Source organism: Lithobates pipiens, unplaced genomic scaffold, assembly GCF_037356315.1.
Source record: "Lithobates pipiens isolate NorthernLeopardFrog02 unplaced genomic scaffold, aLitPip1_a1.2 Scaffold_23, whole genome shotgun sequence".
NCBI lineage: Eukaryota > Metazoa > Chordata > Amphibia > Anura > Ranidae > Lithobates > Lithobates pipiens.
Window position 1 is genome coordinate 198,575,449 of NW_027507785.1, and position 72,089 is coordinate 198,647,537.

Below are 72,089 nucleotides of genomic sequence, written 5' to 3' on the forward strand. Positions count from 1 at the left end.
TGCACGCTCCATAAAGAAGGCATAAGTACCATGTCACTGATGGCGCCATGGCTGCGACTGACCAGTTTGGTGATCTCCTCAAATGGGCGCAGAAGTCTGCATGCGTTGCGCATGAGCAGCCACTGGCGCGGTGAAAAAAAAACCAGCTCCCCAGAACCTGTTCTGCCGCAGAGTTCATACGGGTAGACGTTAACTGCACGTTTCTGCTGGAGCAGCCTATCAAGCATATAGAAGGTTGAGTTCCATCGCGTCGGGCAATCACAAATAAGACGTCTGACCGGCAGATTGTGTCACCGCTGAATGTCAGCAAGGTGAGCCATGGCCGTGTAAGATCTTCTGAAATGGGCCGAGATTTTCCTTGCCTGCCGCAAGATGTCCTGGACCCCAGGGTATTTGACAAGGAATCGCTGCACGACCAAGTTTAAGACGTGTGCCATGCATCGCACGTGCGTGATTTTGCCCTGTTTCAATGCGCTAAGCAGATTGGCACCGTTGTCACACACCACTTTACCAACTGTCAAATTGAGCGGTGTTAGCCACTGATCTGCCTGTGAACGCAAAGCTGAAAGGAGTGCCGGGCCAGTGTGGCTCTTGGCTTCCAGGCACAACAGACGCAGCACGGCATGGCAACGTCTCACCTGGCATGTTGAATAGGTTCTGGGGAGCTTGGGCGGTGCAGCGGAAGAGACGCTAGCAGCGGAAAAAGGAGGAGTCAGCCGAGGAGGAGAGGGAGGAGGATGGAGTAGGAGGAGGAGGAGAAGAAGAGTCAGGCCTGCATGCAATCCGTGGCGGTAAAACCAAATCTACACGGGTGCCACGGGTTACATGCTTGACGGCCGTCAGAAGGTTCACTCAGTGGGCAGTAAAAGTGATATACCTTCCCTGCCCGTGTTTGCTAGACCACGTGTCTGTGGTCAGATGTATCTTGGCACCGACACTGTGTGCCAGAGATACATTCACTTGCCGCTGAACATGGCCATATAGCTCTGGGATGCCCTTCTTTGAGAAATACTTCCTTCCTGGGACCTTCCATTGTGGTGTTCCAATGGCCACAAATTTGCAAAAGGCCACCAGTTTATATGGCAGTAGTTGGCGGGCTATGAGTTCTGACAAGCCAGCCATCAACCGTTGGGCAAGAGGGTTATCCGGCGTCATCATTTTTTACGCTCGAACATTAGGCCCACGGAAGCCTGCCTTTTTGCAGAAAAACGTGAGCTTGGCATGATGGAAGGTGGAGTGGAGGACAATTGTGAGGAGAGAGGAGAAGGAGAAGTAGAAGGCGAGGCTGGATGGTGAGAGCCTGGAGTGTGGCTTTGTGTGTTCCGTTGCTCCCACTGGGCTCGGTGATGGCTGCTCATGTGCCTTCTTAAGGCGGTCGTCCCTAGGTGAGTGTTGGGCTTACCGCGACTAATGCGTTGACTGCAAAGATTGCAGATGGCAATGCTATTGTCAGCAGCGGACACGTTAAAAAAAGCCCACACTGCGGAGCCATGTGCCGGTGTCCTGGGAGCGCCAGATGTGACCGTACATGGTCGATGACTCGCTCCTGATACATTTGCAGTCTCCTTTGTCCCTCCTGTGCAATGTTAGGCCGCGTACACACGGGCGGACTGTATGGCCTACTTAGTCCGTCGAAACACATTTCAGCGGACAATCCGCTCGTGTGTGGGCTTCAGCGGACTTTTTCAGCGTGTAGTCTGGCGTACTAAGTATTTCGGATTTTTCGAAATTCTGTCCGTCATACTTTGGTTTCAGCGGACAATCCGCTCGTGAGTAGGCTAGTTCGACGGACTAAGAATGGCGCATGCTCAGAAAGGATTTACACGGCGGAAGGTTGCATTGCTGTGTATTGGACGTCCTATTTCTAGTCCCGTCGTACGTGCTGTACACGTCATCGCGCAAGCTTTCGACGGACTGTTTGTGCATCCGTGTGTGGTCAAGTCCGTTCATTCGAAAGTATGACGGACTGTCCGTCGGATTGTATGACGGACTAAGTAGGCCATACAGTCCGCCCGTGTGTACGCGGCCTAAGTTATTCCTGCTTCTCCTCCCTATCTGCTGGTCCATATCTCCCTCTGAACTCCCCTCCTCTTCCTCTCTTGTGGGCACCCACGTGACATCACTAGACACGTCATCATCGACGTCACCTTCCCCACCGCTATAAGTAGAGATCTCGGAGTAGGCAGCAACACTGTGGACCAACCTCCTCCTTGGGCTGATCTGGGTACTGTCGTCAGACTGCTGAGTAGTGGTTGTTGCTACCTCCTCTTCCTGATACAATACCAAGAGTGGCTGCGCATCAGAAATGTCTTGATATGGATCGGAAAATAATTCCTGTGAAGCGGAAGGTATGTGGTGGTGGTGGTGTTGTTGGTGGTAGTGTCTTTGGAGGTGCACATAGCAGAGAGTGAAGAAGAGGGTGCAGATCGAGAGGATGAGGAGGGTGCAGAAGAGTAAGGCTGAGTGAGCCACTCAACCAAGTCTGGTGCGTCCTTTAAAGTACGCACCTTCTGCAACTTCCCACTTTGGCTCAAGCCTGTTGCTCCTGCCCTACCCCTACCACCCCTGCGGAAGGGCCTGCCTCTTCCTCTGCCTGTCATTTTTTAAATGACCCTGTGACAAAACTCTCAGTCCCTATACCGATGAAGGACTGCTGCAGTATAGGGCAGTGGTCAGCAGTAGTGCACCTCAACCCTATGTATTGTGGACCTATACCAGTCCTTATAGAATAGCAGACTGTACCTCACTCAGCCCTATGTACTGTAGTACCCTATACCTTACCAGTCCTTATAAGGACCTTTGTGGAACAAGTAGGTTGTGTGTGACTGATTAGCAGACTGTACGTCAGTCCCTATACCGATGAAGGACTGCTGCAGTATAGGGCAGCGGTCAGCAGTAGTGCACCTCAACCCTATGTATTGTGGACCTATACCAGTCCTTATAGAATAGCAGACTGTACCTCACTCAACCCTATGTACTATAGCACCCTACACCAGGTTATTACCAGTCCTTATAAGGACCTTTGTGGAACAAGTAGGTTGTGAATGATTAGCAGACTGCAGCAGAAGGGCAGCAGTCAAGTATAATATTCTTTCTATATTTGGAAGAAAGAATATTATACGTGTACAAGCCTATTACCATACCACTGATACCAGTCCTGAAAAGAACCTTTGTGGACCTAATATAGTAACAGCTACTGATTAAACTGACCCTCACTGCCTCACACACTGCTTCCTGCCTGTCCTTATATAAACTGACAAAACAGAGGCTACTGGAACAATAACTGGAATAGCACTTTTGTGGACCTGATAGTAACAGCTAATGACTAAACTGACTGTCCCTACAGCAGACACACCGTCCTGTCCCTTTCTCTAAACTGACAAAAGACACTCAGGCTGCTGCAACAATCAGTAGCACAGCAAACCTATATCCTGAACTGTGAACTACACCTAACACCTATACCAGTCCTGAAAATAACTTTTGTGTACCAAAGAGCTAGCGATTTGGGTCACTGCAATCTCTCCCTGCTCCACACAGCAACCTCTCCCTATAGTGACAGAAGAAAGAATGTAAAATGGCCACCGGATCGGGTGTATTTATAAGTTAGGGGGAATGTCCATGTGTCCATGTGCTGTAATGTCTCAATTGGCTGTCCTGTACCCCATGATGGATGTGTCATCATAGGTCAAAGTTCTTTTACACAGTAAACACGGAAGTCCGCCAGGCGAACGGCGCCAATAGTCCACCGAACGGGCGGACCGTGAACAGCCGAAATTCGCTGCGAAACGACCGCCGGGCGAACCGTTCGGCCATCACTATTGATCATTCTAACACATGGATATGCTTTGTATATCTGGCTGTATGTTTATGGTCATTGTCCTGCTGAAAGTTAAACCCCTGCCCCTGTTTCAAGTCTTTTTCATACTCAGGGTTTCTTCTAAGATTGCCCTGTATTTGGCTCCATCCATCTTCCCATCAACTCTGACCAGCTTTCCTGTCCCTGCTGAAAATAAAGCATCCCCACAACATGATGCTGCCACCACCATGTTTCACAGTGGGAATGGTGTGTTCAGGGTGATGTGCAGTGTTAGTTTTCCGCCACACATAGCATTTTTCTTTTAGACCAAAAGTTAAATTTTCATCTCATCTGACCAGAGCACCTACTTCCACGTTTGCTGTATCCCCCACATGGCTTCTCGCAAACTGCAAACTGAACTTCCTACAGTTTTCTTTCAAAAATGGCTTTCTTGTTGTCACTCTTTCATAAAGGCCAGATTTGTGGAGTGCACGACTAATAGTTGTGCTGTAGACAGATTCTCCCACCTGAGCTGTGGATCTCTGCAGCTCTTCCAGAATTACCATGGGTCTCTTGGCTGCTTCTCTGATTATTGCTCTCCTTGCCTGGCCTGTCAGTTTAGGTGACAAGCTATTGTCTTGGTAGGTTTGCAGTTGTGCCATGCTATCTGAATTTTCGGATGATGGATTGAACAGTGCTCCATGAGATGTTCAAAGCTTTCAATATTTTTTTATAACCTAAACCTGCCTTAAACGTCTCCACAAATTTATCCCTGACCTGTCTTGTGTGTTCCTTGGCCTTCATGTTGTTGTTTGTTCATTAAGACTCTCTAACAAACTTCACAGAGCAGCTTATTTATACTGAGATTAAATTACACACAGGTGGATTCTATTTACTAATTAGGTGACTTTTGATGGCAATTGGTCTTGCTAGATTTTAGTTAGGATTATCAGAGTACACATGCACACCACACTTTTCAGATATTTATTTGTAAAAAAAAATGAAAGCTATTTATCATTTTCCTTCCACTTCACAATTATGTGTCACTTTGTGTTGGTCTATCACATAAAATCCCAATAAAATACATTTGTTTTTGGTTGTAACATGACAAAATGTGGAAATTTAAAGAGGTATAAATACTTTTTAAAGGCACTGTATATGGAGAGAGGCTGTGTCCTTCAATGAATCTAAGAGAAAGAGCTTGCACCATTTTTAACTACATGGGAGGGAGATGTATCAGGAAAAAGCCTTTGCTGTCCAAAAAAAGCAAGGCAATTGCCAGTGTACTAACAAACTTACATCTACAATGTCTTGGAATTCCTCTCCTGGTCTACTCCCCCTCTCCAACGTACTTGTATTATACTGTACAGTGGAACAGTTAGCTAGTCGCCAGCTCCTTTCAGGGCCATCTTACTAATGGAGAAAGATTAAGGGAGTGTCATGGAATGTTTTAGTGATAGTACATGGCTCCACCCCTTCCTTTGGGAGGTGGGACTGTTTGTTTGTTGCATTGGTTGCACCACACACACACTATATATAGACTGTGGACAGGGGGTTCTGGTCAGCCCTAAAGAAGAGGGCTTAGCCCTTGAAATGCATCACCTGTGCCCCTGTTAATGGACACATTTCCTGTTATGGTGCTGGTTTCTGATACATGTGCCATGTAAAGTACCTTTGTATGTACATAGCCGGTGTGCCTTCTTCCTTTGCTTGGTTTCCCAGGGACCGCAATCTGCGCCCTTGCAGAACAGGGATACGTATGATAAGATCATGGGACAGTACAGAGTAGCTAATAATAAATAAAGGAAACTGACACACAGTATATTTGATTGGTCATAAATGGCCATGGTGTTTATTCAAGGGGTAACCCAAATTAGCTACATTCACATTAACAAAAAAATCAGCTTTCAGCATAGAATTAAATTTAAAATTAACAAAATGATCCAATACCAGATCTCAATCACCATGTCCTTCCAGACTTATACTGGAAGACGAACCCCATCGGCCGAAGCCAATTGTGAAACAAAACGCTGAGGCCCCCCAACACCGTGGCTTTCTCTATCATATTCTGCAAACCTACATTGAAAATGTCCAGACCTATGTCCGACAAATGTACCAAGTCTGATCTATAGAGACCTGAAATAAAACCTTCCAACTCAACGTGGCGATAGGATAAGTCATTGGAAGAAACCAAAAAATTATGAATGGTCCTATTTAAACGTCTACGAATCTTGTCTAGATAAAACAAATTGCTAGAGGGGGACCAAAGTAACCTAGGAATCATCCCAGAAAAGGCGATAATTGCGGATAGAAAAAGGACCTTAAACGAAAAGAGATCCTGTTTCATCTCACATAAAAGATTCCAAGTTTTAACTTTACCAATATCATTTGCCCCAGCGTGGATTATCAATAGATCCGGGCTGGGCCAAACATTATTTAAATAAATTAATTCATTTCTTACATCTTTCCAACGTAACCCCCTAACACCATGCCAAAAGATTTGCAAAGCATGAACCTTAAAACCCAAAGTCTTTTCGAAATTCCTTGCTTCGGCTCTTTTGTAGGCCCAGTGAATAAATGAATGGCCTATAATCCAGACTTTGAACCTAGGAAAATCTGAAAAGAAAATGAATTAGTAACTAACTCAGGTCGAATGTAAGACTTATATCTAAAACTGTCCCAACGACCCAACCTCTGAACCTCCTCAGAAGAAAAACCCATAGAGTTAGCAGCAGTGGCAGCCCCTATTCTGAAGGAGTGAGATGAGAAATAAAAGCCTGACAAACCAAGGATTTTTAGACAAGAAGAAAGGACAGAAGAAAATTGATAACGAGTAAGAGGAGACAGGTCATTGTAAATAAAAAATGACCCGTGAAAGAAAGGTCTAAAGGAGATAAAATTTGAATTATTTTGGACCGGGCAAATAGGAATATACCATGCCCGACCCAACTTAATCATGCGTCCCTTCCCAACCTGATCGGTTTTTGATCTTCTAATGCATATAGTGATAGAATCCGAAGAAACAATCACATCACTATCTAACAGGATAGCGCATGAAGACTTATTTGAGGCGGAAAACTCACCCAGCCGTAAAGCACCAAAAAATGCCAAAGAAAAAGCTGCTTTAAATAATAAAATTTCATAAGGGGAAAAGCATACTGAAGGCAAAGTCTGAATTAATTTAACCAAAAGATCAATAGAAATGGGTCTCCTACCATCTCTAACCAAATTGGAACGCCTAAAACCTTTCAATACCTGACATACTGTATAGAAAGACGACAAAGCCGGAAGGTCAAAAATTTTTAGAAAAAAGGAAACACCGGTCAAAATTTTATGTATAGAAGCTGCACTAAGGTTAGAATGGATTAAAAAAGTAACAAAAGACAGTGCTGTGTAAGCATTACAACTGGCAATACTTAAATTGTATGTAGAGCAGAAATGATCCCATCTCGACCATGCTCGCAGATAGTCCTCCCATGTTCTCAGTGAAATGGAGTTCTTTAAATTGGCGGAGATTAATCCCAAATCAAGCCCCAGAGGAATTCTGGGCATTGGGAGCCAATTGTGTCTGCCTCCGGAGCCAAGTCATGCTACCTGGAAAACTGAAGACGAGATAACGAGTCTGCTCTGCAATGCTATTGCTTACACCTGGTAAATGTTTAGCCTTAAGCCAAATATTATATTTCATACAATGGAGAACTAAGAAACGAAGCAATTTGATTACAAAATCAGACTTAGAAGATAAAAAATTCATCGCGAAGAGGACACCTTTATTATCCGTGTGAATTAAAACTCTCCGATTTCTAAACAAATCACACCAAATAACTACCGCCACCACTACTAATTCTAACAAGACTAGGTTACGCTAAATTTCAGGAATCCTCCAAGATGTATGCCACTTTGAAGCACACCAATGACCTGCCAGGAAGGCACCAAAGCCTATAGAACCTGAAAAAAGGCCTAGTTCGAAATCGTCTATAAATTCTTTCTGCCATACCGTTGAGCCATTAAAACCTAACAAGAACTCATCCCATACCTTTAAATCATCTTTAATGGCTTTTGACATGGTAACATGAGAAAAAGGATTTTTTAAATCCTTTGTAGCCCTAGCAAAGCGGCGAGAAAAAATCCTAGCTACCGGAATTACTCTTGCAGCGAAAGCAAACAAGCCCAATAGAGATTGGACGTCTTTAAGCAGAACTCTCCATCTAGATAGAAAAGAGGATATTAACGACCTAATCTTGAAAAGCTTTGATGGAGGCAATCTAAATTCCATGGTGTCTGAATCTATGACAATGCTCAAAAATTCCAGACTAGTGGATGGAAACACCGTCTTCTCCTGGGCAAGGGGAATGCCAAAATTTTCACAAATATCAAAGAAAGCTGACAAAGAATCAGAGCGAACAGAGCATTCAGATGGACCTATGAAAAGAAAATCATCTAAATAATGAATATAACCAGCACCGGGGTGCACCACCGACACTACCCATTGAAGAAAAGAAGAAAAAGCCTCAAAGTAAAAACAAGATAAGGAGAAGCCCATCGGCATACATTTATCAAAATAAAAATATCCGTTAAAATGAAAACCTAAAGAACTAAACCCTTGTGGGTGTACTGGGAGTAAACGAAATGCAGACTTGATATCCGCCTTGGCCATTAATGAATTCCTTCCAAATGCTCAAGGAGAACCAAGGCCTCATCGAAAGAAGCATACGTAACTGAAGCATCGAAATCAGCAACCTCATCATTAAGAGACTCGCCAACAGAGTATGACAAATGATGTATTAGGCGAAAAGAGGCTGGCTCTTTTTTGGGAACTACGCCCAATGGAGAAATTCTGAAGTTGGATAAAGGGGGTGAGGAGAACGGACCCGCAATCCTGCCCTCTGTTAATTCTTTCTCAATTTTAACTCTAACAACCTCTGGGTGTGAAAAGACCGATCGCAAATTGTCCACTAACTTACAACCAGACCCAGAAAAACCAGGGACTAAAAAACCATGCTTAAAGCCGCTATAAAGCAGCTCTGCCATCCTGATGTTTGGATACATTTCTAGCCAAGGAAGCATGTTTGACAATTTCACTGTTGTCCGTGCCTTTTGAAAACCCATCCCTGGATTGAGGCTGACCTGACATGGCAGAGGCCTTTCGATAACATCTACAAGCCGGGTGTGACCCTGTACAATATGAGCACTCGTGTTTGTATCTACAGTTGGCCAGAAATCTGCATTGTCCTTCATTAAATGCAAAGCAGAAACCTTTCCGAAATGAATTACTAGTAGAGTTGAGTGCTTTGAATTGCACCTGCGGTTTTGGAGGCAACATCAGATTTAACCAAAGGCCAACGTCTTTCACAACCCAACACAGAGAAGGGTGTACCGCCAGCTTCTGCCTGAAATTCTCATCATAATGAAACCATGAGATGCCCCCGAAATGCCTAAAGGCCTCAGCAACAATGTCTAGATGTTGAAATAGCCCAGAACATTTTTCTGGAAATTTTTCACCCATAACTGAAGCGAAAATACAGAATGCTTGAAGCCAATTCTGGAATGTTCTAGGTACTGCTCTCCTTCTATCTTCTTCTGAACGCTCCTCTGATTTCTTATCCAATTTAGAAAGAAATTCTTTAGAAGAAGGCAGGAGGGATAATAAATCAACAAATTCTCCTCTCCAAATTTTCTCCTTAACTGAGGAAGACATCAACCGATGACACCGCCCCTTGTCCCTATATAAGTCCCCGCGCAGCGTGTCCCTGGCATTGCGGCCGGAGAGAGCTTCGAGTCAGCATCTCCAGGAGAAGAAGGAGAAGAAGAAGAAGAACGGAAGGCGGCGACGACGACAGAAGACCAGGCCACCGCCTGTAAAAGAGCTATAAGAAGGTGCGGTGGCCCGGCAGAAGAACCGAAGAGGGGGACAAGACCCCCGAAGTCGGAAGAAGAGGCCGCGGCGACGAAGAAGAATGCCGGGCTCCTCCGCTAGCAAAAGAGCTACAAGAAGATAGCGGAGGAGTCCAGCAAGAAGACCCCCGAAGACGGAAGACCCCCGGAGCTGTGCAATAAACTATTTTATCTTGTGTGTTGTTTTTTTTTTTTACTTTTTTTAACAGGTGAATGGGTAGGGGTACATTGTACCCCATACTCATTCACATAGGGTGGGGGCCGGTATCCGGGGGCCCCCTTATTAAAGGGGGCTCCCGGATTCCGATAAGCCCCCCGCCCGCAGACCCCGACAACCAACGGCCAGGGTTGTCGGGAAGAGGCCCTTGTCCTCATCAACATGGGGACAAGGTGCTTTGGGGAAGGGGGGCCACGCGCCCCCCCTTCCCCAAGGCACCCCCCATGTTGAGGGCACGCGGCCTGGCCGGCCGGGTAGCGTGTTCGGACAAGGGCCTGTTGTGGACTTGGGGGGACCCCCACGCAGATTTTTCTCGGCGTTGGGGTTCCCCTTTAAGTCCATACCAGGTGGCGGGGCCAGCGGCGTCTCCTTCGCGGGCCCCGCCTACCTGGAGACCCGCTCAAAATGAGCGGACTTTTCTCCGGGCGGGAAAAGTCCGTTCATTTCAAAAGTATGGCGGACTGGCACACACACGGCTGGATTGTCCGCCGAAATGCGAGTCCGGCGGGAAGATTGGAGTGCAAAACTACTTTCTAAGTCCGCCGTACTTTCGGGTCAAAAAAGTATGCCGGAGGCTACACACGGGGGGATTGTCCGGCGGACTTGAATTTGCCGGACTTTTCCACCCGCTTGTTTGATCGTGTGTACGCGGTAAAACAGAGCCCTGGCAATGAGAGAGGGAGAGGGAGATCCTTGTTCCCCTTCTGACAGGCTAGTAAAAGCATTTGCTAATGAATTAAGGATAAAAATTAAGTCAGGTAAAGACAGATAAAAAACAGAATTCTCACCAGGCGGATATCTGACACAGCATTCTGTCCCAAAGGAGCTGCAGCGCTGGTTTCTGGAATGGAAGATAAGGAGGATAAAGTTGCAGCATCTTTAAGATACCTGGAACGAGAAGCAGAAGTGAAAGAATCTTCCTTAGAATAAGGAACAGCAGGGGCTGCCGACTTTTTCTGCTTCTTTCCTTTTCCTACAGGTGTGCGAGAGCTGCCAGCTGAAGGAGAATTCCTGTGTTCCTCCATATTGATGTTCGGCATGGGCGTCAGACAGGCAGGGAGAGAAGAACAAGCAGGAGGGTCTTCAGCTAAGCAGTGCCTCAGCCACTCCTCACCACCGGAGCTTTCTGCCTTTTCCAGAAGCTGACGAAGGAGAGATTCCATTCTAAATGTACACCTGAGCGCACACTGGTCCTCTTCAGGTGGCTGTGAAGCTGAGGTAGCGTCCGGCTTATATAAGAAGTTACAGGTGCGAAGAAACAGCCCACCAAATTCCTCCAATGACGGCTTGTTGCTAAGGGATATTGCACCAATAGCCCTGCTGAGAGAAAGGAAAGAAAATGCACAGGCAAAGAGCCATCTGCCCTGTCCCATGCGGGCCCCCGGTTAATGCCGGGGACCGAAAATTCTGGGCTCTAGATTCTCTCATTTTCTCTTATTCCGCGTACAGACGATCCAACATTCCGACAACCCAACCGTGGATTTTTTTCCGACGTATTTTGGCTCAAACTTGTCTTTCATACACACAGTCGCACAAATGTTGTCGGAAATTCTGATCGCCAAGTACGCGGTGACGTACAACACTTACGACGGCACTATAAAAAGGAAGTCCAATACCAAGTGCGCCACCCTTTGGGCTCCTTCTGCTAATCTCGTGTTGGTAGAAGTTCGGTTAGAGACATTTCGTGCTTTTCAGTTTGTTACTGCTCTTCAGTTTGTGCTTGTGGGTTTGTATCTGTTTTTCAGTGTGTGTTGTCAGTTCATATGTGTTTTTCAGTCCATTCTTGTCAGCTCATTTCTGATTTTCAGCCCACTCTTCTCAGGCCTTTCTGATTTTTAGTGCATTCTGTTAGTTCGTTCTGACCATCCGACCGTTTTAAAGCCATGTTGCGGGTACATACTCATCACAGAGTTTGTGCTGTGCAGGGGCTTGGTGTTGGGGTTCTTACTCTGACCCAAGCCCAGTCCATGAACAGGGCGAGGAGGAGTTCACAGACGGAGAATTGGTTGCTCCAGCATGACCAATTCTCGCACATGCCTTTGTTGTGGGAGATCCAGGAGAAAAATCCGGATGATTTCAGGAATTATCTCTGGGTGATGGACCCCGTTTTTCACAACCTGTTGGCTTTGCTGTCCCCTTATATTATGAAGCAGGATGCCTGCATGCGGTAAGTCCTCACTCCCGAGCAGAGGCTCATAGCCAACTTGCGGTACTTGGCGATGGGGAGAAGTCTGCAGGACATCAAGTTCTCGACAGGCATCTCCCCCAGGCTCTGGGGATCATTATTCCAGAGACCTGTTCTGCCATAATGCAGGTCCTGCAGAAGCACTATATTAAGGTAAGTTTTCTCCTTTAATATCACAGTCTATGTATTTAATGTTTGCTAATGTATTGTATTTATTTAATCATTCCCCTAATTACGCTGTGAATGCGCCCTTTGTCCTCATGTATGCTGTAAGCTTTTAATGGTCCTTTTTTGTCCTTCATACATATTTGCCTTCACTAACCTCTCCAGCATGCTATCCTGCTAGCCCATACACACATAGCCTACTCACTTAAAAATGTATTTTGTCTGCTCCATTGTAGTGCTTACCCTAAACACCCTCTAAAATGTGTTTAAATGTTATTTTTGTCCTTAAATTCAAGCATAGTGCAAGAGCCCCCCCCCCCCCCACACTGCTAAGTCAACCAATACCAATCTTCTATCTGCTGACTTTGCCAAACCCAAGTGAGACAAAAATATCTGGAGTACTTTGCAGGTAGGGCGGCCATTGATATGCTGAAACATTTTTAAAATGAACTAATATTTCATTTGATTTACTGATTGTGTTTCTTTTTGCTGTCTCCTAGGTTTTCTAATGGGCTTTTCTTTTTGGCAATTTTCTTATGGTCAAAAATAAAATTTTATTTGATACATGAGGTGACAATCTCTTCTTCAGCTAACTATTATGTTGTGGGTCTGCTACACACATACCTTGTTTTTGTTGTTAATGTATGTAATACATTAATGATAAAAAAAATATTCATCCTTTTCAGCACCATTAATTGTTTTGAGTCCCTAAAATGGCCTGATTGGGGCGAATTTTAGAGCACTATGGGGGTTATTTACTAAAGGCAAATCCACTTTGCACTGCAACTTGATTTGCCTTTAGTAAATACCCCCATTGTCACTGTAAACTACAACAAAAACAGGTATTGAGCATTGAAATAAGAAGCCACACATTGAGTATAAAACATTTTACTCTGTGAACATTCACTTGTGCATTAGAAAGGGGTTTTTGAACAAACCAATATCTTTGGTGTATACAATTTTTATGGTTGACATTAGAAATAGCATTTTTTTGGTTAAACAGGCATGTTTAAAACCATAATAACATACACAACACAGGAACTCATAAAGTATAACTTTGAAAAATTGAAGGCAATATCAGACATTAGTATGTCCAAACTCTGTTGATCTTGCCTTCATCAGATGGGGTGATGTCACCCTTGTAAAAGCCAAATTTTGAAGATGCACACATATTGGGAGTCAAAATGTGGATTTTCCTCCGGATATCATGCCTAATGTCAACATGTGCTAGCTCCCATCATGGGAGATCAATGGACGTGTTTCGGGGGTGCAACCCCTTCCTCTCATCTACTTGAGTTGCGAGGAAGGGGTTGCACCCACAAAACACATACATTGATATCCCGTGATGGCAGATAGGACATGTTGACACACTGTGTGCATCTTCAAAATTTGGCTTTCTAATTACTTTAAATTGATTCAAAGAACGAATTACACGTCAAAACGGTACAATTTTTGTGTGTTCTAGATTCTGCCTAAAACATCAATGATGTTCTTAATTTTTTGTTGAACATCATTGATGTTTTCCTTTATCTTTTTTATAAATCAGGATTGCACACCATGATCTCCCTGTTGTGGACGTGTGCACTTGCACTGGGGAAATTAGTTTCTTCTTCCACAACATCCACCTCACCTAAAATTAAAAAAAAACACACCATGTATTATAAATATGCAGGCATACAACTATTACCTGAAGCTGTGGTCTCAGACATTCACCTGTTATGGTCACTATACTGCTTATAGATTGAGGCCTATATTGGGACAAGAGTAGGGAAGTTTAGCCTGACATTAGGGTTTGTCTTATGTTGTGTCTTGCAGAGAATATGAATAAATTCAATGATCATGATTTCCTCCCCAACTTCATTGATAAGTACAGAGAGCTGCCCTGTCTTTGGCAAGTGAAACACCAATTTTATAATAGCAAACTAAAGAGGAAGGCAGAGCTGGATCAACTGTTGGAATTGGTGAAGCCGGTGATTAACATGGCAGACATCAACTATTTGAAGTGCAAAATTGTTGGCCTGAGGAGCACATATAATAGGGAACACAAAAAGTTCCAGGATTCCATGAGATCAGGAGCAGCAGCAGATGATGTTTATGTCCCCAGGCTCTGGTACTACGACAGACTGCGTTTTTTGTCAGACCAGACTGAAATCAGGCCATCACTCTCAACCCTTCCTTTCCACCTCAGATGAGGCTTCCAACGTACTGTACAACCTGGGCCTTCCACCCAGGAAGATGTGGAGGAGCCCAGCTTGAGCCAGGTATAGCATTGTTCAACATATTTCTTGACAAAAAAATGAATGATGTTAACTATTAATGGATCACTAATTTCTGATTTAACAAAGTGGTTTACATATCAATAGGCAGTAGAAGCCAAAAATGATTGGGACAAAAATGAAAAATGCTGGAGTCAGATAGTCTTTTCTATTGGTTAACATTCAACAGTCATGAGCTCAAAATTGTGTGTGATTGATGACCAAAAAATTTAAACTATGTACCATTTTCATACACAGGAAATTCTCAGACAGGAGGAGGCCGTGGAAAGTGGCAGCCAGGGGGTGGCAGTGGAAAGTGGCAGCCAGGAGGTGGCCGTTCCCAGTAGCCTGACCGAATTCCAGGTTCCTCCCCTCCACCTTCCAACAAAAAGGCCCACGAAGGGAAGGAACATGGAGGAGTCAGCGCTTGGTTTGATTCGGCAGGCTACTGCGGTACTCACAACAACCCCCAAGTGTTCAAGAAGCCTTTGCGTGTATGACGGCCAGTAAGATGCAGGAAATTAAGGTGGGCATAATCAGTGAGGAGCTCATATTTCAGGTCTTAAATAAGGTTCGGTTTGGTCTGGCAAAAGACACAGGCTGTTGTAAGTCCACAGCCTGGGGACATATATGTCATCTGCTGCTGCTCCCAATCTCTTGTAGTCCTGGACCGGATTGTGCTCCCTACTAAATGGACTCCTCAAGCTACCAATTTTGCCTGTCAAATAATTGATGTCTGCCCTGGGGTACAAAGGCTTCAACAATTTCAATAGTTTATTCAGCGATGCCTCTTTATTTTGTTATGACCCCTAATAAATTTATATATATTTTTTTTAAATCCTTGGCTATGTGTTTTAGTTCAAAAAGGACAGTTTGTGAGTAGGCAGGTACATTTCAAAAATACAATGTCAAATTAACAAGGGACACCAACACCAGCCAACCACCAAAAAATAAAAGCTAATAATGGTGTTGTGGTAACTTGACACATAAAACGACAAAAAAGATTATGGAAATCACTATAAAAATTTATATATATATATATATATATATATATATATATATACACACATACTGTATATATAAAAACATTATTCTGGAGATATGGCAAAAAATAAATAAAAAATATTCAGGAGATCACGGGAAATAATAAAGAGTTTGTCAGAACTGAATATCAGCAGCAAAACGACTTCATTGTTCTAGCATTCTAGAAGAGAATAAGCTGCATTAAAATATTAAAAACTTCGTAGCGTGACGAATGTGCTATCTCCATTACGAATGCTAGTTTTACCAGACCGAGCTCTTCCGTCTCGTACTTGATTCAGAGCATGCATGGAATTTTGTGCGTCGGAACTGTGTTTACACGCAACAAGTTTTTTTGTTGGAAAATTTGAAAAACCAGCTCTCAAACAGTTGTTGTCGGAAATTCCGACAGCAAATGTCCGGTGGAGCTTGTTGTCAGAATTTCCGACAACAAGCTCACATCGAACATTAGCTGTTGGAAATTCCGATTGTCTGTACGCGGCATTAGACCCTCACTTTAGAAAACTGCTTAAATCTATTGTTATTGGATTTCAGTGTGCCTGGTTTAATGGTAAATTATACAACAACTTGTGTGTGCCACAATTGTGCCTTAGTGAATACCCTGTACACTTTGTTCCTTGCTTGAGCTTGTGTATTCTTTTACTAGAAAATTGAATAAAAAAAATTAAACCACAAAAAGAGGAAAATAAACAGTGCTGCACTATAAAAAAAACATCAATAATAAAAGTGTAACTAAAAATGGTAATCAAACATATATTGCTGAAAGTTCATATATAGTATCTGTGACTGACTGAAGTGAATTAAAAAAAATAGGATTTTTTGTACTCACCATAAAATCCTTTTCTCTGTAATGCACCGACTGACACAGCTCCTCTCTTAGCCATGGGGTTGTTACGCCACCTTTAGGAGAAGACTAGGCATAACATTTTATGAAAAAACACAGAACTTTTAGTTCCGCCCAAGGGACGGTCCCTTAGAGAACAACCCCCCAGCCTGCCATGCAGCTATCAGTCCGTCAACAAGCAGTATAACAAAGTAAATTAGGAGGAGCGGGTGCTGTGTCAATCGGTGAATTACAGAGAAAAGGATTTTACGGTGAGTACAAAAAATCCTATTTTGTCTTATATTCACCGACTGACACAGCTCATCTCTTAGCCATTGGGACGTCCCAAAGCAGTGCCAAAACGAGGGGTGGGAAAACAGCATAAAAAACTTCATCCACCAGGGCAAGTGGGAACTAGTATGAACTATACCCACAAAACAATAGTGTATGGCAAAAACACCACAAAAAAACAGGGTGCTCCTCAACAGAGAGACCCTACCTTCAAACCGCACCAAAACTGAGGTAACAAATGCAACAGTGTATTAACTTAAAGGTACTGAGTTTTTACCCAAAAACCAGGAAAAAATAAAAAAATTGCATATGCAATTGCAACTATATGGCCCCCTGCAAAACTTTGTAGCCAAAACAGTCATCAGCCGATGCACTGACATCTACCTTGTAGAACTTTGTAAAAGTGTGAACAGATGACCAGGTCGCCGCTTTACACACTTGGACGACAGATACTTGATGTCGGAAGGCCCAAGACGTTCCGATGGCCCTTGTGGAGTGGGCCATGACCGGAAAGGGGGGCACCTGCCCCTTCAAGGCGTAGGCTTGCACTACAATCTGCCTGATCCACCTGGAAATGGTGGCCAACGAGACCACCATGCCTTTCTTTGGACCAGCCACTAAACAGTGAGTCTGACTTCCGGAAGGGAGCCGTGGCAGACAAATACATCCTCAGAGCCGGAACCATGTCCAGGGAATGGAGGGCCACCTCCATAGGATGTGTCGGCTTAGGACACAAGGATGGTAACACAATGTCCTCATTGATGTGAAACGCCAAGACCACCTTCGGCAGAAAAGAAGGTTGTGGACGCAACACCACCTTATCCCTGTGGATAACCAGATAAGGTGACTTGCAGGACAAGGCCGCGAGTTCTGAAACCCTCCTGGCCGATGTGATGGCCACTACAAAGACCACTTTCTGGGAAAGATTCAACAGAGGGATATCTCTGATATTTTCAAAAGGCGGTTTTTGCAGCTCCGACAACACCAGATTCATATCCCACGGAGGTAACGGTGGACACACCGGAGGAACAACATGCTGGACCCCTTGGACAAAAGTACTCACTAGAGAGTGAGATGCCAGGGGTCACTGAAAAAAGACAGCCAAAGCTGATATTTGTCCTTTAAGGGTACTCAAGGCCAATTTCTGGTCTACTCCTTGCTGAAGAAACAGCAGGATCCTGGATATAGAAAAGGAGCGCGGATGCCATCCTTTCTCCTCACACATGGAGATGTAAGCCTTCCAGGTACGATGATATATCTGCCGAGATTATTTCCATGCTCTCAACATAGTTGGGATCATTGAGTCCGACAGACTCCGGTTCCTCAACACCTGGGTCTCAATAGCCATGCCGTTAAAGCCAGCGATAGTAAAGCAGGATGGCGAATCGAACCTTGAGACAGAAGGTCTTCTCGCAACGGCAGTCGCCAGGGGGCATCTGCCACGAGGCGCACTAGGTCTGCATACCAGGGACATCTGGGGCAATCAATATTACTGGGATCCCCTCGGCCTCCACTCTGCGAAGAAGACGTGGTAACAGTTTCAGTGGAGGAAAGGCATAGATCAGCTGGTACTAATCCCACAGAGCCACCAGCGCGTCTGCCCATGGATCTCTTGTCCTGGACACGAATCTCAGCACCTTCCAATTGAGACGGGAGGCCAGAAGATCCATGTCTGGTGTGCCCCACCTCAGGCACAGTAGCCTGAACATCTCCGGATGCAATGCCCATTCTCCTGGGTCCAGCATCTGGCGACTTAGATAGTCCACCTGCCAGTTCTCCACTCCCGGGATGTAAATGGCCGACAGGGCCGGTAAATGTCACTCTACCCACCGAAGTATGTGAGCGACCTCCCGTGCGGCGGCCAAGCTTCTTGTTCCTCCTTGGTGATTGACATATGCCACAGCCGTGGCGTTGTCTGACTGGATCCTGATTGTACGCCCTTGCAGTCTCATCGACCATGTGGAGAGGCATAGCCTGATCGCTCTCAGTTTGAGCAGATTGATCAGCAACTTGGAATTCTCCATCGACCAGAGGCCCTGAGTTGACTGAACTCCCATTACTCCACCCCAGCCGGATAGGCTGGCATCTGTTGTGCTCACCGTCCATTTCAGAGGTAGGAACGACTTCCCGGAATGAAGTACTGGGGACCTCAGCCACTAGATCAGGGAATCCCTAACTAACTGGCTCACCTGGATCTGTTGATCCAGGGACAACAGAGATTTGTCCCACTTTGTCAAAATCTCTTTCTGCAGAACTTTGGTGTAGAACTTGGCATACGGTAATGCCTCGAAGGAGGACACCATGAGTCCCAGGAATTCGCATGCAGTAGCGTAGCGATGACCACTTGCGGTTCATCAAGTTTTCATTAGTTTTACCATTGCTCTCAGATTCTGCAGTTTGTCTAAATGGAGAAAAACTCTCGCTTCCATGGAGTCCAGCAGCAAGCCTAGGTACTCCAAATGCTAAGTCGGTACGATCACCGATTTTTTTAGGTTCAACAGCCACCCAAATTCCTGCAGAGTTTGCATGGTGATCGCCACATCCTCCTCTAACTCTAAGGCGGAAGATGCTCTCAGGAGATCGTCTCGGTAACCCACGATCTCGATCCTGCATTGCCGTAGCAACGCCAAAACAGGAACCAATACCTTGGTAAAGACTCGGGGGGGAGGGGGGGGAGAGCCACAAACTGGTAGTGGGCTTCCGCGACTGCAAATTGCAGAAATTTTTGATGCCGGAGGCATATGGGTATGTGCAGGTACGCATCCTGGATGTCTAAGGACATCAGGGAGTCCCCTTGATGGAGTGCAGCGATTACTGAGCGAACTGATTCCATTCTGAGCCTCTGTAATTTTACAAAGTAATTGAGGGCTTTTAGATCCAAGATTGGACGTACCCTTTCCTTCTTGGGAACTACAAACAGGTTTGAGTAGAGCCCCAGGAAATGTTCCGACTCCGGAACAGGTACTATCACCCCACGATTCAGCAGGTCCAAAGAGGGCCTCCCGGCTAGCCGGAAGTACGGGTATGCTGGAGGGGAATAATCTGTTTTGCGGCCAAGAAAGGAACTCTATCTTGTAACCGGAGGAAATCAGATCACAGACCCATTGGTCGGGCAGCCGAGAGGTCCACCGGCCTGCAAACTCCCGAAGGCGACCCCCCACCCGAGCTGCAGGTGGGGGCAAACCTTCATGCAGTAGCACTTTTGCTCGCAGGCTTGCGGTTCCAGGGACGCTTTTGTCCTTCAGAAGTCGTCCTGTCGGGCTGGGGTCGTTTGGCCGAAGCTCCGGGCGGATGAAAAAGCCGTTTGTGAGCGGAAAGTGAGGGCCCTTGCCTACGGCGTGGCTCCTTAGCCTTCCTGGCCTGTGGGAGTACCACCTGTGGCATTTTTAATAATGTCATCCAAAGAGGCTCCAAAGAGGCGGTCGGCAAGGAAGGGCAGATCCGTCAGGTCTTTCTTGGATGCCTGGTCAGCCGACCAGCATTTTAACCAAATCAGGCGCCTCAGCACCACTGCTAACACTGAAGACCTGGATAACAGATGGAGGGTATTCAGGGCCACATCCCAAATGCACTTAAGGCCTTGCACTAGTTGGTCTGCTAGTTCCACACAGACAGGAGAAGCCCGTTGTTCTCCCAATTCGCGGTGCAACAGTTTTGCCCACTCTGTTAGTGTCTGCGACACAAGTGCGGATGCCAGTACTGGTCGCATGGTTGACCCCACAACCGTAAACAAGGAACGAGCCACTGCCTTGGCCTTCCTGTCCATGGGATCCTTAAATGCAGGAGCCCCCTCAACCGGAATCATGGTTACTTTGTTTAACCTGGATACAGGGGGGTCCACGACCGGAGGAGCCGACCACTTATTGAGAAGGCTCTACACAAAGGGGTAATGCACCGTCATGTATTTGGGGACCGAAAAGGTCCATTGCGGTCGACCCCATTCTTTGTAAATGAACTTGTCAAAATAAGTCAGATACGGGAACACCTTAGGTGAACGGGCTGGCTTACGGAACCCAAAGAGGACCGCTACATCAGCAGGGGGATCTGCTGGCTCCTGAATCTTTAGGGTATCATGCAGGGCTGTGATAAGTGCTCCAACAAGCGCTTTATCGTGCACGGACCCGGACGGGGACTCATCCTCACTGTCCTGGTCAGTGTCATATGAAACATCAGAGCTCTGCCTAGAGGGCGGGGGAGGGGGGCAGGGGCCACTTTACTGGGAACGGCAGCCAGGAGGTGGCCGTTCCCAGTAGCCTGACCGAATTCCAGGTTCCTCCCCTCCACCTTCCAACAAAAAGGCCCACGAAGGGAAGGAACATGGAGGAGTCAGCGCTTGGTTTGATTCGGCAGGCTACTGCGGTACTCACAACAACCCCCAAGTGTTCAAGAAGCCTTTGCGTGTATGACGGCCAGTAAGATGCAGGAAATTAAGGTGGGCATAATCAGTGAGGAGCTCATATTTCAGGTCTTAAATAAGGTTCGGTTTGGTCTGGCAAAAGACACAGGCTGTTGTAAGTCCACAGCCTGGGGACATATATGTCATCTGCTGCTGCTCCCAATCTCTTGTAGTCCTGGACCGGATTGTGCTCCCTACTAAATGGACTCCTCAAGCTACCAATTTTGCCTGTCAAATAATTGATGTCTGCCCTGGGGTACAAAGGCTTCAACAATTTCAATAGTTTATTCAGCGATGCCTCTTTATTTTGTTATGACCCCTAATAAATTTATATATATTTTTTTTAAATCCTTGGCTATGTGTTTTAGTTCAAAAAGGACAGTTTGTGAGTAGGCAGGTACATTTCAAAAATACAATGTCAAATTAACAAGGGACACCAACACCAGCCAACCACCAAAAAATAAAAGCTAATAATGGTGTTGTGGTAACTTGACACATAAAACGACAAAAAAGATTATGGAAATCACTATAAAAATTTATATATATATATATATATATATATATATATATACACACATACTGTATATATAAAAACATTATTCTGGAGATATGGCAAAAAATAAATAAAAAATATTCAGGAGATCACGGGAAATAATAAAGAGTTTGTCAGAACTGAATATCAGCAGCAAAACGACTTCATTGTTCTAGCATTCTAGAAGAGAATAAGCTGCATTAAAATATTAAAAACTTCGTAGCGTGACGAATGTGCTATCTCCATTACGAATGCTAGTTTTACCAGACCGAGCTCTTCCGTCTCGTACTTGATTCAGAGCATGCATGGAATTTTGTGCGTCGGAACTGTGTTTACACGCAACAAGTTTTTTTGTTGGAAAATTTGAAAAACCAGCTCTCAAACAGTTGTTGTCGGAAATTCCGACAGCAAATGTCCGGTGGAGCTTGTTGTCAGAATTTCCGACAACAAGCTCACATCGAACATTAGCTGTTGGAAATTCCGATTGTCTGTACGCGGCATTAGACCCTCACTTTAGAAAACTGCTTAAATCTATTGTTATTGGATTTCAGTGTGCCTGGTTTAATGGTAAATTATACAACAACTTGTGTGTGCCACAATTGTGCCTTAGTGAATACCCTGTACACTTTGTTCCTTGCTTGAGCTTGTGTATTCTTTTACTAGAAAATTGAATAAAAAAAATTAAACCACAAAAAGAGGAAAATAAACAGTGCTGCACTATAAAAAAAACATCAATAATAAAAGTGTAACTAAAAATGGTAATCAAACATATATTGCTGAAAGTTCATATATAGTATCTGTGACTGACTGAAGTGAATTAAAAAAAATAGGATTTTTTGTACTCACCATAAAATCCTTTTCTCTGTAATGCACCGACTGACACAGCTCCTCTCTTAGCCATGGGGTTGTTACGCCACCTTTAGGAGAAGACTAGGCATAACATTTTATGAAAAAACACAGAACTTTTAGTTCCGCCCAAGGGACGGTCCCTTAGAGAACAACCCCCCAGCCTGCCATGCAGCTATCAGTCCGTCAACAAGCAGTATAACAAAGTAAATTAGGAGGAGCGGGTGCTGTGTCAATCGGTGAATTACAGAGAAAAGGATTTTACGGTGAGTACAAAAAATCCTATTTTGTCTTATATTCACCGACTGACACAGCTCATCTCTTAGCCATTGGGACGTCCCAAAGCAGTGCCAAAACGAGGGGTGGGAAAACAGCATAAAAAACTTCATCCACCAGGGCAAGTGGGAACTAGTATGAACTATACCCACAAAACAATAGTGTATGGCAAAAACACCACAAAAAAACAGGGTGCTCCTCAACAGAGAGACCCTACCTTCAAACCGCACCAAAACTGAGGTAACAAATGCAACAGTGTATTAACTTAAAGGTACTGAGTTTTTACCCAAAAACCAGGAAAAAATAAAAAAATTGCATATGCAATTGCAACTATATGGCCCCCTGCAAAACTTTGTAGCCAAAACAGTCATCAGCCGATGCACTGACATCTACCTTGTAGAACTTTGTAAAAGTGTGAACAGATGACCAGGTCGCCGCTTTACACACTTGGACGACAGATACTTGATGTCGGAAGGCCCAAGACGTTCCGATGGCCCTTGTGGAGTGGGCCATGACCGGAAAGGGGGGCACCTGCCCCTTCAAGGCGTAGGCTTGCACTACAATCTGCCTGATCCACCTGGAAATGGTGGCCAACGAGACCACCATGCCTTTCTTTGGACCAGCCACTAAACAGTGAGTCTGACTTCCGGAAGGGAGCCGTGGCAGACAAATACATCCTCAGAGCCGGAACCATGTCCAGGGAATGGAGGGCCACCTCCATAGGATGTGTCGGCTTAGGACACAAGGATGGTAACACAATGTCCTCATTGATGTGAAACGCCAAGACCACCTTCGGCAGAAAAGAAGGTTGTGGACGCAACACCACCTTATCCCTGTGGATAACCAGATAAGGTGACTTGCAGGACAAGGCCGCGAGTTCTGAAACCCTCCTGGCCGATGTGATGGCCACTACAAAGACCACTTTCTGGGAAAGATTCAACAGAGGGATATCTCTGATATTTTCAAAAGGCGGTTTTTGCAGCTCCGACAACACCAGATTCATATCCCACGGAGGTAACGGTGGACACACCGGAGGAACAACATGCTGGACCCCTTGGACAAAAGTACTCACTAGAGAGTGAGATGCCAGGGGTCACTGAAAAAAGACAGCCAAAGCTGATATTTGTCCTTTAAGGGTACTCAAGGCCAATTTCTGGTCTACTCCTTGCTGAAGAAACAGCAGGATCCTGGATATAGAAAAGGAGCGCGGATGCCATCCTTTCTCCTCACACATGGAGATGTAAGCCTTCCAGGTACGATGATATATCTGCCGAGATTATTTCCATGCTCTCAACATAGTTGGGATCATTGAGTCCGACAGACTCCGGTTCCTCAACACCTGGGTCTCAATAGCCATGCCGTTAAAGCCAGCGATAGTAAAGCAGGATGGCGAATCGAACCTTGAGACAGAAGGTCTTCTCGCAACGGCAGTCGCCAGGGGGCATCTGCCACGAGGCGCACTAGGTCTGCATACCAGGGACATCTGGGGCAATCAATATTACTGGGATCCCCTCGGCCTCCACTCTGCGAAGAAGACGTGGTAACAGTTTCAGTGGAGGAAAGGCATAGATCAGCTGGTACTAATCCCACAGAGCCACCAGCGCGTCTGCCCATGGATCTCTTGTCCTGGACACGAATCTCAGCACCTTCCAATTGAGACGGGAGGCCAGAAGATCCATGTCTGGTGTGCCCCACCTCAGGCACAGTAGCCTGAACATCTCCGGATGCAATGCCCATTCTCCTGGGTCCAGCATCTGGCGACTTAGATAGTCCACCTGCCAGTTCTCCACTCCCGGGATGTAAATGGCCGACAGGGCCGGTAAATGTCACTCTACCCACCGAAGTATGTGAGCGACCTCCCGTGCGGCGGCCAAGCTTCTTGTTCCTCCTTGGTGATTGACATATGCCACAGCCATGGCGTTGTCTGACTGGATCCTGATTGTACGCCCTTGCAGTCTCATCGACCATGTGGAGAGGCATAGCCTGATCGCTCTCAGTTTGAGCAGATTGATCAGCAACTTGGAATTCTCCATCGACCAGAGGCCCTGAGTTGACTGAACTCCCATTACTCCACCCCAGCCGGATAGGCTGGCATCTGTTGTGCTCACCGTCCATTTCAGAGGTAGGAACGACTTCCCGGAATGAAGTACTGGGGACCTCAGCCACTAGATCAGGGAATCCCTAACTAACTGGCTCACCTGGATCTGTTGATCCAGGGACAACAGAGATTTGTCCCACTTTGTCAAAATCTCTTTCTGCAGAACTTTGGTGTAGAACTTGGCATACGGTAATGCCTCGAAGGAGGACACCATGAGTCCCAGGAATTCGCATGCAGTAGCGTAGCGATGACCACTTGCGGTTCATCAAGTTTTCATTAGTTTTACCATTGCTCTCAGATTCTGCAGTTTGTCTAAATGGAGAAAAACTCTCGCTTCCATGGAGTCCAGCAGCAAGCCTAGGTACTCCAAATGCTAAGTCGGTACGATCACCGATTTTTTTAGGTTCAACAGCCACCCAAATTCCTGCAGAGTTTGCATGGTGATCGCCACATCCTCCTCTAACTCTAAGGCGGAAGATGCTCTCAGGAGATCGTCTCGGTAACCCACGATCTCGATCCTGCATTGCCGTAGCAACGCCAAAACAGGAACCAATACCTTGGTAAAGACTCGGGGGGGAGGGGGGGGAGAGCCACAAACTGGTAGTGGGCTTCCGCGACTGCAAATTGCAGAAATTTTTGATGCCGGAGGCATATGGGTATGTGCAGGTACGCATCCTGGATGTCTAAGGACATCAGGGAGTCCCCTTGATGGAGTGCAGCGATTACTGAGCGAACTGATTCCATTCTGAGCCTCTGTAATTTTACAAAGTAATTGAGGGCTTTTAGATCCAAGATTGGACGTACCCTTTCCTTCTTGGGAACTACAAACAGGTTTGAGTAGAGCCCCAGGAAATGTTCCGACTCCGGAACAGGTACTATCACCCCACGATTCAGCAGGTCCAAAGAGGGCCTCCCGGCTAGCCGGAAGTACGGGTATGCTGGAGGGGAATAATCTGTTTTGCGGCCAAGAAAGGAACTCTATCTTGTAACCGGAGGAAATCAGATCACAGACCCATTGGTCGGGCAGCCGAGAGGTCCACCGGCCTGCAAACTCCCGAAGGCGACCCCCCACCCGAGCTGCAGGTGGGGGCAAACCTTCATGCAGTAGCACTTTTGCTCGCAGGCTTGCGGTTCCAGGGACGCTTTTGTCCTTCAGAAGTCGTCCTGTCGGGCTGGGGTCGTTTGGCCGAAGCTCCGGGCGGATGAAAAAGCCGTTTGTGAGCGGAAAGTGAGGGCCCTTGCCTACGGCGTGGCTCCTTAGCCTTCCTGGCCTGTGGGAGTACCACCTGTGGCATTTTTAATAATGTCATCCAAAGAGGCTCCAAAGAGGCGGTCGGCAAGGAAGGGCAGATCCGTCAGGTCTTTCTTGGATGCCTGGTCAGCCGACCAGCATTTTAACCAAATCAGGCGCCTCAGCACCACTGCTAACACTGAAGACCTGGATAACAGATGGAGGGTATTCAGGGCCACATCCCAAATGCACTTAAGGCCTTGCACTAGTTGGTCTGCTAGTTCCACACAGACAGGAGAAGCCCGTTGTTCTCCCAATTCGCGGTGCAACAGTTTTGCCCACTCTGTTAGTGTCTGCGACACAAGTGCGGATGCCAGTACTGGTCGCATGGTTGACCCCACAACCGTAAACAAGGAACGAGCCACTGCCTTGGCCTTCCTGTCCATGGGATCCTTAAATGCAGGAGCCCCCTCAACCGGAATCATGGTTACTTTGTTTAACCTGGATACAGGGGGGTCCACGACCGGAGGAGCCGACCACTTATTGAGAAGGCTCTACACAAAGGGGTAATGCACCGTCATGTATTTGGGGACCGAAAAGGTCCATTGCGGTCGACCCCATTCTTTGTAAATGAACTTGTCAAAATAAGTCAGATACGGGAACACCTTAGGTGAACGGGCTGGCTTACGGAACCCAAAGAGGACCGCTACATCAGCAGGGGGATCTGCTGGCTCCTGAATCTTTAGGGTATCATGCAGGGCTGTGATAAGTGCTCCAACAAGCGCTTTATCGTGCACGGACCCGGACGGGGACTCATCCTCACTGTCCTGGTCAGTGTCATATGAAACATCAGAGCTCTGCCTAGAGGGCGGGGGAGGGGGGCAGGGGCCACTTTATAGCACCCTTGCCCCCACGCACCACCTCCATCTTGGTAACAAATTGAGGACCGCCAACAAAGCGTCCAGGGGCACTGCGTATTCCACAGGTGAACCGGTTGCAATTGCCTGGATTTTGAGGGAAGAAACACCATGCTGACCCTACCCTGTCTGCCACCTGAAGGTGTCTTAGGACAGGGATGGTCCCACCCTCCTAACTGCTGCTGGCTGAGGGGCTCTATCCAGCAGGACTCACCACCCTGACTGGTTCTGCGCTGTCCAGCAAGTAGTACCTGTGTTCTCTGTCAGCTCCCAGGTGCAAAGGAATTCCCACTGTGTCATCCAAAGCTGCTGCTTATGGCACTGAAACTGATCTGGAATGTGCCCAGGCTCAAAGAAAATGGCCGCCAAGCATCCAGCATAAGGACATAAAGCACTGGGAAAATGGCCGCTGGACTACAGGAAAGCATGCTGCTACTAGAGTCTGATGAAAAACGCGATCAGGCTTCAAGAAAATGGCCGCCGTTCCCAAAGACAAAATCCAGGGAAAATGTCTGCCAGTTACAGGAGAGCATGCTGTTTCTTGTCCTCACCTAAGATGGCCGTTGAACACCGAAAACCATGAGGAACAGTGGCAGAAAATGGCAGTGATCAGCGCTGCAGGGATTACAGACACAGCCTCAACAGACACACCTCAGGGCACAGCCAGCCAGTGCAGCCCCCCCCAGGTGAGAGCCCCCCCGGAGAGCCCCTGTACATGACACATGCACCGCTCAGCAGCCACATGCAGCATCCCCTGCAGGGAGGGAGATGAGGGACCCCCGAATCGACCTCCCAGGGAATGCCCAGCTGCTCAGCAACACCGAGGCAGGAAGAGCTGTACTTACCAGTCCTCAAGAGCTGGGAGACATTCCTTCACAGACCCACTCTCCGAGCAGTACGGGGTGGCGGCTGGCCTCGCACACTGTGACGCAGACATCAGTAGCCCGGTCATATGTGCGCCCCGGGGGATAAAATCTCACAAACCACCTCTGGAGCTGAGGTATGTCATGGCCGGCCCAGCGCATAGCTGACCTGCAGACGCTCGCTGGCCAGGCTGGGGAGACTACAAGGATAAGGGTATCCAGCCTGTCACCCAGCCAGCTGTTGATAGCAGACCACAGGATCTTTCATCTTGCGCGAAAAGCAAAGCTTCTGCTGAAAAAACACGGACCGATGGGCCCGTCAGGGTTCCTAGGTCCTTCTCCTTCACTAGGCAAAAAAAAACAAAAAAACTGATTGGCTGCATGGGAGGCTGGGGGGTTGTTACCTAAGGGATGTCCCTTGGGCGGTACTAAAAGTTCTGTGTTTTTTCATAACATGTTATGCCTAGTCTTCTCCTAAAGGTGGCGTAACAACCCAATGGCTAAGAGAGGAGCTGTGTCTGTTGGTGTATATAAGAGAAATCAATAAACGAATGGCGCAAAAATCCAAAGTACTTGCGCTTTCCTCTACCAGTCTCATAGGCTGATCACCTCATATCTGAATAAAATCAGCAGTGTTCCCCTCTGGGGAGAATAGAGAAGGCTGGCGTGGTGCTGGTAATGCTGGTAATGACTTTCCTCCTTCAAATTGCTTATTCCCATGGGATAAAAATCCCAATCATCTCACCAGATATGATGGATATGCAAAAGAAGGAAGGCAGAATCTAGTGCTCTCCATTTAAAATGTTTAATTATATATAAAAAAAAAGGTAAGGTATAAAACTCACAAAGATGGCACTGTAAGCCGTGTAAGCTGAAAACACATTTCAGACACAATAGGTCTCACGATGGCCGCAATGTAATGTCAATACGCAGGCTCCGCCCCCTAGAAGAAAATCCAACTGCGAAGCATGGTGGTAGAAATGGTATGGTTTAGGGTTACAAAGTTACATAGTCAGGTTGAAAAAAGACACAAGTACATACAGTTCAAGCACAAAAAAAAATAATAATATAAAAAAAAAATGTTTTGCTTCCTTAGGGACTGGACAGCTTGCAGCCATTGAGTCAACTATGAATTTTGAATCAATGTGCTTGATGGGAATGTGAGTCAATTTGTACGAAAGTTACAGTTGAACCAGAGGTGAAACATTTACTATATTAAAATACTTGAAGCACACTAGCAAACAGTTCAAAAATATAAACTGGCCTAGTCAAAGCCCTGATTTGATTCCCATTAAAATGTTGTAGGGGAATCTAAAATGTGCAGTTCATTCAGGAAAACCCACAACCATGTTACAACTGAAGAAATTTTGCATGGAGGAGTGGTCAGAGTGATGTCAGGGACTAGTGAACACTTATGCAAAACATCTACATGAAGTCATTTCTGCTGAAGAGAGCAATATACCAGCTTCTAAAGTAAAGGGTGTACTTGCATTTTCCACAATACATCTATGGATTTTTTGTTGAATACCGTATATACTCGAGTATAGGCCGACCCGAATATAAGCCGAGGCCCCCAATTTACCCCCAAAAAAACTGGCAAACTTATTGACTCGTGTATAAGCCGAGGGTGAGACATGCCTGTCCATCCCTGTGTGTGTGTCCGTCCATCCCTGTGTGTCCGTCCATCCCTGTGTGTCCGTCCATCCCTGTGTGTGTGTGTGTCCATCCATCCATCCATCCCTGTGTGTGTGTGTCTCCATCCATCCATCCATCCATCCCTGTGTGTGTGTGTCTCCATCCATCCATCCATCCCTGTGTGTGTGTGTGTCTCCATCCATCCATCCCTGTGTGTGTGTGTCTCCATCCATCCATCCGTGTGTGTGTCTCCATCCGTGTGTGTGTGTGTGTGTGTGTGTGTGTGTGTGTGTGTGTGTGTGTGTGTGTGTGTGTGTGTGTGTGTGTGTGTGTGTGTGTGTGTGTGTGTGTGTGTGTGTGTCCAGCCTACCTGTGTCCCGAGCCTTTGTCCGAGCCTCCGTCCCGTGTCGTGCCTTGCCTTGCCTTCGTCCCGTCCCGTCCCGTCCCGTGCCGTGCCTTGCCTTGCCTCCGTCCCGTGCCCTCTTCGTCGGCGGCCATTGTAAAATTCAAAAGCCGCGCCTCCTCCTTCGCCTGTGATAGGCGGAACACTGAATTTCCCAGCAGCCTGTGTTCCGCCTATCACGGACGTCGTATCATCCTCGTCCGTAGTACGAGGATGAGCGGATGCCCGTGATAGGCGGAACACAGGCTGCTGGGAAATTCAGTGTTCCGCCTATCACAGGCGAAGGCGGAGCCGGAGGCGCGGCTTTTGAATCAGAATGGCCGCTGTCTGTCTGCTCGACACGCTGATCGAGCGGGCAGACAGCGATGACTCGAGTATAAGCCGAGGGGGGCACTTTCAGCCTCAAAAAAGAGGCTGAAAATCTCGGCTTATACTCGAGTATATACGGTACATAATTGAAAAGACAATTTCTCCTTTTTTTTAGGCTTTGCTTAAAAGACCTAATATTTGCCTATTGAAATATGCTGAAATGTCAATGCTTTCCACATGACAGTATATAATGTATATTATGACACATATATTATACAGAAAAGTTTATGCATCTGCACTGTGGTTTAACCGCTTCAGCCCTGGAAGATTTTACCCCCTTCCTGACCAGAGCATTTTTTGAGATTCGGCACTGGGTCACTTTAACGGACAATTGCACGGTGGTGCGATGTTGCACCCAAACAAAATTGACATCCTTTTTTTCCCCACAAATAGAGCTTTCTTTTGGTGGTATTTGATCACCTCTGCAAATTATTTTTTTACTTTTTGCTATAATAAATATCCCCCAAAAATATATAAAAAAAACAATTTTTTTTCCTCAGTTTAGGCCAATATGTATTCTTCTACATATTTTTGGTAAAAAAATCCCAATAAGCGTATATTGATTGGTTTGCGCAAAAGTTATAGTGTCTACAAAATGGGGGATAGTTTTATGGCATTTTTATTATAATTTTTTTTTACTAGTAATGGCAGCTATCTGCAATTTTTATCAGGGCTGCGACATTATGACGGACACGTCGGACAATTCTGACACATTTTTGGGACCATTGGCATTTATACAGCAATCAGTGCTATAAAAATGCATTGCTTACTGTATAAATGTCACTGGCAGGGAAGAGGTTAACACTAGGGGGCGTTTAAGGGGTTGTGTTCCCTAGTGTGTGTTCTAACTGAAGGGGGGAGGGGACTGTGTAGGGGAAATGACAGATCACTGTTCATACTCTGTATGAACAGACGATCTGTCTCTTATCACCTTAGTGGACCGGAAACTGCATTTACACACACAAATCCCGGTTCTCGGTGTGCCCCGAGTGATCGCGGTAGCAGGGCAGTGATCGCGACCAACGGGCACTCCCATCGGCTCCATGGGCGCGCCTGTGCCCCTAGTGGCTGAATATGGAAGCATGACAGCGATTCGCGCAGCCGAGCCACGTTGCCGCAGTACAACTGCAGCGGCTGGCCAGCAAGTGGTTAAATAATGAGCAGCACAGTAACCAAATATACAGTTGTACTCATAAGTTTACATACCCTGGCAGAATTTATTATTTCTTGGCCTTCATTGTCAGGTTCAGATGGCACCACACTGAATCTCATGTGAATTGTACAGAAATGCAGTTCAGTTTCTAATAACTGAGGCATAGTAAACCGTTTATTATTCTTCAGTTTGTGAATGAACAGGAAGTCGCTCAGTATTCACTATTCAGTGCAGCTGAGTCTGCAGAGAAAGGGGCTGGGGAATTCTCTGTCCTCACTCCCTTTTCTCTGTCTCAAAAGTGAAACATGAGGTGTCTGTTAAATCCCTGATATTTCGCCAAAGATCCCAACAAGGCTCCTAAATTGTAAAATAAATAATAAAAAAATAAAATAAATAAATAAAAAAGAATATGACCCGTTACCATCCACTGCCCTACAGACATGTCTACTGCTCTACTGACACCAACCTTGGCACCAACCTTGGCCCTACTGACACCGTCCACTGCCCTCTGTTAAAAGGTAGGCAAAGTTCACATTTTTACATTTGTTTTATTATTCTAAGCATATTTTATGAGAACAAGAACGCTTTCGATTTATTTAACCCCTTTAAGACCCTCCCACAATTTGGCCACACCCACTGTTCACCGTGGCACGCTATACACTAATTTTACTACTCTTCTTGGGGCATCCTAAGGTGTCCCAAGTCTTTTACAATCCTATAGTATTTCTATATAGAGGGGTGCTGCCATGAAGGAAGAAGAGCACACAGAAGCAAGCCTTAATAAAGACCCTTTTCTTGGCTCATTTTCTCTTTTCCCTCCTAATTCGCTATAGAGGTGAGGCTTAAAAGTGCCTCATTCAAACTTCACCTACGTAGTGACTGTGTAGGCCTTCTTTGTCAGATTGGGGAGGGGGGAATTGGGTGCAGGATTGAGTCTTTGCCCTGGGTGAAAGAAGGTCTAGCTTTGCCACTGACTCATTACATGTATTAACTACATACCGTTACTAGAATACAATATTTTTCACAACACTGGCCTTTTAAGACTTCTCTCCAAATGCCTTGAATAATTTTAAACATGCCCAGCTTTTTCAAGTTTGTCATGCACTCTTTGCTTTAATAAAAGTACAAGAAAGAAATTTACATAAAAAGGACAAACAAATTACTAGGAAGTGATTTGAAAAGCAGGAACAAAAAAAAACAAAAACAAAAAAAAAAAAACAGTACATCCTTAATGTTCTGAGCATGGAGTAACTTTGTATGAACACAGTAATGACTGAGAACATTTGCTTTCCATTTGATGTTTTATTACAATTAACATTGAATTCATTACTTAGGAATATTAACTAGAAAGACGGCATCGTTAGCAGGACTAAATACAATTGCTTTACAATACCACATTTTAAAATCCCCTCGATTAATGAAAAAATAGCTGCGAGATTGAACTCGGCTGTCATGTGTAAAAAAAGGAATTAAATTGCTTCTTTCTAGATGAATCCTTAACGTTTTCCTGGCCATATGGACACTGGAAAAAGAGAAAATGGATTATTATTATTTATCAGTTTATGGCATTAAACCACACCACACAAAATCCAACACTGCAGTCTTTCTCTAGGTTAGGAGTATCACATGCAAATTGCATAGTGATTTTGTGAACATCCTATACACAAGACAGAATTCCTAATTGTTAACACTTTCTTCTGGCTGCATATGCGCTTTTATTTTTATGGAAGCTTAAATAAAAATAATTATGTGTAATGCATGATAATTATCCAGATAAAGTGTAAAAACACAGCAAACTAATGTGGCTGCACAGACAGAGGTCCCCTACACAGCAAGAGATGGCAAAATTAATGATTTACTAAAAGGGTTACTTGCATTCTAGGGCAGAGAATACCACCTTTACATTTTCAAGGTCAAGTTAAGACACTTTGGGGTCTGTTTATAAAAAAAAAATCTGCTTTGCAAAGGTCTTATTCTCGAAAACATAATAAATAATACCTGTAATGTATGTATAATGTGTGCAATGTCAGTTTCTACTTGTTGCCTTTCACCAGGCAAATGTGACATTCGATCCTAAGAGAAAAATAGCTATAAGAACATTCGACCATAAGAGTTAAAGAACCTTTCTCAATAGAGAAAATAGCCTAACTCTATGGAGAATAAGAATAATTGAACCAGCAGAAACATAATATGAGGGAGACAGCAGTACTGTGTACAGTCTATTGAGATTCCTGTTCAAACAGCCAGACAAATGAGCGTTGGCCAGCCCAAAAATGTCCATGCAGGGCACCGGACGCATCGATTCCAATGTTTTTTGTTTTTTAATGGATGCGATTTGAGACGGAAGCTCTAATTTGCATCAAAAAAGGGTGGACTCGGGGTGCAGAGCACTGCGCCCCATGTCCACCCACTTGTGTGAGAATAGCAAATTTATATATTCGCTATTGTCTTCCCGATTCTCCTCCCAGCCAATCAGGAAGCAGCTCTTGAGACCTGATTGGCCAGGGAGTCTCAGGACCCACTTCCTGTTTGGCCAGGAGGAGAAGCCCCTCCTGTAGCTTCTCCTCCTGGCCGAACAGGAAGTGGGTCCTGAGACTCACTGGCCAGGACCCACGTCCATAGACACAGAATGCCCCACCCCTCAGCGCCTGCATCATTGGATTTGATTGACAGCAGCGGGAGCCAATGGCTGCGCTATCAAGCTAGCCAATCAAGACCCGAGACCCCGGCCAGAGAGGGTTTGCGCGTCTCCGGTGAGTAAAACGGGGGGGGGGGCCTGGTCAGTGACAGAAGTTTTTTCACCTTAATGCATCGGGTTCTTTAAGGTGAAAAAACACGAGGGTTTAAAACTCCTTTAACAATTAGGAGCCCTGAGCAAGGAGCTTTCACATTTAGCAGTGGTAATAATGTTTCACTCCACACTGCACCCTTTAAGCTGTTCGCACATGAATCCCCATAGACTGAGATCTCCCTCACTATTTCCTCTGCTGGTAGAATGTTCTTGGCCTATAGTGTTAGACTACTGTAATAAATATACATTACATATATATATATATATATATATATATATATATATATATATATATATATATATATATATATATATATATATAACAATGCATTTTACAGGTATGTAATGAAATAATTGGTAGCCAGTGTATGATAAATGGGTCTGAGAGTTAGCTGGTAAGTAATTCTTTAGTGTAGTGTAGTACAAAATGTTAATTGGCGAGAGTGTAAAGCTATAACTGAATTACCTGGTTAATAAGAAAGGCACATGTATATTTATAAAGCAGTAAATGTGATACTCAAACATTCACTGCAAGTGAATCAAACGCTGTACTTTATAACACATGCACTAGGAAGATACAAATGCAGTGAATGTTTGTTGAACGCCACATTCACTGCATAACCCAAAGTGTTGAGGATAGTTTCCAAAGGGCTGTATTACAATACCTTTAGGTTCTGTGTCTATACAGCCAGGGGAATGGCCCGTCCTGTTCATCTTCTTTGTGTCACCCACGTGCCAGCTTGTAGCCTTTCAACTATGGCTGGGTGCATGTGTAAGCACATGAACTGGAGGGCATCACAGATGCTGGGCATGTTCACTGGTGGCCGGGACTGTGTTTTCTCGCCACTACCTTATGCACCAAGTTATTTGTTTTAGCTTTACCCATTGCTAACCCAGACTGACTGTCCCTGCTCGTCTTTTGCTTCTGTTGTTGACTTTGCCCGTTTGTATTGCTATCTTATTTGCCACCTGACTTGACCTGTGACTATTCTCTTGGCTGCTGCCTGCCTTGACTTCAGCTCAAAATCTGGCCCTTAGTCATATCACACTACTGTCTTCACAGTGAAGTTATTCTATCCCTGTGCCTTCTTGGTGGGGTGATCCTTAACCCCGCAAACAGGTGTCATTTTGCAGCCAAGTAGCCCAGGTGACACTAGGATCACTGGCACATCACTCTTTGCAGGGTGCTCAGGTGAAGACTGAGTGAGCTGTCACTTAGACTTTACACCTACCAGGGTTGTCAACCCTAACAGTGAAGACATTGTACCATGTGCGAGTCTGCACCAGGGACATCAGCCCTATAATTTGAAGTTAAGGAATAGTGATGCTATTCTGATTTATTTATCTTCTTGTGGACAATAAGTAATTGGTGGTACTCAAACTATGTGTTAAGAGAAGAATGTGAGTAACCTTAAAGCAAGCGGCTGTGGAGCAGAGCTGTGATACCAAATGCACTCTGCCTGGGACAGCAACAGCAGGCAATACCTGAATGAAAGACTGTTAATAAAGGTCAGTTTATTACTAAAATTGCAGTGTATATATGGGCATATCTGCGCAGTGGTTACTGGGCTGCTTTCAAACTGATCCGCAGGTGCAGTGCACTTTCAGGTTACCTGTGCTGAGGCATAGACTTCTGTTATTACCTGCGGGTTTGCTGAGCTTTCAGAAAGTGCACCACACCTGCAGGATATAATAGCCGAAAGAAGGAAGGGGGCTCTCAGTGGAGCAAAAGATTCTAGTGTGGTGGTCTCATCCCTGATACATTTTGAACAAAAAAATCCCCCTATATAAAAATGGGATTATAAGTGACCACCAACACCACACACAAATCAAAAACATGAATATCTTATTAACAAATACACATACCCATTAGGGTGTGGGGTCATCAGCTTAGAGTATGATTAATATTTATTGGTTGTTTTTTGTTTTTTTATGTAATTATGCGTTTATAACATTTTGCTACACCATTGGGACACTGTTTGCTTAGTGGTCCCTCTGGTTTTAATGTATTCATGTGTATCTTTTGTTCTGTATTTGTTAATAAAATATTCATGTTTTTGATTTGTGTGTGATGTTGGTGGTCACTTATAATCCCATTTATATAGGGGGATTTTTTTGTTCGCAGGATATAATAGAAGTCTAAGGCAAAGTGTAACTAACCTGCAGGAAAGACACAGGTACACTGCGCTGCATTAGTGTGAAAAGCTCCTTTCACACAATGGTCCAACCCAAATCGGACCCTCCATTTGCCACTATGAAACAGCAGATGTAAACAGATTTGTGTCCATTTACACCTGCCTACCACCAATCTGAAAAAAAAAAAAAAAACACAGATCAATCCCCTTCCATCCGGGTGGATCAGATCAGAGGACCCATAGAGTAGAGTGGGCTGTGTCCATGCCCGCTCTGCACGGACCTATCATTCGCCTGCTCTTTCATTGTGGCCCGCGATCGGTTACCAAGTCGCTTAAGTGGCCCTCGCGCTTCAAAAGGTTGGGCACCCCTGCTTTAAAGATGGTACTGGTAGCAATCATGTAATGGCCCTCAGGTTGCTGGTTTGGCATTAAACAAGTTGCATCAGAACACAATTGACTTTTAGCTTTTCTCTGTAACCCCCAAAGTACTTACATGCCTACATGCGCTCCCACAGCATTTGCCTCTTTTCAAATGAGCTATTCTTGTGAAAACAACATATCCAGTATGGGGATCTGAATATCCTTCTTGACCTGCCTGAAAAACAAAAAAGTTGCATGTTCATTCCATATATTTATTCTTGCTATAAATAATCTAAAATCTATAACCAACAATAATAATAAAAAAATAATAATGTAGGAATACAGATTTTTTTTCTCAATGGTTTCTCTCCTAAAATGTTTTTATATTTTTCCTAAATCAGCAGTTTTAACCTCGTGTATAATGCTCACTAATAAAAAAAAACAAAAAAAACAACAGTAACTTAGATGGGATATAATGTACAGAGCACACTTACTGCTTCATTCACCTGAATAAAGATATTAAAGCCTCACTTTTAGTTTTCCGTCTAAGGCCCCATGCAGAAAAAAAATTGCCATTTGTAGGCCGCAGGCACATCGGGCATTTAGCCCCAATGCATGTGCATCTGCTCTACAGTATAAATCTAACCAGTGGCAAAATGGCTAAAATAGAGATCTGCTTAGAGGCATAAAAAAAAAAAAAAAAAAAAAAAATGAAAAAGGTCTCCCTTGAGGCCTGATGCACACAGTTCTGAGCATTTGCCCCTGGGTGCAGACTGCCCTAAACATAAGTACCGCTCAGTGTACCATCCAACTGCAGCAGCTGTCAGCTTCTCAGACGTTTACTGGTTGCCAGCAGTGGGGCAGGATGGTACATTGAGCGCTACCTACGTTTAGAGCAGTGAGGCCAGGGGCAAATGTTCAGGAATCAGTGTGTATGAGGCCTTAGGGGAATTTTTTTATTGTTTTATGCCTTTGAACAAATCTCTATTTTAGCCTATGTGTCCATGTGTTTAGAGTTGTACTTGCAGAATAAATGAATATTCTAGTCAATAAAATGACTTTACATGCATACGCTTCTACGCGCCTTATGCCTGCAAACGCACATATTTATGCACCAAATATACGCTGGATTTTTCTGTCAGCTCCTGGCAGAAACATACAGTATACATAAGAGTATTTTAATAAGCTTCTATGCATGAGGTATCTACATAACGGTTTATCTAGTTTCTATGGTATACCATGTTGGTTTTTGTGCAACCTTCCTTACTCAGATCTACATTTTACACTGGAAGTCTCAAAACACCCGGTGTACTCAAGTGCTACTAGATCAGATGTAATAGGTGGATGGGCTGGGTACTGTTTTAGGGTGTATTCACACTTGCGAATGGACCCTGGCTATGATTAGCTGTGAGAAGTCCAGCTTACCGCGCCCACTCGCATTCAATCTCTTAAGCAGCAGTTACATGAGTGCTCAGCCTTGGATACACGCTGCCTGCTTTCAATGGGGCTGCCTACTCATAAATCTCAAGAACCCCCGTTGGGGTTCTCGCAACTAATTACAGCCAGGGTGTATTCACGTTTAACCACTTGCTGACCGCCGCACACCGATGTACGTCCCTACTTTGGGGACGGATATCGTTATGGCAGCAGCTAGCTGCCATAACCCCGGTATCCCCGTGTTTGACCAGTGGTCGGCTACAAGATAAAAGTGGTATCTGCGGTGGATTTGCCACAAGATCACTTTTAAATCGGTGGCGGGAGAGGGGACCCCCCCTCCCACTGGGATCCGATGCCCTCTGCCACTTGGTTTGTCTCAACCCTCTGCCACTTTTGCTGAACTGCTTGTTCTGTAAAAGGAAGGTAAAAAAAATAAACAGTAAAGTTAGCCCATTTTTTTTTTTTTTTTGTATAATGTGAAAGATTTTACGTCGCAAGAATCGTGATCTTTTTCTTCTAAGCAAAAAAATAGTGATTCTCATTTTTGCCAGAATCATGCAGCTCTATTGTATACCCTTGCAGGGCCATGTTTACCTGCAAAGGGATGCATACACTGGATATAAAAACTCTACACCCCATTGTTAAAATGTCAAGTTTCTGTGATGTAAAAAAATTATAACGATAAATAATTTCAGAGCTTTTTCCACCTTTAATGTGACCTATAAACTGTACAACTCAGTTGAACAACAAACTGAAATCTTTAAGGTGGAGAGAAATAAATAAGATATGGTTTCATAAGTGTGCACACCCTTAAACTAATACTTTGCTGAAGCACCTTTTTGATTTTATTACAGCACTCAGTCTTTTTAAATACGAGTCTATCAGCATGGCACATCTTGACTTGCAATATTTGCCCACTTTTCTTTGCAAAAACACTCCAAATCTGTCAGATTGCAAGGGCATCTCCTGTGCAGAGCCCTCTTCAGATAACCCCACAGATTTTCAATGGGATTCAGGTCTGGGCTCTGGCTGGGCCATTTGAATACTTTAACCTTCTTCTGGTGAAGCCATTCCTTTGTTGATTTGGATGTATGCTTTGGGTGGTTGTCATGCTGAAAGATGAAGTTCCTCTTCATGGTCAGCTTTCTAGCAGAAGCCTGAAGGTTTTGACAGTTATTTGGAACGGTTCATAATTCCCTCTACGTTGACTAAAGCCCCTATTCCAGCTAAAGAAAAACAGCCCCAAAGCATGCTGCTGCCACCACCAGGCTTCCCTGTGGGTATGGTGTTCTTTTGGTGATGTGCAGTGTTGTTTTTGCGCCAAACATGTCTTTTGGAATTATGGGCAAAAAGTTCAACCTTAGTTTCAGACCACAACACATTTTCCCACATGCTTTTGCGAGACTTCAGATGTTTTTTTGCAAAATTTAGCCGGGCTTGGGTGTTTTTTTTTTCCATAAGAAAAAGCTTCCGTCTTACCACTCTACCCCATAGCCCAGACATATGAATAATACGGGAGAGCTTTGCCACATGTATAACACAGCCAGTACTTGCCACATATTCCTGCAGCTCCTGTAATGTTGCTGTAGGCCTTGTCAGCCTCCCTGACCAGTTTCTCCTCATCTTTTTATCAATTTTGGAGGGACATCCAGTTCTTGGTAATGTCACTGTTGTGCCATATTTTCTCCATTTGATGATGACCGTCTTCATTGTGTTCCATGGCATATCTAATGCCTTGAAAATTATTTTGCACCCTTCTCCTGGCTGATACATTTAAACAATGAGATCCCTCTGATGCTTTGGAAGCTCTCTGTGCACCATCGCTTTTGCTGTAAGATGCGCCTAAGAAAATGTCAGGAAAGACCTCCTTGAAGAGTTGAACTTTATTTGGGGTTAATCAGAGGCACTTTAAAATGCTGGTAGGTGTGTACTAACTCTTATTTAACATGAGTTTGAGTGTGATTGCTTAATTCTGAACACAGCTACAGCCCTAGATATAAGAGGGTGTGCACACTTATGCAACCACATTATTTTATTTTTTTTATTTTTACTCAGTTTGTTTTGTACAGTTTATAGATCACATTAAAAAGGTGGAAAAAGTTCTGAAATGACTTATCTTTGTCTATTTTTTTTTTTTACATCACAGAAACCTGACATTTTAACAGGGGTGTGCAGACTTTTTATATCCACTGAAGGTGTTTCATAGTTCCCCATGCAGGCAGTCCCATTGATGTCTATTGCGACACACTGTGCCCCAATATAAAATCCATGTGGGTGCAACTGCATGTCCCCAAACTCACACTGTCTATATTCGGGGACACACACCCGCACAGATGTCACATTAGAACACGGAAGCTGTGTCAATACAGCCACAGTGTCTCTATAGACATCAATGGGATTGCATACATAGGGATACACAAGACACCTGCAGGTAAACACAGCCCTGCACAGGCATATGGTAGATTATGCCATGTATGAACGAGGCTTTCATTTTTAAAAACATGCTGCACTGCAGCATTGACATACATGGTGGCAAAAAACACTATTTTTATTAAGGAGAACTATGACACTGTTTTAGCGCATCAGGATCTGTGTAGTAGTATAATGGGCCTTTGCACGGGTGAAAATAGGGATATAGTAGTGTAAGGTACTATGGCATCTGCAACTCTGTGTTTTGTTAACACTGCAGCATTGAAAGCATGACATGCATCACTGAAATAATGAAAAAAAAATCTATTAATTACCATTCCAGATATTTCTCTGCAAACAGAATAATATAATCCGCATGCCACATTAATTACAGTGTGCATGGTCAACTTAAACGTGCAACTGTGTGGGAGAACTGACACTTCGTGAACGTTATAAAATTGTTCATGACAAGAAACATGAAAAACGCAGACTAAAATCTAATTACAATTCATTTTCCACCATTCACAGCAAATCACTGAAAGCTTATATAGGGTCTGGGTCGGTAAACAATGTAAATGTGTATGAACAGCAAAGTAACAGACGTGGTCTGGTAGAAAATCACAAATCTGTGGTTATTTTCTATTCTTCAAATTGTTTAAACCATATTGGCAGCAAAAAAATGTCTCAAAGCTATGCAGCGCTAATGACTGTATACAGATGGCTTTCTAAAAATTATTTTTATCAATCCGACATATCCCAGAGTGAAGAAGCAACTAAATATATACTATTTTATTTGTCTTTAAAATGTGAAATACAAGATCTGCGCCGTCAACAACGCAAACGGGGTTAATATTAAAATATTTATCCAGTTAATGGAAGAAAACAATTAGGTCTTGGATACAAACTTGTGAGTAGAAATTCATCCATTTCATATATTACAAGTAAGGCCCGACCACACAGGCTTACTACAACAAATGCCCACGTGAGGGCCATGTTTTCCCCCATTGGGATTGCACAGGTGTCCCATGCATCCCTTCCCATTTATGTCAATTGGGACGGAGCGGCTGTAAATTGGGAGCAGAATCCATGTCAGGGCAGCCACTAGGTCCCAATTGACATGAATGAAAAAGCTTGAGCAGGGATGCATGTTACACCTGTGCATCCCCATATGGGCAAACATGACCCTCTCATGGCTGTCTGTTGTAGTATTACGCTCATGTGAACAAGGCCTGAAGCTACAGGCCTGTTTGTAAATGGGCTCAAAAGTCAGAAAGGGCTCGTTTACATACATGATATGCACTAAAAATGCACGTGTCCCACTTCCTCCTAATAAAAGTAGAGCCTGTCCTCATCTTATTTTGTAAAATACATTAGGGCTGAAACTACTAATCGATTAATTGACAACTAATCGATTATGAAATTAATCGATTACTATATTCATAATCGATTAATCGGGCAGTAACATAATGGGGTTAAAAAAAAATAAAAACTAAATAAAATGAGCCCTTTATAGTACAAAAAGAGCAAATTGCTACTGTAAATATTACTCTCACTGTTCTACAGTAAAAAATGAAACCCTTACAGTAGTGATTATCTGCTTTTTTCCTACTATAAAAGGGCTAATTTTAGTTTTTTTTAACCCCATTATGTTACCAAACGTCTTAGACCTGGTTCACATCTATGTGTTGGTACTTTTTTGCTGAAATGCACTACAGTTCATTTACATGGTTTCCTATGGGACACAATCACATCTGAAAGGGTCAGGGACTTTTAATGCAAAATGGTGCTTTATTGGTTCAATATACTTCAGTGGAGAAGCTGCAAAAAAGCGTGTAATGAGTTTTTGCAGCAATTTGTGTTTTTTTAATCTTCCCAAAAAAAAAAAAATGCAAACTGCAGTAAAATCATGTGCGCAAAAATCAAAACGCACTGCAGAAACAGATCAAAACCAAACTGCATAGGCCTTATGCTGGCCACACAGATGAATTTTTTAGATGAGAATATTCACACGAAAAATCTTTGTACATTCGCTGAAAGAATTTTGTTTGACATTCTGTTTTAAAAAAAAATTTATTTCTGAACGAAAACCACACACACTGTCTGAAAATTCCTTTGACTAAGAAGTTTTCTATTATTTCCAAATTTTCCTGTCACTGTGGTTGAAAACTAACGTCAATTTGACCCACTTTTTTTTTTTTTTTTTTAGGTTATTAACCGATTAATCGAAACAATAATCGGCCAACTAATCGACTATAAAAATAATCGTTAGTTGCAGCCCTAAAATACATGTCTATTTTTTCCTACATTTTAACAGGCTGGTAGGCCCACAGAAGTCAATAGCAAGAGATCACAAAGCATGTAACACAAAACAGTGTGTCAACATATGTCAGCAAACAAAGGAAACGCACACTGACACAAGACAACGCACCTGCCTAAAGCTACAAAAAAAAAAAAAAAAAGAAGCACAATTTTATGCAGAAGCATGGATCTAAATGGACCCCAAGGGAGGTAAATAGCCACTGCATGTGTTACATGTGACATAATAAGCACACGTCAAACACAAGGCCCACAGGCCGAATCTGGCCCTTGTACCCAGGGGGATGGGTGGAAGTGAGATGTGAGCAGTCTGTGAAAGAGTCAATTCCTGCACACTGAGCATAGCACATCCCTAAACCCTGAACTCTGTATATAGCGAATTCCTCAACCCCAAACTCTTTACACAGCGCACCCCTAAACTCTGCACTCTGTATGTAGAGCACCCCTAAACTCCACACATAGTGTACTCCTAGGACAACCATAATGCTGATGTGGAAAATCTGTGCTTTAGGATATGGAAGGAATATGTAAGCTGTCAATGACAATCTTTCCTTCAGAAAATGCCATCTGCCTGGATTTTATACTGATCCAGTGGCTTCAATCCTTTTAGTCACAGATCTGGAACAAGTATACCGTTCAGGGCTTTGATTTGACTCTTAAAGCGGTATTAATCCCAAAACCAAAAGTGTCATATATTGCAGCTTACTAATCCTTAGATGTGATAACTACATTAGTTTTCTTCTTTTAAGCTTTTTTGCCTCTGTTTTCACCTGGTGGTCTGGCCAGTAACACACCTCCTGCATTAGAGCGCCCTCACTCTGGATGATTGAGCACAGGGGGCACAGCAGACAGCAACATTGTCAGTCTGGGGGAGGGGAGTTTAGATGTACAAGAAGATATAAATACACTAACAAATTGAAGCTAAACTCCAGGTTAAACTTTATATTGTATTACAAACAGAAGCTGACCATTGTAAGCAGCCCATCAGTAATAAATGATTTGTCTCATCTCTACAACGGATACATTCTGCTACATTTTGAAAAACAAAACTTAGGCCCCTTTCACGCGATAAGCCCGGTGGATCCATACGGACTGGCAGATCTGAGTGGGCCACTCATTGACTCCTACGAGCAGACAGATGTCAGCGGAGAGATGTCCGCTGACACCCAACTCCATCCAATCAAGACAGACCTATGGCGATACGTTCGCCATTCATCTGGCGGATTGGATCGGATGAACTACGGACAGCACGTGCGAACTCCCCATAAAAATCTGTGGGACTGACAGGTCCCTCCCTGCGCAGTGAGCAGAGAGGCACCCGTCATCTGCCGGCTCAGCAGGGAACAATGGAGCAATCTACTCCTGAGCTAGCGGAGCCCGCTCAGTGGACCTGCCCCATGTGACAGGGGCCTTACTGGCCAGATCACCAGATGAAAACAGAAGAAAGAAAGCCAAGAAAACTAATACAGCCATCACATGTACAAATTGGTAAGCTACAATATAATAAAGGTTTGCTTTTTGGTTTAAAACCACTATAACTTTGTAATCATCATAGCTGTTCCAGGTCTATGACTCAGCAAGCCAGGGACAACCATTACTGAAAGAAGCAGGCATTGACAGCCCTTACCCCCAATTATTTCCAAGTACAGGTTTCCTTTAACAACGTACACCATTTAAGCCCTCGTTCACATTGGAGCAAATTGTCATTGCATGACAAGTCGCACCATATTGCCGGCAATCACAGTGTTCATATTGGTGCGACAGACTTTGCAGTGCTGCATTGATTTGAAAAAGTAGTTCCTGCACTACTTGTGGCGATTTTGGGTGCTTTTTTTTTTTTAATGATTTATTTTGTTTTATACAATACATGTTATAACAAGTGACACATTGTGGGCAACAACCGGCCACAAATCGGTACAGAAAACAGTACAACATAAAAGGAAAGGTATCACATAAACTTGTGATGTATCCCCTCCCTAACTTTGCCCAGATAGGTACACAAACATTCCTACCATAACACAAGGATACATTTCTGTGAATTCCCATATGATCTAGCAGATATCCTCCGTGGAGTGGGGACGTTCTCTCCCCCCCCCCCCCCCCGGTGACATGGTTCAACTAAGGAGAGTTGTCCATCCCCAAATATGCAGTGCGCCAGTTCTTCGACCACTCACTAATTTCTAGCCCTTCAAGACAATCTCCTCTCCAAGCTGCTATGCCTACCAAGGATCCTAGGCTGTGTTCTAGTGCGATTAATCTGATGCCGTGTCCACGGAAGCCATTCACCCCCCCAAACCTTCTCAAATTTGTTCATTTGTTCAGAGCCCCTCTGCTTAAGTATGTAGCCTTGTAAAAGGGTACTGCCTTGTTGACCAATGTTTTCCAAGACTCCAAAGTCAGTGACACAGAGCTCTTCCATGAAAGGATAATGCGCTTTTTAGCATAAAACAGTAACAGGGTAAGAAGGGTCCGAATGGCCCTGGTAGTGGCCAGAGGCTCCACTAAGTATAGAAGACACACCTCAATGGACACAGGGATAGAGATTGAAGTGACCAACCTTATACAGGAGGCATTGGCTTGCCAATAAGCTTTAATCGATGGGTATTCCTAGAAAATATGCATAAAATTAGCTAAGGGTGCAGCGCATCTCCAGCACAGGAAGGCCCCTTTCACACTGGGGCGGTGCGGGCGTCGGCGGTAAAGCGGTTTTAGCGGCGCTTTACCGTCATTTTAGCGGCGGTCTGCGGGCCCCCCGCTAGCGGCCGAAAAAGGGTTAAAACCGCCCGCAAAGCGCCGCTGCAGCGGCGCTTTGCCGGCGCTATTGCCGCGCTGTCCCATTGATTTCAATGGGTAGGAGCGGATTAGGAGCGGTGAATACACCGCTCCTTCACCGCTCCAAAGATGCGGCTAGCAGGACTTTTTTCACTGTCCTGCCAGCGCACCGCTCCAGTGTGAAAGCCTTCCGGCTTTCACACTGGAGTGAAAGGGGCCGGTTTTTTTCAGGCGCTGTAACGCCTGAATACCGCCCCAGTGTGAAAGCAGCCGAAGTGCTGGGTTCCAAACATATTTGCCAGTCTAGCCGGGGTGAGGCAGATTCTGTGTTGGAACTTGTAGTGAATCTCTGCTAGACACTAAATACTGGAATGCAGTCCCCTACATATCGTCAAAATCGTCTCTGTCCAGTCCCGGGGCTATGGCCTCCCAAGCTCTCCTGCAAAGCCCCAACAGGAGGGTTGTTTCATGGAATAGATCTATATGTAAGCAGGAAACTGGTTTTTGCAGTGATTCACTGTGGGTCAGTAGCTCTAGGTCGCTGGGCTCAAGGTCAAGGGGCAATTTTGGGTGCTTCTTGAATAGACATCTGTGTATGAAGCAGCTTTGAAATCGTGCAATCTCAGATGAAGTCGCATAGTTTCAAAGCTGCAGTCAACGTGAACGAGGGCTAACTCTGCAAGATTATTAATGATTAAACAGTTCAGGGACCATTGTGATCAGTGCGTGTGTAGAGATTTTCTTTTTTTATGGCCAAGGCTTGTTAATACCTGTAACCAACACATAAAAATGATTGTTTTGATGCGTTGTCATTGGCACCTATTGACATTTTAAACACACCAAAAAGCAGAAATAAAAACAGTCTTTTTTTTCTCAGGGTACTAGGGGACAGAACATATAGAATTGCGTGTTCCAGTTACATTGCAGGTCAAGTCACAAGTACAAATATAAAGTACAGACACTTACAGATGTAAAGTTAAACAATATATCCTGCCGGTGTCCAAAGGTAGATCCAGATAATTCACTGAGAAAGTAACCTTTCAGTCATGTAAAATATGTAAGAAAACTATTGGCCATGCTTATTTTTTTGGGTCACAGGAGTACATTTACTTTTGCTCTCCTGTGACCCAATAGCCTGCTACCAACAGACAGGGCAGAGCCAAGTCAATTACGAGAAGGATCCCGACAATATTTTCAGTATACACTGATCTGCCTTATTGACAGCTGGTTCTACCTTTCAGGATGCAGCTGCAAGTCAAAGCCAGCCATTGCCATGCTGGAGGAGCAGATCAAACCGCAGTGACTGGCAGCTGCATAGCAAAATACAATACTCATTTTTTTTTTGGGACAGCAAATTTATGCTCATATTTTTGCAGTGGCCTAAGCCTTGGGGACCAATGGCCAAGCCTAAACAATGTCACATGAAAGAGGAGGTGACCTCATTAGCCATGGGTAAGCTGCGACACAATCGGAAAGGCGAAGGAATGGCAGTGGAGCACTGCAAAGGTGAACCATATAGAGTCTGTGTCACCTGAACTTATTGGGAGAAGTCACAGGGTCTCAATAAAGTGGCTGTCTTGCAATTAATAAAGTGAATCCTGTAAGGAAATCAATACTTACCTGTCCTGCTGTGCCAAAGATCTTCCCTCTGTTCAGAGCTAAGGTGGCTGAATAATGTCCAGCATCTCACACGTTTGTGGGTGTCTCCTGTGTGCTATGGTTACAGTGGCAAGAGTAACAACCGGACTTAGGGCCCTTTCACACTTTCCAGCTTCATTGCGTTGTGTTAGGGCAGCAAATTTATTTGAAGGGACCATGTATTGCAGTACAATGGACCTAAAAATTGTAAATTTTTTATATGGCAGCACATGGTAGAGCGGCACCATGTGTTGTGCGTCCTTTAAAATTATTAGCACTGCAGCACAATAATACCCCTTAGCAGTACACCAGGCACCCAACAGGCACTCCAAGTAGTGTGGGATGCTGAAGATTTTTCAGCCAGTGTAGCTCTACAGAAGAGCAAACAGCAGCAGCACAAGCAGCAGAACATATCTAAACAATTGCAGTGTAGGCAGGGGGCCTAGTCATTTCCTCATCATGGTGCAGTGAAGGAAAATTGTGCTTGTTGTCGTAGGCCTTCGGCAACTTCCACAAGCCTAGTTGACAAAAGTAGCAGTCCATAAATGTGCAGAACACATTCCTTTGATCGAAAATCTGCACATGCACAGCGTGTGTTCTCTCACCCAATCAGTTCGCACATGCACCAAAGCCCTTTCCCTCATCGACAAATATGCATATGAGCAGTGTCCTTTTTCCTAGTTTAAAAAAGTTTGCAGTAATTTCCTTCATCTACAACTCTGCATGTGCGCAATGCATCTCTCACTAGTCAACAAACGTACACATGTACAGTGCGCTCTCCCCTGTTCAAGAAATATTTACATGCTCAGTGTGCTCTTCTCCATCCCCATATCTGCACTGCTCCTCATCCACAAACCAAATGTACAGTGTGCTCTCCTGCGTCCAGAAATCTGGACATGTGCAGTGCGCTCTCCCTCATCCATAAATCTTCCACAAATCTGCACAAACACTCTCCCTCATCCACAAATCCACACACAGTGCACTCAAACATGCACACGCACAGAACACTCTCCCTCATCCACAAACACACATATGGCCAGTGCGCTCTCCCTCCCCCATCACAGAAGTCCTGCACACATGTGGGTTTGTATTTGGGGGAGAGTGCTCTGTGCAGATTTACAGGCGATTTGTGGACAAGGGAGAGCGCAATGCCCATATCCAGGATTTTTGGACAAGGGAGAGCGCAATGCACACATCCAGGATTTGTGGACAGGGGAAAGAGCGCAATGCACACATCCAGGATTTGTGGACAGGGGAAAGAGCGCAATGCACACATCCAGGATTTGTGGACAAAGTAGAGCGCACTTGGATTGCAGATTTGTGGACAAGGAAGAGCGCACTGGGAATGCAGATTTGTGGACAAGGAAGAGTGCACTGGGAATGCAGATTTGTGGACAAGGAAGAGCGCACTGGGAATGCAGATTTGTGGACAAGGAAGAGCGCACTGGGAATGCAGATTTGTGGACAAGGAAGAGCGCACTGGGAATGCAGATTTGTGGACAAGGAAGAGCGCACTGGGAATGCAGATTTTTGGACAAGGAAGAGCTCACTGGGAATGCAGATTTGTGGACAAGGAAGAGCTCACTGGGAATGCAGATTTGTGGACAAGGAAGAGCTCACTGGGAATGCAGATTTGTGGACAAGGAAGAGCTCACTGGGAATGCAGATTTGTGGACAAGGAAGAGCGCACCGGGAATGCAGATTTGTGGACAAGGAAGAGCGCACCGGGAATGCAGATTTGTGGACAAGGAAGAGCGCACTGGGAATGCAGATTTGTGGACAAGGAAGAGCGCACTGGGAATGCAGATTTGTGGACAAGGAAGAGCGCACTGGGAATGCAGATTTGTGGACAAGGAAGAGCGCACTGGGAATGCAGATTTGTGGGCAAGGAAGAGCGCACTGGGAATGCAGATTTGTGGGCAAGGAAGAGCACACTGGGAATGCAGATGTGGACAAGGGAGCGCACTACACATGTGTGCATTGGCAGATGAGCACTACAGCAGCTCCATGCTCTTTGCTGTGATAACGCACCCTCTGTCCTAACATATACCGGGCAGTGCTGATCACTCACAATGATACTTGTGTGGACGGTGCGGTTGGCCTCCAGATAAAGCCAAATATCTCTACACTGCACCCACCATGATGATTTGTACACTATTGGGGTCCCTGCTGACTGCATATACTAGAATTGGGAAATAACCTTTTACCTACAGGGTGCACTTAAAGTACCACTAAAGCCAAAACTTTTTATTACCATCACTTTGGATAGCGTAAGGGAGCGTTATAACCCGTCAATTTTTTGCCATCTGTGTGCCAACAGGAAGGGAGAGGAAATCCCTCCAAAGGTGAAGGAATCTCAGTGTCACCAGAACTAGTGTCCCCATTGAAAGATTTCCTCTCTATTCCTGTTCTGACAGCCCAAAATGTGGGATTTTCTTTTACTTTCTAATGACGGCAATAAAAACGGACAGGGGTTCTAATCCCTGCTCACTCTGTCATACTTTCTATACACACCAGCAGCAGAGTGTCAGCAGTGTGTCTATGTGAATAGAGAGTAGTGCGGACACTGAGGTGTAATGAGGAGGTCACACAGCTTACCAGGCACGCCTCCTCATGAGCCCGCACTATCTGCAGCACCGCAGGATCCGGCTCGGCCTCCTCCCCCCGGCCAGGCCCCGGACTGTCCTGCTGCTGCTCCCCGCATGTCTCAGAGCTGAGCCCTCGCTCCATACATAGAATGGAGGAGGAAGGAGGCACACAGAGCCGTAATAGGGAGACAACACCGGGCACTGAGCGCCGCACACAGCGGGTCAGGGGAACCATACAGAGGGGGCGGGGCACCTTCCACACCCGGAAACCAGCGCCTTCCTCTGTAGTGTGAGGTCACATTGTCATATCGGCTGGAGTTCGTACCTAATATGAGTGGAGAGCATTCCTCACAGGGAGCTCCACAGTCTATGGAAGTCTATTGCTATGAATAAATATACTGATGTCAGTGTTGGGATGTAACAATAGAAGTATAATGGAGGTGATATGACTATGAAGTGTAGCACCTCTCCTGTAGCAGACTCTCTCACCTAGGGCTCCTGAGGAGCTTCCCTTCCCAGGAAGAACCCCTCAAAGCATTTTCACGTCCAAAACCATTCATGGTGGTCAGTGAGAAGAATGCCCAACACATTGCTGTGATACCAACCTCCAGGAGATGACCCTGACACCACAGCTATGGGCGGTGGGTTCTCACGAGCGCCCATCAAATGCAACCTCACCAGCATCCATCCAGGGCCGTTGTTCTGCCTAATAGAGTCCGGCCATCAAATAGTATCCGCTCCGTACTGCGCATGCACAGTACGGAGCAGACGAAGCTTCGGAAAATCTCCGAAGCTGAACAGCGCCTGCGCCGTGAATGGAGGTGGTAGCCCCACCATCCAAGCGGACATAGGGTTGTGAATTTTAGAGGGCCCCTCACGGGCGAGCTTCGCTCGCCACGCTTCGGGCTCGGCCTCGCTGCGCTCGGCTCTTTTTTATTCTAACTCTATGTCCACTTGGATAGTGGGGATAGAACCTGGACTCACGGCGCAGGCGCCGTTCATCCTCGCCAATTTTCGGAATCTGTGTTCCTGTGTACTGCGCATGCGCAGTACGCAGCGGACACTATCCGATGGAGGGCGCTATTTGACAAGACACCGTCTTTAATATAGATTGGACCCTGGGCAGAAATTTTCTTGGCCCCCCCCTCCCCCCCCCCATGCAATTTTCCTCTCCACCTACTCTGAGACATACAATAAATAGCAGCTAGACTTAAAATCAGTTTTCTGTATCAGATCAGGCAGCAATTGTGATTGGTTGCCAGCAGTTACAGCTATCATTACTGCTTACTGACTGGTTGTTAGAGGTTACAACACACATTACGGCTCACTGATTAGTTGCTAGAGGTTACAGCACATCACCTCCTCACAGCAGGGGAGCATGATATACATAGGAATGCCGCCTTATTTACATATCAATGCTGCCAGCCGCAGCTATTTACTTAGTATTGTCGCCGCTATTTACATATGAATGCTGGTTATTTACATGTAAACACGGGGTCTGCAGGTGAGTCACCTGCACACAACAATAGGGCAGAGCTGAGCAGCATTAGTACCAGCATTTCACACTGAGATATTGGGATACAGCACAGGAATACAACTTCAAGGGACAAGGGAATTTAAACCTGGATAGTTGGCAAGTATGAGGCAGCTGTTTTGGGCCCCACAACAATGACAGGGCCCAGGGCAGCTGCCCCTTTTGCCCTGCCTTAAAGATGGCCCTGCTTCCATTAAATGCAGCTTCACCAGCGCCCATAAAATGCAGCCTCATCAGCGTCCATCAAATGCACCCTCACCAGCGCCCATCAAATGCAGCCTCACCTGCGGTCATCCATGCAGTCTCATCGGCGTCCATCAAATGCACTCTCACCAGGGCCCATCAATGCAGCCTCACCAGCGTCCACCAAATGTAGCCTCACCAGCGCCCATCCATGCAGCCTCACCGTGCCCATCAAATGCAGCTTCACCAGCGCCCATCAATGCAGCCTCACCAGCGCCCATCCATGCAGCCTCACCAGGCCCATCAAATGCAGCCTCACCAGTGCCCACCAATGTAGCCTCACCAGGCCCATCAAATGCAGCCTACCAGCACCCATCATTGCAGCCTCACCAGTGCCCATCAAATGCAGCCTACCAGTGCCCATCAATGCAGCCTCACCAGCGCCCATCAAATGCAGCCTACCAGTGCCCATCAATGCAGCCTCACCAGCGCCCATTAATGCAGCCTACCAGTGCCCATCAAATGCAGCCTACCAGTGCCCATCAATGCAGCCTTACCAGCGCCCATCAAATGCAGCCTACTAGTGCCCATCAATGCAGCCTCACCAGCGCCCATTAATGCAGCCTACCAGTGCCCATCAATGAACGTTTGCTTGCTTCCATTCATTCGGGAAACACAGACACAGTCGGGACACAGACACAGTCCTCCGCTGCCGCTGCACCTCTGACATTATGTGTGTATGGAGCGGCTGCCTGTTGATGCTGAGACTTAGTTGCTTGCTGCAGAGAGAAGAGAGTAATAACAACAGTGGCCAGGCGCCCTAGGCAGCTGCCTACATTGCCTAGTGGTAGCATCGGCCCTGCATAGGAATGCATTGCTGTCCATTTTTTTCACCTGACACCAGATTGGCAAACGGATGTCATCTGTTTACATCAGTTTTTCATCTGCTTCTGTTCAACTCCATTTTTTTAACCAGAACAAGTCTGCATTGCTCTTACAAAATGGAAGAGGGTGAAAAGTGGATGTAAACAGATGAAAAACTGATGGTATCCCTTTTTATTATCAAAAACCTAACTGAATGGATGACATCTATGTGAAATGGTCTCGGGCTTGGGTTCTCACCTGTGCACGTATGCGGGGCACGTTTGCTTGGGCACGGCAGCCCATTTATTTGATTCTTTTTTAACAGAGGCCTTAGAGAATACAATGGGGGGGGTTTGCAATTTTTTTATGCCACACGTTATTTGTGCAGCAGTTTTTCAAAGGCAGTCTTTGAGAAAAATACGTTTACATATGCATGTTGTACCAATGCTTGCGTTCACCTTCACACCATGAGCACAGGGGGATGGTGAGGCTTTAAACAAAAAAAAATAGATTTTATTTTTTTACATTTTTACTCTTTATTTCTTTATTTTTTGATGAATGTTATTGCTGTCACAAGCAATGTAAACATCACAGTAATAGGCCGGGACAGGTACACTTTATTGAGAGATCTGGGGTCTATTAGATTCCAGATGTCTCCTCTCCCCTAAAAGCATCAGATCTTGGGATTTTATGTGATAGACCAACACAAAGTGACACATAATTGTGAAGTGGAAGGAAAATGATAACTGGTTTTCAATGCTTTGTAGAACCACCTTTCGCTGCAATTACAGCTGCAAGTCTTTTTGGGGATGGAAAACAAGGGGGTAGGTGTGGCGCTGTTCTGATGTAGGGGTGTTTTAAATCCCCTTACTAATGAAGTGAATTCCTGGTATAATAACTGTGCAAATAATGATAAATAAATGTGCAAATGATCTGTGTGATTATTACCACAATCTGATATGTCGTCACTAGAATACAGATTGGCACCAAGCCAATCCGTATTTATGGTATATACCTCCTGTGCAGAAACCACAATTCTAAAACCAATTAGCTGCTGTGATAATAATCATATATAACAACAAGCATAAAACATATATGATGTTCTCTGATAAGAAAGTGCTGGTGCACTAAAAAGTCCAAATATCATAAAAATAAAGTGATAGGTGCTCTTCTCAAATGCTATTTGGTGCTTCTTAAAAGGTGTCCCATAAGAAATGCACTCACCAGAATTCTTCACCCCCCCAAAGAGGTATTACACTTTCACAGTATTTGCCACTGTGTAGCACACGGGAAAAAATCTTTTGGTCCTATTTCAGCTGTTTGCTTCCGTGTTTGCAATGTGAGGCCTAAGATAGTCCCCTTGCCGCTGGCCCTTTATTGCTCCCACATGCAGAAAGGAAACATCTCCATAGTGTATTACCATAAATACGTAATGTACTCACATTTAGTCTGTTAATACAGAGCTTTGGATAAAAAAATACGAAGCCGGGACGGATTGCGTTCCATGGCTGGAAACCGGCAGTGATGCAATGATGCCGTTAGCCCTGCCCTATGCGTTTCATCACTGGGGCATTATCTGGAGCTGCGCCATCATGCTATACCATTCGGTTTATGTAGTATGAGGTGTATCCTCATAGGTGGCCATGTGACCGTGGCCAGTTTTGATTAGTCCAGACTTCGACATGGCGGCACTGATATTAGTATGAATCAAAGGGCCAATGTGAAACTAATACTACTCTGCAACATGTTGAGATATTACATTTAAAAGGCCTGGTCTTATTGATCCTCATTATTTATGGGAAAACTGCATATCTATGTGTATAAACATAAAAATGATATGAACATCAAGATTAAAATAGGCAAGATAAAAATGTATCTATATATACCGTATATACTCGAGTATAGGCCGACCCAAATATAAGCCGAGGCCCCCAATTTACCCCCAAAAAACTGGAAAACTTATTGACTCGTGTATAAGCCGAGGGTGAGACATGGCTGTCCATCCCTGTGTGTCCGTCCATCCCTGTGTGTGTGTCCGTCCATCCATCCCTGTGTGTGTGTCCATCCATCCATCCATCCATCCATCCATCCCTGTGTGTCCGTCCATCCATCCCTGTGTGTGTATCCATCCATCCCTGTGTGTGTGTGTGTGTGTGTGTGTGTGTGTGTGTGTGTGTATCCATCCATCCATCCATCCATCCCTGTGTGTGTGTGTATCCATCCATCCATCCATCCATCCGTGTGTGTGTGTGTGTGTGTGTGTGTGTGTGTGTGTGTGTGTGTCCGTGCAGCCTTGTGTGTGTGTCCAGCCTACCTGTGTCCCAAGCCTCCGTCCCGAGCCGCCGTCGTCCCGAGCCTCCTCTGTCCCGTGCCTCCTCTGTCCCGTGCCTTCCGGTGTCCCGTGCCTCCTCTGTCCCGTGCCTCCTCCGTCCCGTGCCTCCTCCGTCCCGTGTCGTGCCGATGGATCGCCGCTCTTCTCGGCGGCCATTCTACGATTCAAAAGCTGCGCCTCCGTCCTCCGCCTGTGATAGGCGGAACACTCAATTTCCCAGCAGCCTGTGTTCCGCCTATCACGGACATCCTCTCATACTCGTCCGTAGTATGAGAATGAACGGATGTCCGTGATAGGCGGAACACTGACTGCTGGGAAATTCAGTGTTCCGCCTATCACAGGCGGAGGCGGAGAAGGAGGCGCGGCTTTTGAATTTTAATGTCCGCCGTCTGTCTGCTCGATACGCTGATCGAGCAGTCAGACAGCGGTGACTCGAGTATAAGCCGAGGGGGCACTTTCAGCCTCAAAAAAGAGGCTGAAAATCTCGGCTTATACTCGAGTATATACGGTAATCCTACATGTATACAGATGACCTCATTGAAAAATAGAAAATTCAGATAGGAAATACGGATATAAAATTTGTAAATGATATTTTCCCACACGTTAGTTGTGATTAAAAATTAAAAATCTTTTTTTTTTAAATATTATACTACTACAATCTCTCGAGAGGGGCTAAGTGTGGGGGGGGGGACTTGAAGATGAGGAAGGGGCCTAGAAATTGGTATGAAAACAGTTCAAGTCAATATCTATATTCAGACCTTTAGGCTGAAGGCTATTCAAAATAAAGATCCACTTGATCTCGTTCTGTGATATTTTGATCTTTTTGTTTCTCCTCTCCAATGTACCGTACCTTGATCTTGTCTGTGGCATAAAACACAAGACCACAAGGCCTTATGATATTCCTTAAGCTGTCTGGACACCCCATATTTCAAACAACCTGTTTTTATATTATTTATATGTTCCCTAATTCTAACGAATAAGGGTCTGGTAGTTCTTCCAACATAGATGGAAGCAAACAGAAATAAGACCAAAAGGTTTTTTCCCGTGTGCTACACAGTGGCAAATACTGTGAAGGCATAATACCTCTTTGGGGGGTGAAGGATTCCGGTGAGTGCATTTCTTATGGGGCACCTTTTAAGAGGCACCGAATAGCGTTTGTGAAGAGCACCTGTCACTTTATTTTTATTTTTATAGTATTTGGACTTTTTAATGTGCTAGCACTTTCTTATCAGAGGACATCATATATGTTTTATGCTTGTTGTTATATACGATTATTACCACAGCAGATAATTGGTTTTAGCATTGTGGTTTCTGCACAGGAGGAATATACCATAAATACGGCTTGGATTGGTACCAATTTGTATTCTAGTGACAGCATATCAGATTGTGGTAATAATCACTAAGATCAATTGCACATTTGCACATTTATTTTGCCTTATTTGCACAGTTATTATACCAGGAATTCACTTAATTAGTAAGGGATTTAAAACACCCCTACATCAGAACAGCACCACGCCTACCACCTTGTTTTCCATTTTCTTCTATTTCAACCACGATGGATTTATTGGTAGAGGCTGCAGTTCTCCTCACTTGATTTTTTCCATAAGTGCTGGAGTTCATATATCGTTACATTTTTGGGGATGGCTCTACCAGCTTTATACATCTAGAGAGTGACATTTCTGGCCATTCTTCTTTGCAAAATAGCTCAAGCTCTGTCATATTGGATAGAGAGCATCTGTGAACAACAATTTTCAAATCCTGCCACACAATCTCATTTGGATTTAGGTCTGCAGTGCTAGTTTTACACCACATATAGCATTTTGCTTTTGGGCCAAAAAGTTTTGGCCTCATCTGATCAGAGCACCTTCTTTCACTAGTCTGCTGTGTCCCCCACATGGCTTCTTACAAACTGCAAACAGGACTTCTTATGGTTTTCTTTCAACAATGGCTTTCTTCTTGACACTCTTCCATAAAGGCCAGAATTGTAGAGAGCATGGCTAATAGTGGTCCTGTGGACAGATTCTCCCACCTGAGCTGTGGATCTCAGCAGCTCCTCCAGTACCATGGACCTCTTGGCTGCTTCTCTGATTATTGCTCTGCTTGCTTTGTCTGTCCATTTAGGTGGACAGCCATGTCTTGGTAGGTTTGCAGTTGTACCATACTCTTTCCATTTTCAGATGATGGATTGAACAGTGCTCCATGAGATGTTCAAAGCTTGGGATATTTTTTTATAACCTAATCCTGCTTTAAACTTTTCCACAACGTTATGCCTGACCTGTCTGGTTTGTTCCTTTGTTTTCATGATGCGGTTTGTTCACAAAGTTTCTCTAACAAACATCTGAGGGCTTCACAGAACAGCTGTATTTATACTGAGATTAAATTACACAAAGGTGGACTCTATTTACTAATTAGGTGACTTCTGAAGGCAATTGGTTCCACTAAACTTTAGTTAGGGTTATCAGACTAAAGGAGGCTGAAAATAAATGCACGTTACACAGATATTTTTTGTAAAAAATTATGAAAACCAAATTTTCATTTTCCTTTCATTTCACAATTATGTGCCACTTTGTGTTGGTCTATAACATAAAATCCATTTACGTTTTTGGGTGCAACATGACTAAATGTGGAAAATTTCAAGGGGTATGAATACTTTTTCAAGGCATTGTATGTTAGGCGGTGTTCACGTAAAAAGTGGTTGTAAAGGCAAGGATTTTTTTTACCTTAATGTATTCTCTGCATTAGGGTAAAAAACAGTGTTTAGCTACTGCTCCTAAATATTTACCTGAGCCCAATCTCAATCCAGCGCTGTACCCAAGAACAGCGGCTCTCCACTCTCTCTCTCCCCTCACTGGCCAAGGAGGTAGCAGTGGGAGCCATTGTCTCCTTCTGCTTTCAATCACAGTCTGTGAGAAGTGATCGGGGGATGGTGCCGAGCACAGAGACACAGAGCCTACCTCGGGATTGAGCCTGCACAAGTGCCCCCATATCAAGCAGCTCTCTACTGTATGGAGAGGAACCAAAACTGCTGGCAGGGGTATCCAGAAGAGGAGGAGTAGGGCTGCTTTGTGCAAAACCACTACTCAGAGCAGGTAAGTATAACATTTGTTATTTTAAAAAAATGTAAAATTTACTTTTACAATCACTTTAAACAATGAGCAATTTTTGACTCTCAGATAAGTAACAACTGATCCCAATTATTTTAGCAATTTGAAAGGCAGCCATTCTCACTCGCCACAATGTGTGAAACATTCATCCCACTGATTACCAGTGTAATGGGGCACTTCTCCCACTGACTCACCAAAGACCACCAGTGAAAGGGAGCCCTTTTCCACTGACCACCAATGTAAAGGACCACCTCAGTGACCACCAATATAAAAGACTTCCACACTGACCACTGATGTAAAGGGTCACCACACTGATTACAAATGTAAGAGGTTACCTCATTGATGGCCAATCTAAAGGACTTTAATGCCGCGTACACACGATCAAACAAGCGGGTGGAAAAGTCCGGCAAACTCAAGTCCGCCGGACAATCCCCCTGTGTGTAGCCTCGGCATACTTTTTTGAAAAGTACGGCGGACTTAGAATGTAGTTTTACACTCCAATCCTCCCGCCGGACTCGCATTTCGGCGGACAATCTGGCCGTGTGTGCACCAGTCCGCCGTACTTTTGAAATGAACGGACTTTTCCCGTCCGGCTCATTTCGAGCGGGTCTGCAGGTAGGTGGGGCCTGCGAAGGAGACGCCGCTGGCCCCGCCACCTGGTATGGACTTAAAGGGGAACCCCAACGCCGAAAAAAATCGGCGTGGGGTCCCCCCAAAGTCCACAACAGACCCTTGTCCGAGCACGCTACCCGGCCGGCCAGGAAAGGAGGGGCGAGCGCCCCCCCCCCCTCCTAAGCCGTACCAGGCCGCGTGCCCTCAACATGGGGGGTGCCTTAGGGAAGGGGGGGCCGCGCAGCCCCCCCACCCCAAAGCACCTTGTCCCCATGTTGATGAGGACAAGGGCCTCTTCCCGACAACCCTGGCCGTTGGCTGTCGGGGTCTGCGGGCGGGGGGCTTATCGGAATCCAGGAGCCCCTTTTAATAAGGGGGCCCCGGATACCGGCCCCCCACCCTATGTGAATGAGTATGGGGTACAATGTACCCCTACCCATTCACCTGTAAAATAAAGTACAAAAAAAACACAACACACATGTGACATCCACCGAAGACCCCGCCCCTTGTCCCTATATAAGTCGCCGCGTGCCCGGTCCCCGTCATTGTGAGCGGAGGACTCGGCGAGGCAACATCTGAAGAAGAAGAAGAAGAAGAGAAGAACGGAAGGCGGCGGCGACAGCGGCGGCGATAGAAGACCGGGCCACCGCCTGTAAAAGATCTAGAAGAAGGCGCGGTGGCCCGGCAGAAGAACCGAAGAGGGGGACAAGACCCCCGAAGTCAGAAGAAGAGGCCGCGGCGACGAAGAAGAATGCCGGGCTCCTCCGCTAGTAAAAGAGCTACAAGAAGATAGCGGAGGAGTCCGGCGAGAAGACCCCCGAAGACGGAAGACCCCCGGAGCTGTGCAATAAACTATTTTATCTTGTGTGTTGTGTTTTTTTTGTACTTTATTTTACAGGTGAATGGGTAGGGGTACATTGTACCCCATACTCATTCACATAGGATGGGGGGCCGGTATCCGGGGCCCCCTTATTAAAGGGGGCTCCCGGATTCCGATAAGCCCCCCGCCCGCAGACCCCGACAACCAACGGCCAGGGTTGTCGGGAAGAGGCCCTTGTCCTCATCAACATGGGGACAAGGTGCTTGGCCCCCCCTTCCCCAAGGCACCCCCCATGTTGAGGGCACGCAGCCTGGAACGGCTCAGGAGGGGGGGGGGGCGCTCGCTCGCCCCTCCTTTCCTGGCCGGCCGGGTAGCGTGCTCGGACAAGGGTCTGTTGTGGACTTTGGGGGGACCCCCACGCCGTTTTTTTTCGGCGCTGGGGTTCCCCTTTAAGTCCATACCAGGTGGCCAGCGGCGTCTCCTTCGCGGGCCCCGCCTACCTGGAGACGCGCTCGAAATGAGCGGACTTTCCTCTGCGTGTGTGGGCGAGTCCGTTCATTTCAAAAGTAGGGCGGATAGTACGGCGAACTTAGTACGCCGTATTAGTCCGCTGAAAAAGTGCCGTGTGTGGGCAAGTAGCCCGTTCGGAAAGTCCGACGGACAGTCTGGCGGTAAGTCCGCCAGACTAAGTACGTCGGACAGACGGCTACATGTGTACGCGGCTTAATACTTTTTTTCAGAAGGGCTTTAAGCACTCTCTTCAGGAGTTACAGCAGCTGAAGGATCTTCAGCATCCAATGCACTTCTGGGAGTGTCAGATGTCTGGTCCCTTGCTGTTCACTGTGATTTCACTGCATCACAACTGTGTCCTATTGTCATGTAGGAGCTGGCAGATGAAACCAAAGATCACCTAGTGGGGGACCAGATATCCAATTCTCCCAGACATTTCTTCAGCTACAGCCCCTGAAGAGAGCAAAGTTGTGACTTACTACCCACTGGACCTACAGCCCACTGGGGTATTAATTCTTAATACTATTCAGTGTTGCTTATCAGTGCTTCCTCATCAGTGCCCATCAGTGCAGCTTATCAGTGCACATCAGTGCAGCCTGATCATTGCCCATCAGTGTAGCCCCATCAGTGCAGCCTCATCAATGTCCATCAGTGCAGCCTCATCAGTGTAGCCCCATCAGTGCAGCCTCATCAGTGTCCATCAGTGCAGCCTCATCAGTGTAGCCCCATAAGTGCAGCCTCAGCAGTGTCCATCAGTGCAGCCTCATCAGTGTAGCCCCATCAGTGCAGCCTCATCCGTGCCCATCAGTGCAGCCTCATCAGTGCCCATCAGTGCAGCCAAAAAATACTTATTTGCAAAATTCTATACCAGAAATGAAGAAAAACTTTTTTTTTTTAAATTGCCTTTTTTTGTTTGTCTAGCAAAACATTAAAAAAAAAACAGTGGTTATTAAATATCAGCAAAAGAAAGCACTATTTGTAAAAAAAAAAAAAAAAAAAAAAAAGATAAAAATTTAATTTGGATGTTGAATGTGTTAAATGACCACCCAATTGTCATTGGGCAGGGATGGGATGAAAGTGCTTGGGGGTGTAGTCTATAGGTGGATGGTACAGCCAACCCTTTGGATAGAATGTGGAATGTCAATGGTCTTGCTGCCCTCCTCAGAACAATGGGTATCCTTAGAACTGGAACATATAAAGAAGAAAGGAAAGGGGACCCCAGAAGAGAAGGTTTAGAATAGCTCTGTATAAAACCATTGCACAGGGCAGGTAAGTATAACATGTTTTATTTATTTTTTTGTTTTTTTATTTAACCTTTACAATTATTTGTGACTTCTATGTAATACAAGCAAGTGAAAAGAGACATTTAATTAGGATTACATTTGATCATACTAGCCTATCTGCTTTTGGGTGTATATTGGTTGTTGTATTTCAGCATTTGAAAGACATCTTTATGTCTCAAAGCCTTGTTAACGGTTGAAATGTATTTTTATCTGATGTGTATGGTTTTAAGCATCTGGAAGATTGTGTCCCAAAGCCTTGTCAAATGTTTCAAAAATATGTCACAATTTTTGTTTCTACTCATTTTTATTTGATATCTATGATTAGTTTAAATATGTTCCAACCAGATCACTTAAAGAGGAACTGCAGTCTGCTCACATAATTTGTAATAAAAACATCTTTGCCATCCTGAAGCTTCCCTCCAACCACTTTGCATATTATTTTATATATACTGTGATTCTGTACTTGCCAAATATGATGCAGAAATCTCCCTCCACTGAGTCTGGCTGCAACCATTTTAACTGTGGGCAGCTGAAGCTGCTGTCTGTTCCACTTCCTGGATTTACAGACACAAAGAGACACACCTCCAGCTCTGCAGCCCTCCAGCTTTTATTGGCACTCTTAAGACTCATCCCCCTCCCCTTCCTGGCAAACTCTCACGAGAGTGAGTGAGAGAGATAGTTGTGCATGATGTTGTAAGCCTAGGCTTTTTTTTACCAGGCAAGAAACAGAAAGTGGACTGTATAGTATTTATTGGCAGAAAAAAAGTTTTACTATCCAAACCTAAAACAACAAGGGCAGAAGAATTAATAGATGGAAAAATGAAAAAATGATTGAAGGTCCGCTTTAAAAAGGAATTATAGTCGTTAAAAACTTTTAGGAAACAGTCCAGGAGTTTAGTGCTGTCTACACCTGGGATGATTCTTTGCTGGTTTTTGGACCCCGGGCACCGCCATCCTGGCTGTAGGAGCCAGCTGTGGCTTCCTGCTGTTTCTCTGCCAGCTCCCCACTGTGCATGCACAAGATTATGCTGTGCTGTCATGTGATGTGTTCCAGGAGGTTGCGGGTGGGCCAATCTTCCATAATTCTCACCTAGGCAAGAAGTGTGAAAGTGGGATCGGTTACTCAAAGAAATTTACCCACTCTCCCCAACCCCCCCCCCCCCCCCCCCCCGCAATTTTTTTAAAAATGTTAGAGGAGGGGGAGGTGATGTGGTACTTTCACTTTTTAAGTCAATGTGCGCTTTAAATAGTGATTTATAGATTAGCTCTAAGACTCCATTGAAGATGGGGAAAATCACACTTCTGCTATTATAGCTCTAAGCCCTGGATTTCTTTCCCTAAAATCCAGAATTTATAGCGGTGTTCTGCCCAAAAAAAATTGAAAGCCAGCAGCTACACATACTGCAGCTGCTGGCTTTTAACAATAGGACACTTACCTGACCTGGAGTCCAGCGATGTTGGCACTGCAGCTGGTGTTTCTATCAGCTGTCAGGGGCTGCCGCCTTACGGCTTCACGCCGGGAACCCTACTGCACATGCACGAGGTCCTACCAGTGATGTAAGTAACTCAGATAAAATAAACGGAGTTACTTAACGCAGTTACTTTAGAGGGTAATGAGCAATCTAACTGATTACTCTTCCCCTCATGGTAACACCGTTCCCATTACTTGGGCAGCGTTACCACAATTACATCCTGTCTGGACCGCCCCATCCCGTCCCACCTATCCAGAGAGAGAGAATGTAGAGAGGCGAGGTGGACACTGAAAAATGAAGTCAGCTGACCAGCTTCAGGGGGATGCTGGGACTGTGACATCATAAGGGGCGGGGTCAGCATGTGACATCACCCGGTGACCCCGCCCTTATGCCTATATAAGTCGTCACACAACACGTCCCTGCCGGCCGGAGAGAGCATTGTGTCAACATCGGAAAGAAGAAGAAGAAGAAGGTGGCGACAGCAACAAGCGACAGCGACAATACCAGGCCAACGCTAGTAAAAGACCTGTAAGAAGATAGCGGAGGCCCGGCAGATGAAACGAAGAGTGGGACCCCCGAAGTTGGAAGAAGGAACGGTGGTGGCGACGAAGGAGAAAGCCGGCTCCTCCGCTAGTAAAAGAGCTAGCAGTAAAAGAGCAAAAGATAGCTGAGAAGCCCGGCGAGAAGACCCCCGAAATCGGAAGAAGACCCCCAGAGCTGTCTAATAAAGTACTTTAAAAACCTGTATTTTTATTAACACTTTTTTCCCCAGGTGAATGGGTAGGGGTACATCGTACCCCATACTCATTCACATAGGGTAGGGGGCTGGAATCTGGGGGCCTCCTTATTAAAGGGGGCTCTCGGATCCTGATAAGCCCCCTGCCCGCAAACCCGGACAACCAACTGCCAGGGTTGTTGGGAAGAGGCCCTTATCCTCATCAACATGGTGACAAAGTGCTTTTGGGTGGGGGGGCCGCAGGGCCCCCCTTCCCCAAAGCACCCCCCCATGTTGAGGGCACACAGCCTGGTACGGTTCAGGAGGGGGGCGATCGCTCGTCCTCGCCCACTTTCCTGACCGGCCGGGCTGCATGCTCGGATAAGGGTCTGCTATGGACTTTGTGAGGACCCCCACGCCGTTTTTTCGGCGTAGGGGTTCCCCTTTAAATCCTTACCATTCGACGGGGCTCACGAGGTGTCCCGTCTATAGAATATTTTTAAAAAGTCACAGTTATTTTGCTGAGTAACTAATTACTTTTCCAATGTAGTAACCGAGTTACTAACGCAATTACTTTTCGGGAGAAGTAATTTGTAACTTAACTAATTACTTTTTTAAAGTAAGATGACCAACACTGCTTCCTACTGGCCCGGCGACAGGGAGAGGAGGAAGGAGCCCCGCGGTGATGTCACAGGCCACGGCCCGGACTCAAAGACAGGTACCCCCCCCCCCCCCCGAAAGGTGTCAATTGAGGCACCGGAGGGGGAGAGGAGACAAGTGAGTGAAACTGGGTGCAACTCCTCTTTAAGAATTGGAGAAATCAACAAATATTTGTTTAATATTTCTTTAATGTGTTTTATATCTTTATAGTCATACTGTTCTGCTATAGTGTAACTTCAGTAAACTAGTATTTACTGTAAGTTTACTCACAGAGTTTCATTTTCAGTGGTTAGTATAAAGTTAAAAAGGTTAACTGAACCTAAATATAAAAACCCCTATCCCACCCACCATCCTTCTGATTAAGGCCTCATGCACACTGGATGTTAAAATTACGTTATTAAAACGCCAGTAGCTTTGCAGTGAGTTTTTCAACTTTTTTTCAGCTTTTTTCAACGTTTTTGCAATAGCGTTTTTTAGCGTTTATTAGCGCTTTTAGTGTTTTGGGGTTTTTTTGGAAGAAAAAAAAATTTTTTTTTTCAATGGATAAAAAATGTTAAATGCTGGTGAACGACATTTTTGAGCGTTTATCAACGTTTATCAGTGTTAGAGCGGTTTTACAGCTGAAAAACGTTTCTCAGAACCCACTAGTTTTTTTTTTTTTCCTGCTCAAAAACGCCACTGCCCAAAACTGCTGTTAACAGCCTAGGGGGTTATTTACGAAAGGCAAATCCACTTTGCACTGAAAGTGCACTTGAAAATGCAGTCGCTCTAAATCTAAGGGGTAGATCTGAAATGAGGGGAAGCTCTGCTGATTTTATCATCCAATCATGTGCAAGCTTTTTTATTTTCCTCGCATGTCCCCCTCGGACCTACAGCGACTGCACTTCCAAGTGCACTTTCAGTGCAAAGTTGATTTTCCTTTAGCAAATAACCCCCTATGTGTGCATGGACACATAGGATAACATGATGGAGAGTTTAATGACTGTAGAAAAAAACGTCTACTGCCAAAAACAGCTGCTGTAAAAATGTCCAAAAACGCCCAGTGTGCATGAGGCCTAAAGGTATAAGTTGATTACCAGATCTCGATGCAGAAAAAAAGATGCTTCAGCTATCTATCCAGCTTGAAGTCTTCTGGTCTGGCCATAAAACTAGGCAAGACAAGATGGAAATGCTGCTCCATGCTGCATATGTTAGGCAGCTAAAACATCTTATGACGGCTTCTGAGGTCTTTAATCCAACTGACATTTTCACGAAGAGGATACGAGATTTTAAATTCAGTTAACCTTCAAAAGAAGATGTGCTTGCTAAACTGTTAAAAACGTATTGTTATATTGATGTTCTGTACAGATAATTGAGAACAACCCCCTTCCACAGATTAACATGTAAATAGCTATAGCATGGAGAGGAAGTTCATGGACAGTTATTTGATAAAATGAAACTTCCCCATTCAGAGTTCCCCAACAAAAGTTTCCTGTTTCGTTCTGTATATATCACATCTATCAGGTAAGCAAGTTTTAAAAAAAAAGGATACAAATAATGTAATTTGGGTGATGATATATTTTTTGTAAATAATGTATATTGCTTGGTTCCGTTGGGTAATTTATCACTGAGCAAGGTGTCCAACCCACTATTTATTAAGTTATTTTGTCCCCAAACCTTAATGTACCGGGTATGTCATTGTACCTATTCTGACTTATTCCGTTAAGAAGAGCAAAAAGGAATGACTGGTTGTTATGTGCACCTTGTATACCTTACATTCTCTTTCTAAAATAAAAAAAGGAAGTTGCAATATTTGCAACCTTGATACCTAACTAAAGACATTTTATTAACTAATATTATGACCTGGTTCACACTATTCAGTTTTTGCAGTCCATTATATTAAATAGTCTAATTTATAATATAATATTTATTGGGTTACTGTACCTGCGTTTCTCGCAAACAAAAAAGGTTCATGCACCATTTAGGAAACACAGTGGCCAGAAAAATTACATGGTGCTTTCCCTGCAATTCCCACACCCATATATGCGCTGCAGTTTGAGAGGTGTGGGGTTCTATTAAGAAGGAATGGCAGACCCTGCGCATTTTTAAACAGCAGCGCATTTTTACAGTGGGTGCTTGCGAGGGCAGGAATTCCTGCACCTGCAACCAGCAGCAATAGCGTGAACCAGGCCTTAGGCTACGTTCACACAATTCCGGGTGGTTGTGGGAATCACAGCGGTTTCACACCCACAACCACCCACAGTCGAAATGCATTTCTCTTTAAAAATGCACAGGGCTGCCATTTATTCTTAATGACACCCCCACTCATCGAAAAATGCAGCGGCGGCAATTGCAAAATGGCGAGGCACCTTTTTTTGTGGGAAACGCATGAACAGAAGCCCATTTAAATGAATAGGCTTCCGTGCCTGTGAAAACCCACAACGTTGTGAACCTAACCTTATACTTGCTCATTGTGATGTGTAGAGAATTCTGCACTGTCTGGGAGCTAATAAAATATAAATATGTAGCCATGCCCCCGTAGGGGTTGCTGAATATTGTGGTTCACCTGTCACCCTGCCCTGCCCTGCATCCATCTCTTTATTTATTTTTTATTGAGGGGATTGAACTTGGGAATGGAAAATGATAGGATGCCCAGAAAGATTCAGTGTAACTTGCTTGGGACTACTATATACACTCCTGTATATAGACTCCAGTCTTCTCTCCAGCACAACTCTTGCTTAAAGTGAAGTTCCACCCAAAAGTGGAACTTCCGCTCATTTGTCTCCCTTCCCCCCTCCGGTGCCACATTTGGCACCATTTGGGGGAGCAGACACCTGGTATCCTGTCCCCACTTTCGGGAGTCCAGCCACGGCAAATTATGTCAGCAGCTTGGCTCCCTCCTCCTTCCCCCACCACCAGTCCAGTTGGAGAGAGAAGTGGAGCCTCACACATGCACAGTAGGGTTGCCGGCGTGAAGTCGTAAGGCTACACTACCAGGTTCCCTTACCTGCAATGACGGCGACAGCACCCGACAGCTAATGGAAACATCAGCTGTGGCGCCAACATCGCTGGACTCCAGGTCAGGTAAGTGTCCTATTATTATAAGTCAGCAGCTGCAGTATGTGTAGCTGTTGGCTTAAAATTTTTGCAGGGATGGGCGAACTTCCTCTTTAAGACCTTTTTCCCTTCACTCCTCCAGCACGTCACTTGCTGCAGACCGTTACTCCTCCAGCACTTCACTTGCTGAAGTTCGTTAATCTTCCAGCACTTCTCTTGCTGCAGATTCCCAGACCAGCTAGCACCATATGATGACACTAACTTAGCCAGACCTCTGTGAACATCCTCGGGCCCCTATGGTGTAGAAATAGTTCCTGTAAGCCTGCCTCTTTTCACTGTCCTTCCCACAGTCCTCTCTTCTGGTTCTGCACCCATTTCAAACTGCAATCTCCCAGTTCTCTCAGACGTGCCTCTCCAGTCCTCCCGACGGTGCTTTACTCACCAGCCCTCCTGGCTGCAAACAGTTGTCCTCTCTGGAGTCTCTTAACAGTGCTCTCTGCCGCTGTACTGTCCTTACTCTCTCCTGTGCCTCTCCTGCAGGATTTCTTCTCCTCCTGGCTGCACCTGAGCCCAGGCCCAAGTTCACCCCTCAGACTGGGGAGCTCCCTGTGGGCACCGACAGCTCCCACACTCTCTCACTCCAGCTCTTCCACCCGACAACTCCTGCCCAGCTGGGCTGACCCTGGGTATTTAAGGAGGCCTGCCCCCTGCCAATCCAAGTTGGGGATTGGTCAAGGCTCCTCAGAATACCCCAGGCAGCTCCATCTCACCTCTCCTCCTCTCTTTCTAGAACCTTCTATAAAGAAGAGAGAAGTGACAGTAATGCTACCTGTGAGTCACCTCGCCCTGCCCTGAGCCACTCACTGCCCAGAATGAAAACAAACAGGCTTAGCCACCATCTACATTTTCTTACTCTATAGAAAAATCTAACCTCTAGCACCCACCTAACTAGAGGGTGCTACAAATATATAAGAGCTCTACTTAACAATTCACTACCAGGTGATCGTCTATAAAATGCAACCCAGCCAATCAACTCTTAAATATATATTGGTCAGTTTTTGAGATCTGGAACAGCAATTTGTGTCCTGATGATTGAAAATATAAAAAAAAAAAAAAAAAAAGAAATGTCTTCACTATCCCTAGCTAATGAGCAAAATTCTATTAAATGTTCAAATCCGCTTTAGAAGTTTAAAAAGAGAAACCTACTGGTTTCTGTGCATTACTTTTTTCAGATACATTTGATGATAATCCCCACAGCGGCTTGCTGACTCTGTATTTTTTTATCGCAAACTTTACACACTTCATCAGCACATAATCTTATTTTCCTAAATTTATGAACAGTTGGGAACTGGTCTTCTGATTGAAAGGGACTGAGAGAACACTGTGTGTTGCTTCAGAAAACCAATTCACTACTCTCTTACACTTTTATATTTTCCCTAGAAACAAGAAGCTTATTGGCTGATCTAGGCAACATATCAAGTTCATTATTCAAACTCTTTTTTTAAATGATTATGTTTCCAAATGTATTTGTGTATATACTGTAGTATAATGTCAGAGAGCACAGCACCTACCTTGCAAAAGGTGCATTTATCATAAAAAAAAAAGTTGAACTTGGGCAAAAACCAGCTGCTGTCACATAATCAGCTGCTATAGGATGCATTGCAATTAATTATAAAATCCTTGTATTTAATTCTCCTGATTAAAACCTACACTCAATATTCTTTATTATTCAGTATGTAAAGTTTGTCATCATTGCTGAATATAACCAAATTGATTATTTAAGTTCTGTTTTTCAGGTCCTTTCCTGTTCATAGAAGGTAATGGCAGATTTCTACCCCACACTCACTCTAACTCTAACACAGGCAATAAACACATTTATTATTGCCAGTAAAATTCCCATTGATGCTGGGTTGACAAAAAAAAAAAAAGTAAGTGGCTAAATGTATTTCCCATCCTAAGGAATCCTGTTGACTATCATTGCCAATACCGATAGGTGAAACTTTAAAATCTGAAGGGATTCCATAGGCACAATTACAAGTTTTAAAGGAAAACTTCAGGCAAAACACAATATTCAGCAGTAAATAAGCAACAAAAATAGCCACTGGCCAATGTCAGTAGTACTTGTTTTTGGATGCACTGTTTGGCAGAAATGCTAGTAATTAATATCAACTTACAGCCTATTATAACCCAAAGACCTGCTGGCAGCATGAATAGTCCTAAGCAGGGTAAGTTGTATGTAAAGCTCAAACTTTTTTTTATTTTAGTTTTGGATAGAGTTGGGGAGATAGTTAAAATGGAAGATAAGGCTACTAACTATTCTTAGAAATGTTCCCTCCCCCTCCTTCTTCCAGTCCTGCTTACTCTGTATAAAAAAAGATGTTTGTATATACCCATTTTTAGTCCACTGCAGCCTGGTCCTGTGATCCTGCAGCTCCAGCTTCCCTGTGTCAGTGAGCAGCTTCTGCATAGGAGAGAAGAGAGCTTATGCCGCGTACACACGTATCAGACTATCTGGCGGACTTAGTCTGGCGGACAAATTGTCCGCCGGACTTTCCGAACGAACTGCCTGCCCACACATGGCACTTTTGCGGCGGACCAGGTATGGCGGACTAATTCCGCCGGACTATCCGCCGTATCGCCGGACTATCCGCCGTACTTTTGAAATGAACGGACTCGCCCACACACACGGAGGAAAGTCCGTTCATTTTGAGCGCGGCTCCAGGTAGCCGGGACCAGCGAAGGAGGCGTCGCTGGCCTCGTCACCTGGTATGGACTTAAAGGGGAATCCCTACACCAAAAAAACACGTGGGGGTCCCCCCCAAAGTCCATATCAGACCCTTATCCAAGCACGCTACCCAGCCGGCCAGGAAAGGGGGTGGGGACGAGCGGGCGCCCCCCTTCTGAGGCGTACCAGGCCGCGTGCCCTCAACATGGGGGTGCCTTTGGGGAAGGAGGGGCCGCGTGGCCCCCCAACCCCAAAGCACCTTGTCCCCATGTTGATGAGGACAAGGGCCTCTTCCCGACAACCCTGGCTGTTGGTTGTCGGGGTCTGCGGGCAGGGGGCTTATCGGAATCCGTGAGCCCCCTTTAATAAGGGGGGCCCCGGATCCCGGCCCCCCAGCCTATGTAAATGAGTATGGGGTACAATGTACCCCTACCCATTCACCTGTGAAAAAAAATGTAAAAAAACACAAGGGTTAAAATTGTTTATTGCACAGCTCCGGGGGTCTTCTTCCGTCTTCGGGGGCCTTCTCGCCGGACTCCTCCACTATCTTCTGCTCTTTTACTAGCTCTTTTACTAGCGGCGGAGCCCGGCTTTCTTCTTCGCCGCGGCCCTCTTCTTCCGACTTCGGGGGTCTTGTCCCCCTCTTCGGGGGTCTTGTCCCCCCTCTTTGGTTCTTCTTGCCAGGCCACCGCGCCTTCTTCTAGCTCTTTTATGTGTCACACTACATCTTATTTTCGGGGAAACAGGGTATGTGCCTATACCCCGAATGTGTTCTAGGTTCTGTGCTACATATGCTAAACATAAATCTGCTACGTTATTGCAGGGCTGTCCTAATATCATCATGGGCCCCTGGGCAAAATAATACAAAGGTGCCCCTAACAGCCTGCCCCAATTTACGCACCTACTCTCAAGAATTAAAGTATAAATAGATTAGTAGAATTAAACATATATTTATTAGTATGTTCAATGTCACGGACTTTGGAGGAGAACCATTGCCTGGAGAACTCTGTGTTTTAATGTGCTCTTAAGTTATCCAGACAGAGCTGGTCACTAATTGCTTTTGGCTTCTTCTGCATTAGGGTATCCCTATGGGGGAGAGCCGGACCATCAAAGGTGGTCATTGTTATGATACTAGGATTATCTCTACTGTCTAAGGAAGCCTTTCTCAACCTTTTCAACACAGAGGAACCCTTGAAATAGTTCTCCAGTCTCGGGGAACGCCTGCTAAAAATTAGAAATCTACAACTCATGATACATTAGTGTGATGGTCAGTGGGAAGAATGGTCCTTACACTTGTGGTCATTGGGAAGAATTACCTCCTTACAGATAGCTAAAAAGATCAATGGTGTCAGTGGGAATTTATCTGAGAGGTAGAAATTGCCCAATGCTGAAGGAACCTCTAGCAACTTTTGGAGGGACCCTAAGATTCCATGGAACCCTGGTTGAGAATCACTGGTCTAAGGTGACCTTTGTCTGAGATAATGGGAGTTGCCCTTATCTGATGGTTTGCTGTATAAACTCAGTGTGTTTCTAAAAATAAAGCAGTCCTATTTCTGGTGTACTCCAAGACTGGTATTGCCTGGTTCTTGGAGGTTACTATAGCAGATCCATTGGCCTCGTGTTCCAGGACTTGGAAGGCAGCTTCTTGGAGGAAATACCCAACAGTTTTTTTAAACAATAATAAAACATGCCATAATCCAAAGGCTAATCAACACAAAGGGAACAGTACGGGGGGCAGGCAGATACAATTCAGGAGGGCACAGTGCAGGTTCCGGGACACTGCCCGGGACAATGCCACCCGGGGACAGCTTAGCAAAAAGAGTAACTATCCCAGCAAATCTGGGACAGTTGGCAAGTATGATGTAATGCAAGATTTTCATGAGGCCCCCATGCACCTGGGGCCCCTGGGCAGTGCCCAGGGGTGCCCATGCATTAAGACAGCCCTGCGTTATTGGCCTCTATATGGATGTCATTACATACAGACATAATTATAGCATAATGTATTACATAATGAGTACTATTCAATGACAAACCTTTTATATAATTATACTAAATAACAGGTTAAAGTAAGTTGAACGATTTATCTAGCTCCTATGGTTACATGCATTTACTAAACCAGGCAAAGAGCTAAATACAAGTTGACATGCATGTATAGGATTTGATACCTGCCAAAGGATTGTAATATTTTTTAGTCTTGTGTTCCAACCACCCCTGGCTGACAGCACAGATAAGTCAGCGATCTTCCTATAAATACAGCACCACACAAGAACACAGGGATACCTTCAGATTTTTCAATAGGCAGTAAAATAGAAGTTACATATTGATAGACCTGTACTCACTCTATTCTCTCATCCTGTTCTGGACCCGGACTAGAAAAGCCCGGTATCTTGTTTCTGTCCCCCTGGC

The 72,089-nt window shown here is 45.1% G+C and overlaps 1 protein-coding gene across 1 annotated transcript; it reads right to left on the reverse strand.

The window, feature by feature from the left end:
* Positions 1 to 32,669: 32,669 nt before the first annotated feature.
* On the reverse strand, positions 32,670 to 50,103 carry CUNH1orf53 (chromosome unknown C1orf53 homolog). The gene is made up of 3 exons (XM_077452753.1): positions 49,844 to 50,103; positions 36,807 to 36,908; positions 32,670 to 32,909 (listed from the first exon to the last, which is right to left on the reverse strand). Exons 1-3 carry the CDS (start codon positions 50,066 to 50,068, stop codon positions 32,838 to 32,840), a joined length of 399 nt encoding a protein of 132 aa, XP_077308879.1. The 5' UTR covers positions 50,069 to 50,103; the 3' UTR covers positions 32,670 to 32,837.
* Between the last annotated feature and the right edge of the window lie 21,986 nt (positions 50,104 to 72,089).

What these genes read in the sequence shown, in the direction of transcription:
- CUNH1orf53 (XM_077452753.1), bottom strand. Translation starts at nt 50,068, where the DNA reads ATGGTTCCCCTGACCCGCTGTGTGCGGCGCTCAGTGCCCGGTGTTGTC. An exon ending in CTCATGAGGAGGCGTGCCTG is followed by an intron (nt 36,909 to 49,843) that starts GTAAGCTGTGTG and finishes TTTGTTTTTCAG; the next exon opens with GCAGGTCAAGAAGGATATTC. An exon ending in GTGGGAGCGCATGTAGGCAT is followed by an intron (nt 32,910 to 36,806) that starts GTAAGTACTTTG and finishes CTCTTTTTCCAG; the next exon opens with TGTCCATATGGCCAGGAAAA.